A 72,089-nucleotide genomic window follows, 5' to 3' on the forward strand; every position below is an offset into this window, starting at 1 on the left:
CCTGGCACCCGCCTCTGTGGCATATTCCTGAATTCCCCCATGAGGTGACCAGGTCACCTGCCCCGGCCCCTCTGCAGGGGCCGCGTGGGGCCTGCACTCCTGGCAGGTGCAGAGGATTGTACCACCCCTTTTCCCCCTAGACCCGAATCCTGTCTTGTTTGTGATGGAATTTCTTGAGATGACACTCAGGCTTCTGTCATCTGCTCTGCCCCCCTCCCCAGGCCAGCTCCAGACCACGTGAGATCCTCTCCCAGACCAGCTCACACGATAACACCTGCTCCCCACTCCCCTAGTCACTAACTCCCTCCTCACAACTCCCGCTCCCCTAATTCCTCTCATTCTTGCTCCTGGTGGGCTTTACTGGCAAGGTCAAGGCCTTGGAGAGAAACTCTTCCATCCTGCTGGGATCAGCTGACGGTCTGGCTTGAAGCTTGCAGAGGCCTCGCAATGAAAAAAATGCCACCATCGCATTTGCCCAATTTAGAGTCATCCATCTCGTCACTCCCAGCCACCCATGGAGGAGGTCTGAGGGGCAGGTCAAGAAAACAATGCCAATAGAGGTGTCATGGTGTCCTAGATCACACCCCCAGGCTCGGGGACACAGACCTCTAGCTCCTCATTCAGGGCTCATCCACTATGCCCAGCTTTCGTCACAAATTTTCCTTTCAAAAGATTCATACTTTTCCAAAGACCTATCCAATGGTTTCTTCATTCCCAGATTCTGTCCTTTCAATCATGACTTAGAGGCCACTGAGAAAACAGAAGCCCACCGTGAGGTCCTGCTTTGTTTTGTCTCGTTTTTAACTCAGATCCTCTGAGTGCTCTGGTCTTGAAATCTGTTGGAGTGTTGAGGCTGAACTCAAGGAGTCTTCTTCCCCAAATGATTGCTCCCATTAGCACCTGCTCAGGTATGAGCTAAGGTGGGCAATCTGCTGACCCAGGTGTGAACGTTCTTTATATCAAAGGCCAACTAATATCAAGGTTTCTGGGGTTATGAGGCAGAACAAAAAACAGAGAAACAGCTACCACTGGAATAAGAGGGCAGCTACCCTTCCTGTCCAAACGCCCTCCCACCTAGAACACAGGCAAGGTACAAAGCACCCAGAGGCCCCTCGACCTCCCAGGCACAATCCCACCTAAGCACTCAGCAGACCTGTCCTCCTAACACGAACCTCAGTAGAAATCATCCCCTCCGCCCTCCACACTGCCTCCTGCCCTCAGCAGAATCAATGGCTGACTGGCCTGGGCTCTCTGAGCATTTTGTTCTTCCTGCCCATGGAGCCTGCAGGAAGGCTTGTCTACTCAGTTTCCTAAATTCTTAGTGCCTAAAAGAGTACCTAGCTTTGGTGAGTCCAAAAGCAATACTTGTGAATTTTTTTTTAACTGGACAAGTGAAAAATCCATTCTAGAAGTTAGGAGCTCTGGCAACACGATTTCAGGACCCGAATTTGCCATAGACACACCAGTGCTTTACTCCTACTTACCTGTCCAGGGATCCCTCAGTGAAGTGTAGTCGAACACTTTCACTATTAAAACTAAGACGCAGAGGCTGAGAGGGCATAAGGAACTTGCATGCAGTGAACCCAGATCCAAATCCAGGTCTGTCTGGACCAAGGCTCCTTTCACTTTACTGCCTTACTCCCAAACTTTGTCCCAGATACATGGAAACAAGATTCCTTCCAATTAGCATCTCTGTTGTTGCTGCTGCAAGCATTCTAATTGGAAAAGTCACAGAAAAGACCAAGCCAGCTGAAATTTAAAAGAAAAAGAAAAAAGAATCCATGCTTCATTTTTTACTTGCAGTCATACACATAAATACCTAAGTTGAGTCATTACCTTGTTCTACTTACAGATGGAAGAATAAGCTAAACATACTCCCTAGAAGACTCTGCATGGTTCCCTCTGATCTAGGAAAAGGAATGGGAAACTCCCAGGGAAAGCTCTGGGACCAGAAGCTTTCCTATGGGGGCCTCTTTCATATTGGAGCGGTATCAGAGCTATCCTATCAGTGGGGAATTTCCTCCATAGGTGGACTCCGCAAGCACCAAGCTGTTTCTTTTGAAATTGACATTTCAGAATCAATCATATTTGCTATTCTGATTACCACAGTTTCTCTCTTAATAAGATCATGCGAAGTTGGTAAGGCACTAATATTACTTTTATATTTCATACTCTTTGTCCAAATTGATACTTGTGAAAGCGTATATCAAATCTCATTTCCACAGATCAGCTTTTGGAATTAGTAAACCCATAAAGTTTAACGTGTCTATGCTGCCGAAAGCCCTAAAATGAATAAAATTATTTACACGCACGCTTGTATGCATGTGCACGCTCATATGCACACACACACACACAAAAAAAAAAAATCTGGGTGACAACCCAGGTGAGGACAAGGATAAGGTCAGCCACAAAAAAACAACTTGATCATTTCTGCTCCACTGGCCCCAGCACCATCTTGCTCCTTCATGTTCCCAGACTCACTGGGTGGCTCATGCAGTTTTACTGATGAGATTCAACCTCATATTTGGTTGAACTTAACACAATCCAGCACAGACTGACAGGATACTCCAAGGATGTAAAGTCTCCTTTTCCTCCTGAGACTCCCAAACTTTAGTAGACCAAGCAACCAAAGCAGATATTACAGAGAACATGTCAAGCGCCAAAACACTGGCTAGACTTACTAGACTTCCAAACATTAATCTCCTTGTTAAAAAACTGAACACCTGCCTCTCTGTTTTATAGACTGGATGGCTACTGGCCAAAACTCCACTGTGGGACTCATATAGTTTAGGTTAATGAAGTATTTGCTATCCGTAGGTCTCTCACCATCACTAGGCATGCCATCACCTGATCTTTTATAAACTCATCTTGGACCCAACCTCTTCTCGCAGACTAAACTTTTCCAAGTGACTGTCTTTACTGTTTGCATTTGGGGTACACAAATTGTCTTCTCTCATCTCCTAGAAGCATTTTCTTTGCTTTTATAGTATCTGTAAAATTAAAGATTTATAGTAAACTTATAATAATTTGCAAAGGTTCCTCTTTCTTTGACATGTTCCTAGTGTCTCCTTTGTAACCTTCCTAGTAAAGATGCCTATCATTTTTTCCAGGTGAGGAAGCCTCTCTTGGTTTCCTTCTTCCTAGATGTCTTTGTACCCTGGACACATCTCTGACTTTAGCTAGATTCATTGTTGTCCCCTTATCTCAGCTGCTAGAATGGATTGGCCAGATGTTAACAAGCATCCTTGCTCTGCCACACGTCCTAATGATTCCATTATTACCATGTCCAAATCCTGTTAGGAAAACCCCTTTGTCCTGGACTTACAACACAAGAGCAAACACTGTCAGCCCTCCCTGTCTTTCCATCTCTCACAATTCTAAGAAGCTGTCTTTTCTAGGGGATTTCTGTTGGCGCCTCAGGCACCCCAGTCTGCATGCAGGGCAGTCCAGGAGCGCTGGGGGTGAAGCCCTGGGAAGCTCAGGCCATGACGGATAGAAGTGGAGGTATACCTGCCCTGGGTCTTCACTTGTAACTAGGACGTTGGTGCACCATCTCTGTCATGCAGTAGCAACCTGCTCACTAATGCATCCTGCCTGGCTTCCTTCTCTTCCCTTCTCATTTCCACTCTTCCCCTCGGACACTTCTCAGAATTGCCTCCCAAATAAACTACTTGCAATCAAAACCTAACCGCAGGGTCTGCATCTGAGGGAGCCCAACAGAGACCATCATTTTTCTTATCTTTTGCACTTTGAAATCCCTGCTCCACCTACTAGAGTTCATATCCGGGTTCTTCTAGAAAGAAGATCAAACCTATTTGCAAACTTGACCCTATAATAAATCGAATACTGATCTGAAAGTAATACCCCTTTGCAAAACTCAGTCTTGTATAAACTTTCTTACGGCACATACTGACTCAGTCCTGCTCAGCCTTGTGCCCTCAGCAAGGGTCAGCTGAGCTCTATTACTGGGTTCCTATGGTAACCATTTTATACACCTGCCCACTGGACCAAGGGTTCAGCAATCCACTCTATTCTCCACTCCTTGCCCTACAGGGCATGGAAATCATTCCGAGGAGCAAGCAACTACAATGGCACCAATATCCAACTAATTTTCACAGGGCACCAAGTGAAAGAGCTTCCAGATTTACAACACACAGCTTTCAGAAAGTGTTGCAGGTGAACAGAATAGAAACAAGATTTTGGATATGCACCCAAGTCACTTATCATCCATACTGTGATAAGTCAGTCAGTGGGAGGAACAAGCATAAAGATAGTCCAAAATTCTGTCTCCAATGGGTAAGCACAAGTTAATGCTCTTATTCACAACTCAAATTATTTCCTTCTTAACCTCAACTTTGTGGTGTAAACTTAGTAAGACCCTGCCCAGATGTTCCCCAACGTGGAGCTGAGCAGGAGGGTTCTGTGCCTGATTTCTGTTTCCTTCATTTATGTGCAGTTTTCTCATGGCAAGGTCCTACTTAGGTGCTCATCATCAGAACTACCAGGAGTGGGTTTGTTATGGTTTGGATCTGGAATTTCCCCCAAAGGCTCAACCATTGACTGTTTGTTCCCCAAAGTGGAGGAGGGGATTTGGGGAAGTGCTTGGATCATTGGAGATCTGACCTCATCAGTGGATTAAACCAAGAAGGGACTCATAGCTTAGTAGACTCCTGGGAGGGGTGGAGGCTATGGGAGGTGGGACACGGTTGGAGGAAGTAGGTCACTAGAGATGTGCCCTGAAAGCATCTTCTTCCCTTTCCCATTTCCTTTATTCCCTCCCCTCCCCTCCCCTCCCCTCCCCTCCCCTCCCCTCCCATTCCCAGTTGCCATGAGATGAACAGCCCTGCTCTGCCCTGCCTTTCCACCATGAGGTGTCTGCCTTGGAGCCATGGACAGAAACTTCTAAACCATAAGCCAAATTGAATCTCTCCTCCTTTAAGTTGTTCGTGTCACATATTGTAGTCACAACAATGAAAGGCTGACTAACCGATGTTTGCACAGTTTCACCTTTAACTGAAACTAAGACCCTCCCTCCAGCCAATTTCCCCCGTCTGTTCTTGACCTCCTAAAATAAGCCAGATCACTCCTCGTTTTCCGTTTTCTGTCTTTTTGCTTCTCTGTTTCTTTAAAACTTACTACTTTAGGTAAAAAAATTTAAACTTAAACCCCTCCTCCTAAAAAATTACCATTAAGAATTCTCTCTGATCAGTAGCAGCACTCTTCAGCCAGCTATTTCACTTCTTCAAAAGAATTGAATATTTATATAAAATCTCCAGCTTTTTAAATGTTGACAGTAAATTTAAATAAATAGATGAATAATCTATAGTAAGACCAAATAGAACTTATCTGCAGCTTGAATGAGGCCAGTATTCGCCATTTTTGTGGCTTCTGGTGACCGTGCCTTCTGTTGGCCCAGGCTTTGGCTAGCACTGCATGACGCTCCAGGCCGCCTTGCCTCCCCACTCACGGTCTCTGGCTCTACCTTTCCTCAATGCCGTGTCATGGTTAAAACGACCTTTCTCTTGTCCTACACCATCACTCAGAGTCCATAATGCCTCCCCAATAGTTCTCTTGTATACACTGTCAACTGTGGTAAATATTCAGTATAGCTTTGGGGGGTGTTTTGGTTTTTCTCTACCAGACAGATCCTGAACGTCAGGACCTTGTCCTGTACAACTCAACACATCCATAGTGCTAACACATGGAGATGAGGTACCTCCAGGTACTCTGCAGTATCTGGCACGTGGAAGGTACCTAAAGAGAGTCTATTGGATAAAGGATGGAGAAAACTAATGAATGAATAAAATTATTTCCTACATACACTGTAAGTTAGAGTTCTTGATAGCAAAGGCTGGAGAACCTAGTCTTTGAGTCTGTATTGTTTGAGCCTCTACTAATCATTGGCTTCCTCTAACTCAGTGGTTCTCTGCTGGGAGTGATTTTGCAATCCAGAGAATATTTGGAAATTGTCTGAAGACATTCTTGGTAGTCCCATTGGGTTGTGACTAGCAGTGGCATGGAGTGGGTAGAGGCCAGGGCTGCTGCTGAACTTACTACACTGCACAGGACGCCCCCACAACAGAGTCATCCAGCTCAAAATGACAACAGCATTGAAGGTGGAAAAACCTTGCTCTGAAATAGTCACTCCTGTTGCTTTATTAGTAGACATCCAAAGACTGTTTCCTGAATGGGGGTGATCACGAGATACAGGTGATTCCAAATGCAGACGGAAGCTTAGCGTTGGCAATAGATATATCAGCTTGGTCTGAGCGTTGTCAAGGGAAACTGCCAACACTCTGACCTGAGCCTGCTCCTTTCACAGCTCACAGAATGTGAGAATTCAGAATTGCTTTGTGTTATGTGTGATTGGTGGGTGACCTTTTCAGATGAATTCAGCCTGAACTGTGCAATTGATGTTGAAGAAACAAATGGATTGTGTTTTGCCCTATAATTTTAATATGGTATTATAGTGTTTTCCTCCATGAAAGTTGACACTGTCTGCCAGGCCCATGTGGAAAACACCATCATTAGAATAGTAATAGCTACCTTCTACTGAGCACATGCTGCTGCAGGTTAAATCATGTTCCCCCCAAAAGACACAATAACATCTTAAGCCCAGGTTCCCATGAATATGATCTTATAATCCAGTGTCCTTATAAGGAGAGACTGTCCTGGGAGCACACAGACACGCAGAAAGGACCCCGCACGGTGGCAGAAGCAGAGACTGGAATGACGCAGTTGCAAACCAAGGAACACCAAGGAAGGCCAAGAGACCCAGAAGCTGGACAGAGGCAGGGAAGGGTCTTCCTGAGCCTCCCGAGGCAGCCAGTCCTGCGTGGGCTTGGTGTTAGAACCTGGTGAACTCACACAGCTCTACTCTGTGGCTGCTGAAGGAGGAGTCCCTGCTTCATTTTTGAGAATGGCATAGAAAACCAGGAACAGCTGATTCTCCATGACAGTGTTGTTCCAAGGGTGAGGAAGGTGCTTTTCCACTGCTTAACCTTAATTCTCACAACAACCCTGTAGGTTTAGGTCCTATTCATTTTCACTTTCTATCGATGGCAGACATGTGCAGTCATTTGCCTCAATTCTAACATCTAGACCAAGGTGTCATCAAGATTTCAGCCCAGGATCTCAAGCTCTGCCCTGTTCAGCACCTACAAGAAGGGGCTGGAGCTGTGGTAAGACCTCTGGCAGAGGAGGGCAGAGGGGAGAGATGGGTGTCAACTTTTGAAAGTGTGAGTTCCATGTCTGTGATTTCTATCTGAGTGACTTTGGTTTGAGCAGCTTTGAGTCTGAGATTCAAAATGGGTAGAAGAAAAAGAAGGACAAAACTCAATAATTTACACTTTAACAACTGGATAATAATGCACTGCATGCGTGGTACACCAAACTGCTTCTTCAAATGACCCCAGATGGCCTATCACAGCTTCATTCAGGGACATCACTAACAAAGGGATCTCAGTGGAGACACAGCCCTGCCCTGGGAGGTCCACTTAGGCAGTCTTTAATGCTCTTCCACCATGCTGCTGTGAGACCCTGCAGGTTTTTTTTCAGATTTACTCCCAATGGAATGACAATGATGTGCAATGTACTCGTCACCTCTGTGAGGTGTCCCTGAGGCCTCACTGAGGAAGAACTCTCAGGTTCAGCTGGTGACTGTGGGCTCCAGTTGGCTGGGACATGTGAGGTTGGTGGGAGCTCCCAGTGCCAACAGAGGGGTCAGTGTCTGCCTGCGGCTAAGAGTGGCCAAGAGCACCAAATTTGGTGTTCAACATTCCTGGACAGTGCTAGGACTTGGAGACTTGAACAGACACATGCTTTCCCAGAGAGAGAGAGAGATGTAGCCAGACATACGGAGACTTTAAAAAATGTTTCTATCATTGCCAAAACTATCTGGACACCTAGGTTTAAATGGAGATGGAGCAGTCCCACAAGGCTGGCCGCATGGCAAAGGCGGAGACTGCCCCACTGTAAAGAAATATGGCCCCACTGGGGGAGACAGGGGCACCTGAGCCACAGCAGCCCCATGAATTCTCCCGAATCCAACCCGCAGGCAAGTCATCCTTCTATGGGGGAAAGGGAGTAAGAGGTGAGGTCCACAATGGAAGCTCTCGGGTTGCTCCACATGGAAAGATCAAGAACAAAGGTCGTTGGCCCCAACTAGCCTCTCGGAATATTAGTTTTCTTTAACATAAAAATAATATACATAGCATGGAGTTGGTGGGAAGATAAAATAGAAACTATGGAAAGTAATAAACACAGTATCTGACAGAGGATGTATGCAATACTGTCATTATGGCATTTACCTTTATCTTTGCATATAGTGAAAGACTTGAACCCAGATTATGTTCTTTTTTATAGATAGGAAACCTGAGGCCCAGAGGAAACACAGAATAGCAAGAAAACAGGGTGAGAATACATTAACCCTCTTTCAACTGTCGAAGTAAAGAGAAGATTCTGGAAGAGCAATGTGGCTCAGGAGAAAATACAATGAGGTAAGAAGGAGAGCTCATTTCAGGGTATTTCACTTTGACTCTAGGAGACAGCAAAGGCTGAAAACAGGGTGCTTGGGGACTGAAGCAGCAATGGGGCAGCAAAGACCAGTGGGCGAGAAGGGGCCGTGGGGTCAAGGAGCCGACAGGTCCTCAACATGAACACTCAAGGCTTCTGGAGTGGAGTCCATGGTGACATAAAGAAAAACACCAAGGGGCCATAGAAAGATTCTCAAGGATTTTAGGCAAGAAAATGGGAAAAATTACTAAAAAGAGGTGGAAAATTAAAATGAGAATTAGTCTGTCTAGCAACGAAATCAAAATTTTACAAAGACTCCTCCTGTCCTCAGTCATCTTTCTTCAAATACATACAACACTGCATCTGTCCATCCATCGATCCATCCACCCATCCACCCATCCATCTCTCCTTCCATTGAACAGGCACTGCACAACTGTGTTCGCCACATGCTATGCTGGACACTGGGTCTCAGCAGAGAACAGGAAAACAAGGGCCTTGCTCTCAGAGTCTCTTCACCAACTAGTGAGAAAGATAGATGCAGAGCCAGAAATGACAGTGGGTGAGTGTTGAGTCATGCAGAGAAGAGCACAGGGTACTCTGGAAGCACATCACAGGGGATCTAAGCTAAGTGTCAGGTGGCTGTTCCCCAGAGGAACATTTAGGTTCAGATCTGAAGGGCGCAGAGCAAGTACTTAGAGGAGGCTTATGGGGCGGAGAAGCTGCGCCAAGGTTAAGAGGCAAATGGAATGGTAGGGTGGTCCAGATATGGGACCAGGTTCAGTGTGGTGGGGCCATAAGTCCAGGGGGGCAAGGGACAGAACAGGACCCCTGAGAAAGAGCAGTTCAGGAGGGGGCTTTCTGAGGCATGTGGAAGAGCTTGACCTCAGGACCTTGGGAAGCCTTGAAGTGTCTCAAGCAGACAGGTGGCATAATAGATACACGCACACTAGAAGGGACATTTTGGCTGAAATGTGGAGAATGGGCTAGGACCTGAAATAGAATCAGTGGGAACGTTAGAGAGGCTCTTTGCCTGGATGGTGTTAATGCTGAGGACCTGAGAGAAGCTTCCAGAGATGAAAGTCACAATGGAAGTAAACTGATAGGACTCGGTGGTTGGCAAGCTATGGTGGCCTCCTCACTCCTCTCCAACTCCTGTCTTATATGTACACCCTGATCACCTAACCTTCTTCTTCACTATGGGTCAGAAAAAAAATGTGATTACCAGCCTCATTTGGGGGATAGAAAATCCAGGATGCAGACAGCTTACATAGTCGCTGCTCTTCCTTACAATTGTCCTTTGCTAGGAATAGGAATTGAGTTTCAGAGACATTTTCTATTGAGAGAATACCTCGGTCTTCTGTAATGAGCCCAGCTTGCTGTCCACCACTCTTTTTTGTGCCTCCTGGGTGTGGAGGTGAACTACATTTCCCAGCCCTTCTTACAGTTAGGACTGACCATGGTCTGAGCTTCGACCAACCACACTTGACCCTGTGATGTGCCACTTCCAGGCCTGGTCCTTAGAACTCTCCCACACATCCTCCCCTGTCTTCTGGTGGGAAGTCAGAGCCCAGAGCCATCTCGAGGCTCAGAATAACCACCAGCAACTCCGTCTTTCCCCTCTTCTTTGGCTGCCAAATGGGCAACTGATGAGCATACAGCAAGCTTATTGTTCTAATCCACAGAGATGTGGGAGCTTCCCTATGATAGCAGTTAGTATTGCCTTGATGGATGCAATTTCCAAATTTGCTAGTCAACATATTACTTTTCCTGAGGAAATGCCTCAGTGCTTTGCCCAGCATTACTTTCTTAGCATGAATGTTGCCGCGGCTTAGCATAATTCTCTTATACAGCAGTCCGTTATTTCCTTGGGGACTCATAAGGAGGACCGTGTAAGCTTAGTGCAATGCTGAGAAACCTTCAGAAGTGCCAGACCTTCCCCCAGAGCATCAGGTACAGTGAGTGTTATGAAATGCCTGCAGTGTGCCAAGCCCAGCTCTGGGCTCTGGAGAGCCTTGTTCCAAAAGATCTTGGACTCCAGGGGACTCAGTGCTGCAAGTAGTTCCAAGGCAGAATGATCAGTGTTTTGAAAGAGCACATTAGTAGCCAAAGTTTTCCCATGACATCACCATATAAAGGGCAAGTCTCAGATCTCAATGTCCTACAAAACACACATCTGAGCTGTCTTGATAGGTCCTCAGAGTGGCTGTCTGGCTCTGCCCAGTTAATTCCAGGCTTCAGGTTGGGGTCAGATCTCCTGTATGTGTTCACATCGGGGATCCAAGGGGAAGGCAGTGGTTGCCTAGGGTGGGAAGAAGTTTGCTATGCGTCTTCAAACCCTCGTCTCAAAGGCACACGGTCCCTTCTGCCCACATTCTTTCAGCCAAAGCAGATCACATTGCCACATCAGACTTCAAGGGACTAAGGAGAAGCATAAGTGAGGAGACTCCACGTGGGATTAGCAGTGACAGCACAGACAAGAAAGTCAGCCAGCTTGGGAATTCAGGAGGCCAAGCCACAGAGGGCATTGGGTCTGAGACTCAGAGATGAATGGAACGGGGTCAAGCCCAAGAGGAGGGAGAATTTACTCCAGGCGAAGAAAAGCAGCATGGATAATATCGGCGATCATCTTTGTGAGAGCGAACATTTGGAAGCTCTGAACATATTAACACGAGATCTGTTTACAGAAACGGTTGAACAACTAAACTGCAGAATTCCATGCATGAGTTAAAAAGAATTAAACAGGTTTATATGAAACGATAAAGGAAGATTTTCAACTCATGTTAAGTAAAAAAAAAAAAAAATTGCAGGATCATGCATGGAAGAAAATATTCCATTTAAATAATTTCCATACATACACACAATGAAACCATTCTATAGATATAATTATATGCACATATATATGTATGTATATATATATATACACACACACACATATATAAACATATAGGGAAAGAGATGTGTAAACAGACACATTGAGAGAGTGCAAGATGGATTTTTATATATAAAATTATACCCTCTCCAAGAAACAAAAATAAGAATGCACATCATGTGGTCAGAGTACTCAGGAAAAAGGTCCAGGGGATGCAGAGAGCTGCCCAGAGGGAATTCCAACTTCCCCTGCAAGGACATCATTTCTTACGAGAAGCTGGGTGGTGTGGAACCGTCTTCCTGAATACATGAGCGGCAGGAGGCCCTGATGCCTCCATCCTGTCCCACCCTTGGTTGAACTTGCCTTCATGAACATTCCTTCTTCTTTCCGGGTGGGTCTAAAGTTCTAAGCAGGTTCTAAGCATGACCAGACACTGAGGTCACAGTTGGACTACAACACATGCTCAGTCACTGTGCCATGAGACCAGTCCTGCTATTAACCACTTAAACCCATCCAGTGTCCTCATTGAAACCCTGTCTAGTCCTGTGTCCCTCTTCTCCCCAACTCACAAGCCCAGCCTATAGTGGGGAGGGCAGCCTTAGTTGGTCATCTCCCTCCACTCCGTGACCACCCACCCTCCAATTCCTCAGCACCTCTTCCTGACACCATCTCAGGGCAGGGCACAGGAGGGCAGTGCAGCGTGGATGTGGAACTGTGCCCCTGGAGGAGCTGGATGCACCCCGGAGACTCTGCTCCCATGGCGACTAGATGTCCCCCTCCCCAGTAGTGACCCCCATGATGACTGCTGTATCTCTCAAGCTACTTCAGCTGGGCTCTGGGCTCCAGCCCAGCCAGATTCAGCTGAGCTCCTCCTGCAGTCTCGGGGGTACAACCCCCAGAACTCCACTTGGCTGGCAGGAACCCTCGAGCACCCCCATCCTATTTCAGGGTGAGGGCAGCTCTCAGCCACTGCAGCCACCTCTTTTCTTACTTCTAAGTAGGCCATCTGCTGTCCCTTACTCCATCAGTCTTCCCAAGCAGGATTCACACACCAGGACCTATGCTTCCCGAATCCCAGGTGATACTAGGCGAGCTCTCAGAACCATCCCATGAAGGCCCTGGGACTCAGCCTGAGGTAATGAGCAACGCAGAGTGGAGGGGAAATTGGGAAACCTTCTGGCTTAGGCAGCTTTTTTGCTGCTGTGACCAAAAGACCTGACAAGAACAAATTAGAGGAGGAAAGGTTGATCTGAGGCTCAAGGATTCAACCATCTCAGTCCATAAACAACTGGCTCCATGCCTCGGGCTTTGGGTGAGGCAGAACATCAGGGCGGGTTCCAATTCCTCAGCACCTCTTCCTGACACCACCAGTGAGTTGTGAGAGCTCCCTACCACAGACCAAAAATAACCCCCAAGGGCACACCTCCAGCAACCACCTCCTCCAGCCACAGCCCCCTGCCTAAGGTCACCACCCAGATAGTCCCTATCAGGGGACTCATTTGCTGATTGGATTCAGGCTCTCATAACCCAACTACTTCACCTCTCAACCTTCTGGCATTGTCACACATGAGCTTTGGGGGGACACCTCCCTCAGAGGAAGCTTCTCTCCCACCCCTCAGCGTTCACCTCTACAGAGGCTACTGCGGTACTTTCCCATGGTGACCGGAGAGTCCAGCCTTGAATTGCACTGTGTAAGCACCCACTCTGCTCCAGGGGGTGGATGTTCTTGGCACAATTTCATTAGCCTTTCAAATTGGTTTCTCAGCCAAAGCTGAGACAAAAGTCCCTTTTTAATACCCTGTTAACCTTTATAATTAAATAACCAAAGACTAAATAATTTAGGAGAGAAGGAGACTACAAAAGAAAGGCCAGGGATGTCCACATGCCTCAGCCCCTCCCTGCCTCCTGCTCCACACACACACAAACACTCACGGGCACACGCATGCACACGTTTACACACCAACATGCACACACGTGCACACAAGGCACATGCAAGTGTACGAGGACATACATGCATACACTCAAACACAAGAGGACAAGAGGTACGAAAGCTCTTGGTAAGATCTAGAAACTATGAGAAGTTAGGTTTTTCAAAAAGATAAAAAAATCAATAAGATAGATGGGAAAGATTTATGCTGAGTCCAAATGCCTTCCAAATATCTTTTTTAAAATTAAAATATCTATAATAAATGATTATTTGGCATCATTTTAACAGCAATCAGAAGTCTGGTGAGCCGGGAGTTGGGCAGGCGGGGTTGCTTCACAGGTGTGTTTCTGCAGAGTGTGTGGTACCATGGTGGCCTCAGCCCCTGTGGCTGCTGAGCTACCTGGGCTACCTGAGGTGTAGATCAACACAGTGCCTGAGCCAGCATTCCAGGAAACTCAGGTCCCATGGGGGCCATGTGTACAGCGCCTCTCCCTCAGTTCAGGTGTCCTTCCCACCCCATCAGGAGGGAGACGTTGTTGCCAAGAGCAAGATCCAGCTTGATTGCAGCTGGAGCGCTCCTGCCGCCTCACTGTTGGCTGGCTGTCCACCTGGGCCTCTGACTCGGCTCCGTCTGCACACTCAAGTTCCCAGCTGGGAAGACAGCACAGCCCATTTGGCCAGCTGGGTGTCTTGTCTCTGGGTATCAAGTGTGTCGTTTTCCACATCAGCAGTCAGTGTCCAACTCTCCCACACCACGGGGGGTCGACAACTCCACTCAACAACTCTCTCTGGGGTTGACGGGTCCCCCAGGTCAAGGGCTCAGTCCCAGAAGACTGCCCCCTTCCAGGTAGAGCCACAAGCAGAGTTCCTGACCACCCACACTTCGGCCTTGGTGGCCACAAATCAGTGGTCTCCCATGACCCTCTCTTAAGGTTCGGCAATTCACTAAAGCAGAACTCAGGAAAATGCTTTACTTACATTCCTGGTTTATTACAAAAACCAGAATCAGGAAAAAACAAATGAAGAGCTGTATTAGGTCAAGGTAGGGTCCGGGGAAGGTCCAGAGCTTCCATTCCCCCTCTGGTCAGTCACCCCCCAGCAGGTACTGTAAAGGTCCAGCGAAGCGTCGGAGGGAGAGACCACAAGAGACAGGCTCCATGCAATTGGCAGAGAGGTTTTATTGATTCAGCATGCTGAGGCTCCAGGCTCACTCAGGAAGATAGAGCAGCCCAGAGCCCAGAGCAGAGGTCAGGCAGAGCTTAAGTACACTTTTTGGAGAGGGCGGGGGGCTTTGCATACATCAGAACAAATCATCATGAGGCGCGGGAAAAATGAACAACAACTCTGAGACCTGATTAGTACATTCATTGGCGGGAACAGACTGGGCGGGGGTGATTGGTCACTTCTAAGCGGGGTGCACATTTAAACTGATTGGTTTTAGGTCCTGCGATGCCTACGTGCCAGCTTCACAGAACCCCAGGTTATTAGACAACCAGAGGAGTCAGTGAGAATATTTACTGGGCAGTTCGGGGATTGTCCTAACAGCTACAGAGATTACAGGTTTTGGGGGTAGCAGAGGAACTTAACAATACTTGGTCTTTTACTTTTTAACCCAAGCCTTGTAGCCTAGAAACTTCACAATGTCCGGTCTTTTACACTTTAACTCTGGCTCTGCGGCTTAGAATCAGCTTAGAAATTTCACCTTTATATTACCAGCCCAGAAGCTCCCCGAATCCCTCCGTTCAGGGGTTCCAGTACAGGGGCATGGCCGACCACACTGCTGATCCTAAGTTGCTGAACTGGACCTCCAGCCCTCTCCCCTCCCTAAGGTGGGGTGTGGGGTGTGTCTCCAACCCCCTAATCACAGAGCCGGCATTTCTGTCATCTCGTCCCCGTCCAGGACTCAGGGCTGAAAAGAGTCCCCCCATCACCATAAACTCAGGTGTGGTCAAAAGGGGCCTCATTAGGAATAAAGAAAACGGACACCTGTGTCCTTCAGGAAGTTGCAAGGGTTTTGGTCACTCTGTGCCAGGGACCTGGGACAAGACCAAATCTATACGTTCACTAGCCCCCAACAGCCAGGCTCTCTCCAGGGCCATCCGGCCTACTCCCCAAAACCTCATCTTCTGCAAGGAAGGACTTCCACTTTTCTGAACTCACTGGTGCCTCACGCCCAGGGGCCTTCACAGTCGCCCACTGACATCTCCTCTTACTAGTTTGCTGTGCCCATTGGACCTAGCCTCTTGAATTCTGATGTCTGCCAGGGTCAAGCCTGAGGCCTCCACATTCCTCTGGGTTAGAATTCCTGGGGTGGGAGCAGAGATTGGCCTGGGAGCCTGTCTCCTGGGCTGCAAGGCTTCCTCCCCGCCCCCCAAGTGGGTGATGATGTGACAGTCTGAGTAGGACTTGTGAGGGAAGCCACCTCAGTGAGAACTGATGGGGGCCTTGACCCACAGCCCCACGTTATCAAGGTGTCAGCCATCAGCTGGTCAGAATGAGGGCCCATTGGCGTGTGGCTTCCGTGTACCTAAAACACTGCGTCTCCAAGGCTAACCTCATGCTTTTTCTTTCTTGCATTTTGATTTTTCTCCTGGGATGAAAATAATACCTTTAAAACATTTTTTGATCCAGAAATGGTGACGCACGCCTGTAATCCCAGCCACGTAGGAGGCTGAAGCAGGAGGAACATGAGTTCAAAGCCAGCCTCAGCAACAGCAAGACACTAAGCAACTCAGCGGGACCCTGTCTCTAAATAAAATACAAAAAAGGGCCGGTTGTGGCTCAGTGGTCAAGTGCGCCTGAGTTCAATTCCTGGTATCCAAAAAAAGAAAAAAGAGGAACATTTTTTGAAAGGATGATCGAAATAAATGTAGCTTCCTGCTGTTCTCCTGAGAGAGGAGAGGTGTCCCCATGGGCTGGCCCCCTTGTTCCCACTGCACTGAGACACCAAGGGTGGCCCCACCACCCTCCTCCTCAAAGCTGCTTCTTAAACATGGCCCTTAATAACTAGGGTCCTTTCTGTGACCACCAAAGGAGCCTCCACTTGATCCCATTTATACACAGCCATTGTTGTCAGAAAACATCACCCCATGGGCCATAAATGGGCTTCACAGTCTTATTTTAAAAAGTAAAAACTTTCACAGATCCTATTTCAAGTGGGTCAAAGGAAAAGCAACACATGGGTCCACACCCGCCAGCGCTGACTTACAGCGCCCTGGGCCTGACGCCCCGCGCATGCTGCCCCCCTCCTCCCCAGGTACCTACTGTGACGTGAGCTCTTCCTCCTGGAACACACAGCCCCGGAAAAACCAACAAACCAACTCAGCAGCTGGGACCAAGAACACGAGTCCGGAGCCCAGCTGCTGGGTCAGTGGCTTCCTCGACCACAGCAGGTGACGCGGCCTTGGCAGTGTCCCTTCAGTCTTTGCCTCCTGGCTAACCACCTCCCCAAGCCCTCATCATCCTTTGCTGGTAGCAGGCCCGCCCTGGCCCCCGGGGCTCAGCCCCCAGTTCCTTGTTCTGCATGTCAAAGTGGCCAGCTCACAGGGTCGTGACGCAGGTTTGCGGTTTCCCATTTATCTGCCCCAGTCATATGTGCCTCTCTGGGAACATCTTGACCTGTTCGGAGCCTCCTGATCGGGAACCATGACGGTAACCCAAGGACGCAGTTATTACTCTTCCCTCCTCAATTTTGAGTCATTTCCCCAGCTGTTTCAAAAGATATATAAGGGGAACAAATTTGGCAATAAAGCGCGGCAGCACACGCTTCCTCCTGGATGAAGAACCTTGGTGTCCTATGTATTTCTTAACCTCGCCGTCCCTCGCCGGGACTCGGCTCCCGTAGCCGGACGCGGCAATCCTGGGCCTTAGGGCTTCAACCTATAATTTTGGAGGGACACACACATGCAGACCAGCGCAGGGAGTAAGGCCTCCTGTGGAGTCCTGGGGGCACAGTCAGAGCCCTGAGGTCCAATGAGATGGTGAGTCTGAAAATCAAGAGGCCAAGAGGGAAGATGCTGCTGGGACCCAGGGAGCAGGGCAGAGCACCTGGACTCGAAGACCATGTGAAGTACTGTGACTCGGGCTCAGAAGCTGACCTGCCACCTGTGGTCACCTGTGGTCACCTGTGGTCACCCTGGCTGCTGTGAAGGTAATGGACTGAAGGGGGAATGCCCCAGCTGGAGGCCAGGTGAGAGTTGGTGGCTGTCTGGACAAGGTGGCCAATTGTTGGGGTAAGAAGGGGTCAGAATCCAGACATATGTGTGAGGGGAGAGCCTGCAGGACTGACATAACGTAGAGCAGGAAGATGGCTTCAAGACTTTGACATCTTCATGGTGGTGTTGGAATTCAGCCAAGAACACCTACCAAGCACTTAGCAGAGGACCAGCACAAGGGAGCACCCCCAAGTTTAATGTTGTTATTATGACCGGGATCTGGTTTTTCACAAAAATTTGATTATCACTTTCATTGATCCATAGCAAAGTAGAAAAAGCAATTAAGGAGAAACAACTCCAGAAGACTTCTGATTGTAAAGAAATGCCATTTAGCAGGAGAAGAGAAGGCTGAACACATTCATTAAGAGGGGACACAAGAAGTCACACAAGCCACAGCCATTTGGAGCCAGTCAGGGGGAAGACCCACATTCCTGCATGCTTCAGTGAGTCCCTGGGATTGTCTTCTAAAAGTTCATTTTCCTAATGCCAGTGAGTCATCCACAAGATCAAATTATGTTTATTGTATTCGGCTTAAAAGACCAGTAAAGTGTGTAAGCCGTTACAGGAAGACTTCGATCTAAAATGTTTAAAATAAAATACTTGGTGCTTGAAAGGATAAATCGTCAGATACCTGGAAAAAAAAAAAAAAAAAACAGCAGCCTTTAGATTCTCGAGGCTGTGCTTTATTGGAAGAGCATAAATTCACCTACAGCCAGACGTGACAGGCACATGCTCATCCATTACCTCCTTTGATGCTCATAAAAGCCCTAGGAGATGGGTAATTATCCTTAACTTCATGGGTGTGAAACATTATAAGCCCAGAAATAGGAAGCGATTTGTTGAAAGTTACACTGCAGAATAGATTAAAACCAAGGCTAGGAAAGTGGGCAAAGTCGCCTCCTCTATGAGGCTGTGCTCAATGGCCCTCATCCTCCCAGGGTCCACACGCTTAGGAAACCTGCCCACCGTGGGACCATCCGAACCGAGAATCAAAATCCAGTGCTGCTGCTAATATCTGTACAACCTGTTGTCATCTAAATAAGGTACTGGCCACAGATTTCCACTTGCATGCCAAATTTAATTGCTCCTCATGTTCCAGGAGTCCTGAGTTGAAGAATTCCACAATCAGACAGACGGCACCAAATAGAGATGAGCTTGATTGGCAATGTCTGCCATGAGCACAGGGGAAGAAATGGAGGCATGAGGCCTTCTGTTTGTCTCTGTGGGGTTGGAAACCTATAAACTCCCTTCCAAACCTCATGTCGAATGATTACATCTAAGCAGAAACATCCGGATCTATGAATAAAGGGGAAATGGAGATTCATGAAGAGAGCAGTCGGTACAGACACAAACTCTGTCGGAGGCTTGTTGCATCGGAACAACACCTTGAAATATTTATTTTCACATGTTCAGAATATCCTCACTCGGAGAAGCTCAAGGTGACAACTTTACTTATACTTTTGTATATTTTCCAATTGCCAATTGCAAAAATTTTATCTTCCTCTTGAATTACAGCCTCCAGGACTTCGCTCATCGCTCCATCAACAGCAGAAGCAGCCTGATGGCCGGCCAGTGACTCTACAAATCCTACTTTGTTGATTATATGACTTTTTTGCAGAAAAAGATAAGGCCACCGCCTAAAAGTAAGAAACACACACTGTAGGGGTGCAGTCGTACTTTCTACACCTAACTCTGGCAAGAACAGTCTTCACACAGAACAACACTTGAGGCTATGGGGCCGTGGTTCCTGTGGCTTAACCGTGAAGTCCCACTTGGTAACCAGGCTATGCCGTGCACTCTCAATGCATCTGTGGACACAGGCCATCCACACCATCCCCAAGAGCAAAGCTCTAAACACAACCTCTCCCTGACCCTGATTTATGCCAGAAATCATCTATTGTTTATTGCTCTGAACAAAACATGTTGGTGAACTCAACTTGCAGCAAGCAGAGGAGTTAACATTTCTGAGCCACAAAGAGGAATCAAGGTGCATTTTATCCCCTACCTTATTTAACCGTAGTGACAGGCACCACAGCTTTGTTTTACCAAATCTTGATATTACAGAGAAGGACAGGAGGACAGCTCATCTACTGAACAGTATTTCTTGAACAGATATTTGGTGCCAGATATCAATTTTTAACAGGTTACGTTACTAGCAAGTAGCAGAGTCAAGATTAGAATTCAGCCATCCCATTTACATAGGCCTGATCTTTGCTTCACCCCTCCCCGCCCCCCCATTTCTCACACTGTGCTGAGAGGATCCATCAGACTCAGAGAACTGGCAGAAAACATGCCTTGCCCTTACCAGGCTTAAGGAATCTCTGTCAGCAGAGGGAGGGGCTGAGAATCTGCCTTTGTACCAAAACACTGCCTGGGGAATAGTAGCCATTCCATAAATACTTACTGAATGAACTATTGTTACACTTAATACAGTCAAGAATATTAGAGTTTAGAAAAGTAGCAAAAGTTTCTTTATTAAATAAGGAACAGCAAATGTTTTGATACCTTCCAAATAGCATATTCACCCAGATCTCTTATTCAGTCTCCCCAAAATGTCTTATCAAAGGAGAAAGTTAATGAAAGTGGTTTCTACACATGAACTGACTAAAATACTAAATAATTTGCCAAATGTTTTGTTTTAAAAGCACAAAAATCAAAAAAATCTATTGTCATGTATAACTAATTAGAACAAATTTTTAAAATTAAAAAAAATCATTGATGAAAAATAAATAAATTTAAAAAGCACAAAAATCTTAGGTTGGGCAGCAAACTGAAAAGCCATCTATCCAACACCATATCTGATGTTACTTCTTCACCAACACCCTCAGAGTTGGGCGCTCACTCCCCCAGGGCTGCCCACTTTGCCTCCATATCTTATACCTGCTATGATAAACACCTGTTCAATGGTGCAATATCCAGGAATATCATCATCTATGCATTTTTTTTACCTAGAAGCTGGGTATTAATTAACACATGTGCCATAACTACTATGAGCCAGTTTCTGTGCTCCCTGCTGCATAGACATCAATCTCTTTAACCCTTCAAGAATGTATGTTAAATACAATAATGTATTGAAGATAAAGTTCATAATTAAAATTGTTTGCCAGACTCTCAGTTTAGCACTACATTGAACTAACATATAATTCTCTAACAAAGTACCCATGTAGAAAAAGCAAACTTCCAGAACCCTTGTGAAAACCAAAGAAAGTAGTCACACATCCCCAGAGGGGTGGTGGAATGTATACTATCTTCAAGGGAAACTGGATTGATATTACAATTGACTCCTGTGCACTTGACCACTAGCAGGCAGCCAGGGAACCAGACGGGGATAGAAGAGCCCACCTCTACCTCCACGCACCCACTTCTCATGGTAAAGCCAATGAGGCGGACCCAAGGCTAGGGGTAAATGCCTACAAAGATCTTCCTCACAAAAACTTTGAAATAGTCCAAAGCCAAGGAGGAGATCATGCAAGTATTAGCCCAGTGAGTTAGAGGAAGCACATAGTTAACGGTCACTTATTAAAAGAAATAGAGAAAATGCTAACTGCATGGAGTTTGTGGATGGACGTGACCACACATTTTCCTGCACCCTCTCCCCCGGCCCTGTGGTTGCAACTTTTCATGTTCAACTCAGGGCTGGCCTCGGGCTTAACTTTAACCAGTGAGACTGGACAAACGTGATGCATACCAAGGCTTAAAAGTACATGTATGTTTGCCCCCTTTTTCTGCTTTATGGAACCGTGGGGCCACCATATGCAGAAGCTTCGACCAGCATCACTGAGGATGGAGAATGGCACATCTCGGCTGAGGCTCCCCTGGGACCAGCACTCCTGTCAAGGGGAAAACAAATGTGGGCAACCTGGACCACTGCGCCCAGCCAAGCCACCTGCGGAAGAGCTGCCCAACCAATGCACAGAAGAGGGAGAAATAGGCATATTCATAGAGTCACTAAGCTTTGCAGGTTTATTTTTTAATGCATCAAAAGCTAAATGATACACACTTGCTTGGTTTCATCAATGATGTACAAAAGAAAACACTTTTTTAAAAAACAAAAGCAAAAAGCCCTGGAAAATAAGAAACTTCACTCTAATTAGTAAAAGCTGTGATGAAACTAAAAAAAAATGTGACAATAATTAAATCAGTATGTTGGGGCAGGGAAACAGAAATCACACTGCAACAAATTAAACAATGCAGAGGACATACTCCAGATGCCAGCTCTGGATAGAGAGAAAGGAAATGAGAAGTTAAAATAATGAAGGAGAGTTTGATGCACAAGACAAAGTCTAAAATCATGAGTAGTGCTAATTGCAGAACAGAAAAGAAGAAATGACCGTGTAATTTTAAAAAAAGAAGGAGGTGGGGGAGGGGGAGTCAGGACACTGTGAGGAGGAGGACAGGGCACCTCCCCGTTCTCAGCTCAACAGACACCTGCATTCTAGGAAGCCTGATGTGAGGGAATTCTCATATGGACCTGGCACTTCACAAATTACAAGATCAGCAGAAACTACACATTTCAGAGTGGCCCAAATAGTCACAAAGATTCCAGAAAGAAAGAAAGAATAAAGAGGCCACTATTGATAGTGGCCCTTTGTGTCCAGCGGTGCACGATAGGCATTAGACATGTTTACCCCACTTACTTTTAGAGAAATCTTTAAACAACCTCACACACTACCATCAACAACCCCTGAAAATACATACCTGCCTCTAAATCATTTGAGTCAAAGAGAAAATGCAAAATAGTTACAAGTGTCCTAATAATTAAAAGTGAGAAAAACATATACTGTACAAATCATGAAACAAGTAAAACCATAGTTTTGAACACGCTCAGAAAACACTTTCATCTTAAAACCAAAAAGAATGCAATAATGTATTAAAATAAATGTGAAAGCCTTAGAAAATAAAAATAAAGTTCTTTAATGTTGGTGGGGGGCTTAAAAAGATGCAAGATAGATGCACAGAAGACTTTAAAAAAGAGTCTGCCTTTACCCAGTGCTGGTGGGTGGAAAATGCCTCTTGGCAAGAGAGTTTGGCAATTCTTAAAAAGCCACGTATAGTTACCCAGGAATTTTAGTCCTCAGTACATACCAAAGAAAAATGACATATGTCCACATAAAAACTTAGACACAGATTCAAAGGTAGTATTATTCCTAATAGCCAAGAAGTAGAAACAACTCCAATGTCCAGGAACTGATGAACAGAGAAGCAAAATGTGATAAATTCATGGAATGGAATATTATTTGACAGTAAAAAAACAAAGAACTGATACCTGAATAGAGATGGACCTTGAAACATTATGCTAAGTGAATGAAGCCTGAAACAAAGTCACATACTCTGTGACTTCCCCTCGGGAAAACGTCCCCTATCTGCCCAGAACAGGTGGATCCACAGAGAGAGCAGGTGAGAGGGTCCCAGGAGCTGCCAGGGAAGGACTGGGTGGGAATGCCGATGGGCATGGGCGCACTCGGGGGTTGGCAAAAATGCTCTAAAATCAGTGGCGACGGTGCCCAATGAAAACCACTGCACTGTGCACTTTAAAAGATGATTTTATGGTCTATGAATTTATCTCAGGGAAGGCATTATTTTCTAAAGTCATTTAGCATATAACCGACTCTGGACTAATCAGCAACGTCAATGAAGCAGAGCACATAGATCAGAAACAGACCTTCACGTATATTTAAGAATTAGCATGTTAGAAAAGATGGGTAACAAATAGTTAGGGAACAATAGGTTATTCAAGGCACAGTGTAAAAAAAATGACTTTGGCTTTAAAAAAAAAAAAAAAAAAGATTCTCACCACCACACAGCAAAATAAATAAATCCTGTTTAGATTAATGATTTGGACATGTAGAAAAACTAGGGGCAAACTTCAGAGTATTTATTACTCTACACAAGAAGACAGACTTCCTCAGCATAAAGCAACAGAAGCAGCCACAAATTAGAACTCTGTCGGAGAGCCCGCCGAAGATATAAATAAACACCTACAGAACAGAAACGCCCGCGAAATTTAAAGGCAGTAATAAAACTGAACAAAACACACCCAGTAAATTCTTCACACTCATGTTTAATATTTTTATTTAAAGAGATCGTTAAAATGAATGAATCTCTAGTTGGAAAATAAATAACATTAACAGAGAGAAAAAGATCAACTAGCTAATCTAATGAGTGTTCAATTTAATACATAATAACAAATGGTGAGAGTGTTTTTTTCATCTATTCATCCAGAAAATATTCACAGGTCGGTGCTGCTGAGGAGAAAGGAGGGTGAGTTGGAAACTCTGGTAGGAGTGCAAATCAGTGCAGAAATGAGCGCATTAATGCAGCAAGTTCTGACAAGTGTCAATACTCAAGGAAACACGTGTCAGTATTTCATTGACTCTCTAAAATATAAGGCATACTGAGCGATTTCTGTCTGGTAAGTTCTCTACTATTACCCTTATTACCTAGGATAGACCTGGGAACATAGTACATTTTAAATAAATTTATTGAAGTAATTTGATGCTTAAAAATAATTTATTGTCTATTTCTAGGAATCTATACTCAGGAAAAAATTCAGATATTTAAATGATACATGCATAATGTACTTATTTTTGACAAATATTTATCAAACATTTACTATGTACTCAACTCTGTTCTAGGTGTTACTAATAATAGCAGAGAACAAAACAGATAAACATCCCTGACATGTATGTGGGGTGTGTGTGTGTGTGTGTGTGTGTGTGTGTGTTTCCCAAAAAAACCAACAAACAAAATGCACTATTCAGTGGTGATAAGGGCAGTGGAACAGCCCAAAAGAGTAACATCTACAGAAAAACCCTGTGTCCTTGGGTGGTTGGGGCACTTCTGCATTGTGGATGCCCTCAGGCAGGCATTAAAGACAGACTCTAAGATCCTCACACTTTGCACCTGTTTTCGAAAGTCTCCCTGAACTGCTTCCTCAGGATTTCTGGCTTATCATCTTCAGCTCCATCTAAGACCCTTGAATCCAGCCCAGATTCTAAGAGTACAGAAGGCCCCACCCCCATCATTCAAGGGCTCACTTTCTGTGGTCTCAGTTATCTGTGATCAACTGTGGTTAAAATATAATAAACAAAAATTTTCAAAAATATATGATTCATAAGTTGTAAATTGGGCCACATTCTTACTAGCATGATGAAATCTTGTGCTCTTTCTGTTCCATGCCCACCCAGCACATGAATCATCATTTTGTTCAATATATCCATGCTGTGTAGGCTACCCACCCATTAGTCACTAAGTAGGCATTTCAGGTATCAGATTGACTGTGGTTATATTGCAGGATTTGTGTTCAAGTAACATTTATTTTACTTAGTAATGGCCCCAAAACACAAGAATACCGACACTGGAAATTCAGATATGTCAAAGAAAGAATATAGTGCTCCTTTAAGCAAAAGGTGAAAGTTTGTTTTCATTTTGGCTTTTGGTTTTTGAACTAGGGGCATTCTGCCACTGGCCTTTGATTTTATTTTTTTGAGATGGTCTCACTAAGTCGCAGTGACTGGCCTCAAACTTTCAATCCCTCTGCCTCAGACTTCTAAGCCCTAGTATTACAGGCATTTACTGCCTTGTGCAGCAAACGTTCTTGACTTAATGAGGAAAGAAGATAAGTTATATGCTGAGGTTGCTAAAATCTACATCAAGAATGTCTCTTCTATTTGTGAAATTATGAAGAAAAGAAAAAAATTTCATTCTGGGTTTGCTGTCACACTTCAAAGTACAAGATTTACAGCCACCGTGCAGTATGAGTGCTGACTTAGGATGGAAAAGGCATTGTGTGTGCGTGTGTGTGTATGCACGTGTGTGCATGTGTGTTTGTGTGTGTACACGTGTGCGTGTGTGTGTGTTTGTGTGCATGTGTGTGTCCGTGTGTGCGTGTGTGTGCGTGTGCGCGTATGTGGTGCACGTGTGTGTGCATGTGTGTTTGTGTGTGTATGTGTGCGTGTGCGTGTGTGTGTGTGTGTGTGTGTGTGTGTGTGTACGTGGAGACAGGTGCTGTCCACAGGTTCAGATCTCCCCTGTGGAGAAGGGGGCTGTGCCTCTGGCCTCAGCTGTCTTCCACCCAGTGCTAAGGGACAAGCACACGTCGCCTCTTGTCTGCCAGGACAGTTGCCTTCGTTGTCACCTGGGCCCCATGAATGGGACTGCAGTATGACTGTGGGCTCGCGCCCTCCTCTCACGGGCTGACCTTCCATCAGTAGGCTGTCTCCTCCTCCTCAGTGGGCGGGAGGGGGTCTGGCGGGTCTGGTTTCTCTAGCACGGGCTCCTCTGGCCAGTGGTCACAGTGTCCTTGGGGAGCATGGAGGGCTCACCCCAGCTCCGGCTTGCTAAGATCTAGCAGTGTCTTCCTGGAGGGAACTCTGTCATCCTCAGACAATGAGCCCTGGGCCTAGGACTGTCTATGATCTCAGTACAGGGGGGCAGGCCACAGTGCTCCCACTGCTGCGTGTGCCTTAGCCCTCTCCTCATCAGCTCTGGATCTTTCCCCTGTCTTGTTAGACAGAACAAGCTAAGACATAGTGGGCACCAGGCCACCTCCTTGCTGTTTGGGACCTCCTGGTCCTTTAGCCATTGCTATAGATGATGTAAGTCCAAGCACCCTGGTTGTCCTTCTGGCCTGGCTGTGCCCTAGAGTGACTATGTCCTCCTGAGCCTGCTGGTTAGAAGTCCACAGTTGGCTCTGGTCATGCCCAGGTCCCGGGCACCATCCCATAGTGTCACCACTGCTGCATAAGTGACGCTGAGCTTGGCAGATTCCGCTCCATCCTGAGCAGTGCACAGGATATTCCTGCTGACCAGGTGGAAGTGTGTCCAGTGCACCTCCCCAGGGGACATAATCGTCGAGCATTCTCTCATGTCTCACATGATACCTACGGTCACCATTCCCTTCTCTCACACCTTCCTGCTCCTCATTTCTCTGCTAAAGTTGTTGTGATATCTCCACCTCATGAGGCCACATGTTTCCAAGTCTTGGGGGACTGTCCCCACAGAATTAGACCTGGCTCCAAGGTCTCCTTGCCATGGCCCTAACCCAACCCTAACCCTGCACTCGCTGTCCCCTGCACTCGCTCTCCCCTGCTGACACTGCAGTAAATTTGAGACTTTAGCATGCCGCGTGTTATCCACAGTCCATCCAACATCACCAATAACCAATAAGTGGCCCTGAGGACCGGCTCTGTAGGGGATTTCCAGTACCCTCAAAAAGCAGAACCTGAATCCAGGGTTGTTTGGGGTTTATTATTTGGAGCTATTGCTACAGAGCAAGGCAGGGAGATGAGGAGGGAGGAACAGAGAAGGAAGAAGGGCACTGGAAGAGTACCTTGTCCAGAGCCGCACTGCCCTGGACAAAGGGCTCAGCCTCCCTGGGATGATGAACATGAGGGACAGAATTCCCCAGCCAGGCTGGGCATAGGAGCCCTGATCCAGCGGCCTCCGCTCTCCTTGGTTAAAGGTGCCAAGGTCTCTTAACTCCTTCTGCTCCTGTGGGCTTGCCTGAGCTCTGGGCTGTGGGGTTTCAGGACACAGTAAAGACACATGGAGCACACACGGAGGTAGACATGGTCCGAAGAAGTAACGAAGCAGACCAGATGCTGCAGTCACAGGAGCCAAGGCTGGACCTTGACGCCAGGCCTCCTCCCTCTTGGCACTTGGCCTCCTCGACTCCAGGCCTCCTCCCTCCTGTCACTCATATGGAAAAAGTGACTTTCCAGATGGGATTTAAATAAGGATCTTGAGAGAGGGGGTCAGACCCAGTTGCCTACGTGGGCCTTAAATATGATCCCAGGGGTTCTTGCAAGAGAGAAGCAGGGCAAGACTGGCTCCAGAAGAGAAGGAATCGTGGTGATGGCGGCCGGGGTTGGTGCTGGAGGAAGGGCCAGGAGCCAGGCATGTGGGCGCCAGTCACAGCTGGAGGAGGTGAGCACGTGGCATGTCCTCCAGAGCCTGCAGAGGGAACCGGCCCTGCCAACGCCGGCCTGAGCCCGTGAAACGGACTTCAGATTCCTGATGTCCAGACCCTGAGGAGATGGAATTGTGTGTTGTATTAAGCCCCGGAGTCGGTGGTAAGTTGTTTCTGGGCACAGCCCCAGGGACGTCCTCAGCTGGTCAGGAGGCCGCCGACTGCCCCTGTCCTGTTACACCCGGTCTCAGGGCCTCCTGAAGGTCCAAGCACCCCCCTGCTCACACCTGTGTCCCTGAAGTTTCCTTTCCCCAGAACCCTGTGCCCTCTTCACCTGCTTGTGTCCTCCTCGGCTTTTGATATGAGTCTAATTATCGTTTTCTTAGAGGTCTTTAAAGGTGGTAGGATCTAAAGTGAGCCTGTTTCCCTTTCTCAACACCCATCTCTCTCCTTCAGGATGCCAGTTTGCTTCTCTTTCCCGTGTGTGTGGTCCCCTCGTTTGCTGCATCTCTACCCCCAGGACTAAGTTGGCCTTTGCTCTTTTATCCTCACTACCTAACAAAACACAAACCGAGTGAACACCCAGAAAGTAGCTCTTGACTGATTATTTAAGTGCATAACTGTCCTCAACTGTTTTTGAACTCAAAATAGCTAAATAAGGCTCAAAATAGCTGGTTGAAATTTGTTGCCAAATCATCAGCACTTAATACAGTGCCTGGCACATAATAGCTGCACAATAAATATTTGTTGAATTAATTGGATTCATGAAGCTGGGAGGGATGGCTCAAATCTTACCTTTTGTAGTATCAGCTGTAGATGTCTCCAAACCAAGATGTAAAAATGAAATCTGATTAATTCATAGCAAATAAAAGCCGACACTCCCAACAAACAAACAAACAGAAAACACTTGCCAACCAATGACTTTTCTGTGACCTCCAAGATAAAATGGCTAATATCCTTCGACTTCCCGACTGTTTCCCAGGCTACTTTTGGCCAAGTAAGGGAGACACTGATAGTCGTGTAGCCCTCAAAATTCAGACACCAAAATCAGGCTGCCTGGTGTGTGTGTAAACCTATCCATGCCTTCCATGATGGGCACGATCCTCTATCCTCAGTGATCACTAGAGAAACATTCCCCCTCATCTGAACTCCCTGGGGTACCCACCAGCAGGGAGAAACTCTGTCCACAGGTGCGCCATCTCTGACCACCATGACGAGGCTGGGAAGGTCCACGGGCTCTGCAGGCCCAGATACCACCAGCTGTGCTACCCTTCCAACTCGAGGGAAGAGCACAGCCCCCTGCTGACCTGAGACGACGCCATAGTCTTCAAACTTGACTCCATTACTCTAATGTTTTGCTCCCCAGCTGGTTACCCCCTCTTTGAGTCTACGCACCATTGGTTTGAACTTGGAAGACACTAGAGAAGCGGAGTCCACACGGCCTGCCGGAGGGAAGCAGCCGGTGCCAACACTGATCTGGCTCCTCTGTGTGGCCGTCTCTGATCACCACTCTGAGTACTCCCCAGGCATGTCTCTGCCCGAACCCCAACCTGTTTGGTGGGCACCTTGTCACTGTTCACGGTTCTTTGTCCCCAGATGAGGTTCTCAAATTCTCATCTGTTGTCTGGGATCACTTAAAACGCACGCAACAAGCATTGCATACTTAGTTAGAGTGACTGACTCTACCCGAGAGGTTAGAGAGTAAAACGAGGCACAGTCTCTCTTTTAGAAAGACCTTACCCAGAGGATATTAAGATATGCAAATTATAGCCCAAAAGGTTTTTTTTTTTCAATGGGCCATAATTCAGGGTACCCTAGGAAAACTGGGCTCATTTCCAGGAGGGCTCCAAGGAGGACTGTTGAGGAGAAAACACCCTATCTGAGCGTTAGGAGCCAGAGGGCTATTCAAAAGGCAGAAAAGGTCCAAGAAGGATGAGCCCTAACTGGGCAGCTGCACGGGGCCCCACGAGGCCCCAGGAAAACAGCCAGCTACGGGATTTAGCAGGAGCAGAGCGTGAAAGAAAGTCCCACGGATACAGCTCAAGAGGTAGACATATGTCAGTCATGGGGAGGAATACGTGCCCGTCAAAGGTGCTCCCCATCCCTTCCTGGAGAGATGGCTGGCAATAGTTGTATGGGACTCAAAGATCCACTGACTATTGTGGTTTGGAAAAGCAGATTCTCATTCAGGTCTTCAAACCGAAGATGGTCTCAGGGACCGAGCCTACAGAGTAGATGCTGTGGGACACTGACGTTACATTTGCATGTGCGGGGGTGTCCAAGTGTAGGGGCAAGAGTGATCCTCTCTCTCCACCTTCCTCATGTGAGGATGGAATGCTGATGGACAGCCACCTCCCGTCATATTGGCTGCCATTTTTCACTGCGACTGTAGTCCACACATTTTAGATATGTTTCTTTTATCTATTCATTCAGGCAAAGAATCCCATGAGTTTTCCCATTTGGGGGGTAAGAAAGCTGAGTTTGGAGGTGTTCCACGTTGTACTCAGACTCTCAACCAGTGAGCAGCAGAGGTGGAATTCCAAAGCAGCCCTCTTTGATGAGTCCTTCACGTCTGCAGCCTGGGGCTACATAGGCTCCACACACAACTCGCATCTGCCTAGCTCTTTGATTGACATCTATCCAGGTAACTTCTCTGGATTATTCCAAAATAACAACAACAACACAATAATAGCAACAGCAATAGCAACTTATTTGAAAGTGCATTACCAATGAGTAAGCACAAAATAAGGGGTTTGTTAATGTTTTTATTAGTAGTACAAGTTGAATATTCCTCATCCTAAATGCTTGAGACCAGAAACAAAGATTTCAATTTTTTTTTTCAAAAATTTGATAGGTAGATAGATAGATGGGACCCAAGTCTAAGCATGAAACTCCTGTGTTTCATATATGCCTTACACATACACATGAAGGTAATTGCACACACAACTTTTAATAATTTTGTGTTTTGACTGTGCCATCTCATGAGACCAGCTGTGGGGTTTGCCAACAGTGGCTCCCCGTCAGTCCTCAATCCTGGATTTTAGAGCTCCGTGGGTGTTGGGTTTTGGATCCGGGATGCACAGTCTGCACTCATGTTCTTTTGCTGTTTCTCCTAATTGTTGTCATCAGCAGTTCCATTTAAAATCGTAGCAGGCTAGAGTCATTACCAAGGCAAATGACGAAACCCAGCCCGGTGCCTTATTTTTTTCCTACTTGGGAAAATGACACATGTGAGAAAGCTCACCTTTACTCCTGAGGAGGGATGACTTCAGGCTGAATGTCACCAAGCCAGACAGAAAACTCCCCAGAGAACCAGGAACCCCCAGCCTGGCTGAGCAGTGGGGTGTTCAAGGAGCAGATCACCCCACGAGGCAGGTATTCTGGGGAACATGACCAACGGGTTTCTGATCCTTGATGAGAGAAGGTGAGGGGGGCCGTGGAGCCCGCAGGGAGCCATCCTGGAGGATCACACTCCTAATCAAAACATCCAGAGAGGTGGGGAGAGGGCACGTGGCATCTGGCAGGGAGGAATTATTTATTAGATATTTATTCTGCCTCGACACCAAGCATCTGGAGGGAGCATCCAAAGCATCTGTCTGGGGTGTGTGTTCTGGGGGAAGGTGGGGGAGTGCGGTTGTGTGCAAAAGAGAGAGGGAAAAAGAGCACACAGAGTGGAGTAAATCAGAGAAACATCTGCAGGGCGGGTGTGAGGGCTGAGGCAGGGCACAGAGCTGCGGGTGTTCGGTTCTCTAACATCGCACACCAAGTGCTTTCGAATCCCAGCTCTTGTGCTTACCATGTGCTGCTTGGATATTGGGGTAAGTGTCCTGAATTCAGGGTCCTTCCCTGTAAGGTGGGAATGGCCCCGCAGTGCTGCTGTGAGGACAGTGGAGCCAACACACCCTCCCTGCACAGGCGTCACCCATGACCAGGACATTGCTGTGGTCACTGGTCTATGTGAATGCTGCAGAGGGACAATGGAACAAAAGCCAGGTGGACATCTCTAGTAAACACAGCTGGGGACAAAAACCATCAGGAAAGTAAGAGAGGGTCACAGAGAACTGTTGAATTGTTTGAAGCAAGTTCTTCGCACATCAGAAGGTCTTGCTCAGCATGGTGAGGGCTACCACCTGCGAGGCTGTCAGAAACACTCAGCTGCAGCTGGTGGAGTCTCCATGTTAACAAGGTGCCCACGTCATTTGTCAACGCAAGGCACCTTGAGGAGCTCCCAGCTAGGACACAAGGTCTGCATTCGCCAAAGTCATATCAGATCCTCTAATGACAGAAGGTCCATGTGGTCTGCAGCGGGTCCATCCAGTCACCTGATCAATTTAAGCCCCAGTAAGTAAACAGCTGACCAGCTCCAACTGACCCAGGCCCAAAGCAACCAGCCCTAAATGGGAAGCAGGTGGTGTTTGTGAAGGGTCGGCCAAAGCACTTCAGTGAGATGGGCCCTTGCCCTCAGGAGCCTCATGACAGAGGAGGCAACAGAAGTGTGGACCCCTGGGTCAGGCCGCTGGGCGAGTGGCTGGCAGGGCAATTCTGACTCGGAACATCAGAGTAGCCTGGGAGAAGGTCAAAGTGGCCAGTGATGAAGGAACAGGATTTCAACAGGTGGAGAAGGAGCAGAGATGCAACTCGCCAGGAAGTGGCTGACCTTTCCAACCTTTCATTCTCCAGCCTTCCCAACCCGTCACACCTAATGTATGAAGAAGCAGGAAGGAGTGGACTTGCCTTCTTTCCTTTCCCCTTTCCACCATCCAGACCCATGGCCTATAGAGGCCAAAGGCATGAAGATCCTGGGTCTAAATCTCCACAGGAAGCAAGCCAACCACTAAGTAGGAGCATCCACATTGCACTGTTACACAAACCAGAGATAAACGGTTTGTGTAAGCCACTATGTGTCTTGAGGCCTATAAGTTACAGCAGCTAGTATGATCCTAATACAGATGTTACAGGAATGATTGTTAGAATCAAAGAAGAAAAAGATGAGAAAGTGCTTTCTAAATTATAATGTTGCCACTGTGGCTTTCCTGAACATTCAACAAATATCTATGGAGCAGCTATTCCACACCACGCATGCCCTTGGGACTGAAAAGTCAGTGACAGACACCTTTGACCTGAACCTCCTCCCAGATTAGTATCCAATCATCCGTCAACAGTGCTGGGCAGAGAATAAGAACACACCATCTGCCTTTCAGCCGAGGAAATACTGCATCCTATCCTCATTTAGCTACCCAGTGGGACAAAAGCCCCTGAATGGCTTTTACGGAGTTTTCTATGTATTGATTTTTAAATGCATGGCTTGCGTTGTCCCAGGCAAAATTTAAGACAGCTTACAAGATGGCTTAATTTAGAAATGAAAATGAAAGAAGGAAGTCAAAACAGGGTGGGAATATGAAATGGAAGCATGAATATAGCTAAATATGCAATCACTAAAGACTTACACACTCGCCACAAATTTAGATCTGAGTTTTCTGGCAATGAAATTTAAAAAAATGTGATGTTCTTCAGCTGTTATAATATTTGCAATTAACTATTTAGTATCTGTCTTCCTTATAGGCCAGAAACTCCAGGGAGGATGAGGCTGTGTCTTTGATTTACCTACCCCTGTGCCTCAGCACCCAGCACCGTTCCTGGTCCATAGTCAATCCACAGTGAACACACCCACAAGATAAAAGCAGACGCCACTCGAAGTTCGATCCTCCTTGGCATCGAGACAAAGAGACATGTCCCCCCAGATCCTCAGAAATCTGAGCCAATAAGCATCCTCAGCAGATGCCCACAGTGGGCTCAACCGCAGGACCCTGGCTGGTCCTCACTTCCTAAACCCCACGCCTTGGTGGCATCACACCAAATACGCACCAGAAGCCAATAATGCAGGACTGTAGTATCCTGTGGTCCCAACCCCAACTCTGCCAGTCTGAAGCCGTCTAGGGGAAGACCACCAACTTCCCAGATGGAACTAACCACTCTGCAGCTTGTTGGCAGTTCCCCTCAATGTCCTCTCCCTGGCAGCATCTGCATCTGTCTGACCCATGAGTAGCTCTGACTTCATGCCTTTGGCCTCTATAGGCCATGAGGAGCAGCAGCGTTCTGGTGCTAGAATCTGCATTTCCCATGGGGACAGTTGAGGGGTACCATCCACTCTGTCACTCAGGGACACCCTGATGAAGTCGTAATTGGCTGGATTGCAGTACAGTATAAATGGTATTTTTCCTACAGAATTAGATACCTTCCCTTTGTTTCACTGTGACTTTATGACCAAATTGTTCCCTGGGATTTATTTTGCTGTTTGTTTATGTGTTTGTTTTTTCTCACTTTGGATCCTGATTCTGAAACTGGATTCGCAAAGTCAGTGGTGTGGTCCCAGTTAGTTAGAAAGCGATGTCCAGGGTAGGTGGCAGAGCATACAGGACCAACAAGAACATCAGAGAGCAGGATTGTGGCAGGTATAAGGCACAAAAATCAGAGGCATAGGGAGATGGCACAGGATTCCAGGTGGTTTCCCACACACCACAGGGAGCAGAACCAGGGTCCTGGTTGCACGACTCCAAGATGCTATTTGCATGGACCCCATTGAGTTTTGATATGACAGTGCCCCCTGAAGTTGTGCTGTGTATCTACCCAGCAGGACCCAGTGTGAGACGGTTCACCAAAGTATTGAGAACCACATTTCCTGAGCATTTCGCACGAGCTGAGCATTATGCTAAGAACTTTGTGAGTTCTAGTTCTCAGCACCTTGGAGGTAGGCACTGACGTTATTCCCGTCCACCAAAGGGGAGACGGAGACCTAGGAAGGTTGAGTGGCTTCCCAAAATTACTCCATTAGGGCAATGGTAAAATGGAATTTGAGCCCAGAGAAGCTGTTCACAGTCCAAGCTCTTAACCACTCTAACGTACTGCCCTCCCTCCTACAAGCTGGTTTTTAAAAAAATACAAAAAGAAAAATTTGAAAAAGACTGTCAAGATGCTATATACAACAGGATTTCCAATTGATTCTTCCGGATCCCTATCTCCTTATAGAAGTGATCTTTCACTTCTGGTATTTTCTCTCTGATTTCATTTCTTATGACATCTTTTACCTGGTAAAATTTTGCCCTAGCAATTAAGGGCATCCTAATCATCCCCAAATTCTCTTGCTGATCCTAAGACCCCCCACCTCAGAGGACATCTCCAGGTTATGGTGCCAAGGCAGGTAAGAACACTCTGCAAACATGTCCCCAGAGAGTCATCTACACGGGTAGGTCTGGCCCCACAAATGTTCCCTGCTCACCAGGACGGCTGCAGCCTCTAATAGAGATCGTTGGCTGTGGCTGGGACATTTATGAAGCCCCGCTGGCTAATGTCTCCCTCTGATGCCAGCAGACAGCTCCGTGCTGCATAACCAACACAGGCTGAGCACGTTCAAGGGCAGGCCACAGCTAGGGGCTGCATCGTGAAGGCAGAGGACAAGGAGCATGGCCCGAGGTGGCTCATGCCAGATTATCCCAAGGTGGTGCTGTGCAGAGTAACCCCCCCGTGGCAGTAGCAGCCCACGTCCAGGAGACACCTGTCCACAACAGGAAGACGAACAGAGCTCCCAGAGATAAGACCCGCCAAGGGCATGGGTGAGCACCTGGTCCAGGCTCCCAGTCTCTTCCACTCTGAGACCCGCGAGTGAGGAAGGGCGCCGTGAGTGAGGAAGGCCTAACCTTTTTCTTCTTTGCTTTATTCTAGGCACCCTGTTCTTAAGCTGGCATTTCGATCTTCTAAATGTAGATTTAACTTTTCAATCTGTTAGGAGCCTGAATTAATTTTATGGCTGGCCAGCCTGCCTGCCTGCCTTCTTTCCTTCCTTCCCTCACACCCTTCCTCCTCCTCCTCCTCCTCCTCCTCCTCCTCACCCTCCTCCTCCTCCTCCTCCTCCTTCTCCTCCTCCTCGCCCTCCTCGCCCTCCTCCTCCTCCTCCTCCTCCTCCTCACCCTCCTCCTCCTCCTCCTCACCCTCCTCCTCCTCCTCCTCCTTCTCCTCCTCCTCGCCCTCCTCGCCCTCCTCCTCCTCCTCCTCCTCCTCCTCACCCTCCTCCTCCTCCTCCTCCTCCTCACCCTCCTCCTCCTCCTCCTCCTCCTCCTCCTTCTCCTCCTCCTCGCCCTCCTCGCCCTCCTCCTCCTCCTCCTCCTCCTCCTCCTCACCCTCCTCCTCCTCCTCCTCCTCCTCCTCCTCACCCTCCTCCTCCTCCTCCTCCTGCTTTGTTATGATCTGGATCTGGTACATCCTCAAAGGCCCCTGTGTTGAAGGCTTGGTCCCCAAGGCATATCATTCAGAGGTGGTGCTTTGGGGAAGTGATTGGACCATGAGGGCTCTAACCTCATCATCGGATTAATCCATTTGATGGGCTCCTAGCTGAATTGACTATTGGGAGGTATGGAAATTGTAGGAGGTGGAACTTAGCTGAAAGTAATGGGTCCTTGGGCCCATGTCCTTGGGAACTTGACAAGCTCACTCCCTCCCCACCTCTCTCTCATCATTTCTGGGGTGAGGTCAGTGGCTCTGCTTTATCACCTGGTCCCCATAATGATGTTTTGCCTCACCAAAAGCCCAAAGCAATATAGCAAAGTGGCCATGGACTAAAACTTCTGAACTTGTGCACCAGAATAACTTTTTCCTCCTTTAAGTTGACTTTCTCAGTTATTTTGTCACAGCAACAGAAAATTGACAAACACCTGCTTCTACTTCTGCTTCTTTCTCTCCTCCTCCTCCTCCTCCTCCTCCTTCTTCTTCTTTCTCTCTTCCTCTCCCTCTCTCTCTCTCTCTCTCTCTCTCTCTCTCTCTCTCTCTCTCTGTCTCTCTCTCTCTCTCTCTCTCTCCTTCCTCTCATTCATCTCATTCTTTCTTGCCCCACCTCAGACATCTACAGCTTTGCAGACAGAGCTGGGTTTGGGTTGACTGGCCTTCATTTCTTGCATGCAAACAAGAGCAGAGAAGCAAATGATTGGACACAGTCTGAACAATACTCCCGGTTGCCAATCTCCAGCCCTAGCTCCCCCAGTAGCCTTCCCCTGGGCACCCGCCATATCCCCACACCTCCAGGTACTGAAACATGCCCTGTCTCACCCAGACTCCACTCAGGCTGGCATCTGGGCCAAGGGCAGAATCTGCTGAGCAGTAGCAGAGTGGCCTGTGGCAGGGGTTGAGGCTCACGCCTTCTGCAGCCAAGTGTTGAGTTCTCTTCCCCAAATCTCCTTCATGTCCAAGGCTAGACACAAAGTTCTCCAGAAAGAAAAGACAACACTTTCTTTACCCAAACAGTTGTATCAACACAGAACATTATTTTAAAATGTCAGAGAATCTATTTTTAAAGTTTTTCTTGATTTGCCTTTATTTGCTTACAACATTGATTTTTGTCCAAACAGTTTTTATATTTTAGGGAAAATAAAGAACATTCCTGTATTTTACATCTTCTAAAGCCTCCCCCCTCCCCCCCCCCCCCCCCCCCCCCCCCCCGTTAATCATGTGTAAGCAGAGAATTCCAGTCCCTTCCTGTGGCTTTGAAGCATTTTTCCCCTTGCTAAGGTCTAAGAAGGAAGTCGGGTCATTGCATCAGACCTCAAAGCCTGCGGCAGTGAGTACCAGACAAATCTAGCCTGCCGTAGACTCTGTTTTCCTGAGATTTAGGAAATCTCACTCATCCTCAGGGCTTTGTATTCACCCATCCAAAGGACGCACTGCATTAGGTGCTTTGTCTTTACGAGGGGGTGGGCTGGGGGGATACCCTGAGGAGGGTAGTGTGTTGGTGAGGCAGGAGGAAAAAAGAGAAAACCAAAAAAGGGGAGAAGTGGGTGGTGGTCACGAAGCTGCTGGGAGGAGAGAGGCGGCTTCAGGAAGTTCCCAGCAGATGGTGAGGCTTTGGGCCTTTACTACCCTTATATTTGAGAGTCGGTTATTTCACTTTGAGACTTCAGAAGATCACCCAGAGGAAGCTGTGGAGTGGATGGCGTCCTTTCTTAGAGTCACCTTCAATCTAGTGTTTTTAAAGCTGAACATTTCCCACAGTGGCTACTGAATTCTGAATTCTCCCTAAAACCGGTCAGAACTGAGGCCACGGTTAAGAATGTCTTGTTCACAGAGGATGAGGATGACCCGCGGGTGAAGCAAGGGGCTCAGTGAGTGTGCCTGATCATAGGACGGTCCGTCTCCAAACCAGCATCAGAGTGCCTCTGGCTGTGAAGGGGCTCGCAACCCCAATATTGGACAAATAGGCCGAATTTGCTTCTTGCTAGGCAGCATAGAGATGTACCGACAAACCACAGTCTCTCTGAATAAAAAAAAAAAAAAGAAACTGATTTTATAGAGCTTGAGAGCTTGGGGGAATATATATGTGTTAGTTAGCTATGTGTTGCTATGACAAAATAACTGAGAAAGCAACCTGAAAGGAGAAAACTTAAGTTTAGCTCACAGCTTCAGAGGATCAGGTTGGTAGGCTCCATTGTGTCTGGGCCTGTAGAGAGGAAGAACATCATGGCGGGAAGCATGTGACAGAGCAGATCTGCTCACATCCTGGCAGCCAGGAAGCAGAGGACGGAGGTGGGGAGGGGTCTAGAGACAAGATATACCAGGACACCATGTGCTGAAGGGTCACTGATTGGGCAAGCTTTTTTTTCTCTCTCTCTCTTTTTTTTCTAATTAGTTATACATGACAGCAGAACATATTTCATTTTATTGTACACAAATGGAGGAGCACAACTATTTCTCTAGTTGTACATGATGTAGTCACACCATTCCTGCAAACATACATGTACCTAGGGTAAGGATGTCTGTCTCATTCCACCATCTTTCCTGCCCCCATGCCCCCTCTTCTCCCCTCCGTCCCCTCTTCCCAATCTAAAGTTCCTCCATTCTTCCCATGACCACCCCCCACCCCATTATGGATCACCCTCCACTTTTCAGAGAGAACATTTAGCCTTTGGCTTTTTGGGATTGACTTACTTTGCTTACCATGATATTCTCCAACTCCATACATCCACCTGCAAATGCCATAATTTTATTCTCTTTTAATGCTGAGTAATATTACATTGTGTAAATCTACCACAGTTTCCCTATTCATTCATCTATTGGCAAGTTTAAAATGATTTTGAAGTTACTTGGTCATGACTTGGGATTAACACCAAATTAGTCAGTCTCTTCTCTTGAATTTGGAAAATAGAAATTTTAATTATCAATCAAAAGGTGAAAATAATAGGCACCAGGAATTTTAAAGGGGCATCACCGCACATTTTATAACACAAAAATATAATAGAACATTACTGATAAAAATCAGTTTAAAATCTTAGGTGAAATGGACAGTTTATTTTGGTACATATTTCTGGAGAGCCAAAAACACTTATAAAATTGGCAGAAATGACATAGAAAGTCTGAATTTTTTATATATGAAAATCTTGCCATAGACACAAATTTTGAGGTCTAAATAGCTACTGATGAATTTTTCTAAATATATAATAAAGATATTATAGCAGTTTTATATGTACCTTTCAGAGAAAAAAGTAGAAAAAAACACACACCAAATCTTCTCATAAGCCCAGAGCCTTACCAGATCCTTTCAAGACAGTTAAGGAAAAAAAAAAAAAAACTAATTTTTATAGATGTGGGAAGCATGACATTTTGGAATTAAGAACTTTCTTAAGTATGAGTTTTTGGAGAATATTCAAACTGAGTGCATATTAGCATACACACAAAATGCTAAATAAATACTAAGCAAATAAATCAATACTACATAAAAATAATATAAATCAAAAACAAGGTATATTTATTCTAAAAATTCAACTTTTAAAAATCAATTAATGTATTTCCCCACAATAATAAAATAAAGACAAAGTGTCTTACTAGCATCTTGATATTTACAGGAAAAACATTTGGTAACATTTAATGCCACTCTGTTATTGAGAGAGAGAACAAACCTAGCTAATTGGGAATAAAATAAACTTTCCTAATCTGATTCAGGCTGTATTTAAAAGACCAGCAGCATTCACTGGGGAAATATTGAAAGTGATTTCCCTAAGATCAATAATGTGACAAGGAATTCCATTTTAATTATTTTTATTCAACTTTATACTCAAGTTCCAAGTCAGTACGACAAAAAAAAAAAAAGAAGTAAAGTAGTAAATGCTGAACTGAAGTTTTATAATATTACATTATCATATATTTTAAAAATCCAAAATACATATAAATAAATTTCTGAAATTCAGAGAATTTAGAAAGTTGATGGAAATGAGGAAAATATGCATTTTTTAAATATTGTGTACAAAGAATATTAAAAGTGAACTAAAAAGCCCATTTCTAAAGGCATTACAACACTAAATATTTAGATACATGTTTAGCTAAAGACGTGCTAGACCTCCACTAGACTCGTACAGAGCATGTCCAAGATACATTAAAGATTTAAACAGAGAACATTCATGGATTAGAAGACTCAGTGTTGTCAAGATGCAAATTGTTCCCAAATTTATCTTTTGATTCATTACAATAATAATCAAAAGTCTATCAATGGATAGCAGTGGGAATTACCAAGTAAGCGCTTCCAAAAAGAGATTTCTCCAAAAAGCTACAGAACCATTGGCAATCAATCAATCAATCAATCAATCAAAGAAATCTGAGAAATACTTGTTGAAGAAAAATGACTGCATCTCAGGGCAAGAGCTTTGGCCATAGTCACTGGCCCTTTCCCTACGTCCCCTGTTGAGCTCTGCTGGAGCCTAGAAATAAAGGGCCGCACAATCACAGGGGCCACCAGCAGTTTGCAACCAGCAAAGGAACCGAATGGTGTGTAGCTTCCTAGATCACAGATCTCAGAAAATCCTGGTTGTCTGACCTGGGTGGACATTCACAGGCTCATCTTTAACTGAACCAACTCAGACTTCACTCTGTAGGAGCAGACTTTTACCAAGGGGAATTTGCTGAAAGCAATTAGAGGCAACTAGAAATTAGTCTGAAAAGCAGACAGAAAAGAGAACAAAGGGAAATGGGAGAGCCTCAGAGATCCCACCAAACCAGCCTCCAGAAGCACCCATGGAGTTCCAGGGGAAGACAGAGCGGGCAAGAGGGATGCCTGAATCAAGGACCAAAAGCATCGAAAACTTGATGAGAAACATTTACCCACACATCCAAGAAGCTCAGCGGATTCCAACAAGACAGACCCAAGGAGACCCCATGTTGACACATCCAAGCAAAACTGACCCAAGAGAGAACCTGGAGAAAGGGAGAAGCAGCTCATCAAGTACAGAAGAAGCTCAGCAAAACCCACAGGCGAGCTCATACAATCTCCAAAAAGAAGGGCATCGGAGAACCTCCCCTCCCACTTCCAGTTCTGCAAAGCCAGTCGGCAAGACTTCGAGGTCCCAGGAGGACACAGCAGTGGAAGACGGGAGTCCAGAAACGAATCCTTGTGTGACAGTTGGTCACGTTTGAAAAAGGTGCCAAGGAAATTTGCAGGGAAAAAATACCCTGTTCAAAACTGGTGCTGGAATAATTATCTAGTTGATTAAAATGAACGTGGACCTTCACCTCACACTAATACACAAATATTCACTCAAAATGGTCATAGACTTTAAGGTAATCAACTTTAAAATAGAGCACAGGAGCAAAGCAAGTCTTTGAGACTTTAAGTGTCCTTAGTTACAACACCAAAAAGCATGGTGTTTTTTGGTTTAGTGCCGCAGTCCGGCTGGGCAAAATAACCGAGAGGTGACAAGCAACTTGAAGGTTGAAATGGGAACTGCTTTATTGCAAGTGAACTCAGCAGGAACTGAGCGAGAACTCAAAGTAGCGGGCACCCGAGATAGGAAGAGCCGCTTCTCTGCCAGACAGCAGAGGTATATATACTTAACTAAGTACACACAGCTTAACTTAATTAACATCATCTAGATACAGCAGTCAGCCAATAAGGAATCCTCATCATCTTAATGGCTCGCTGGCGTTGCTTCACAAACCACTCCTCCTGGCAAAGTGCCAGGCGCCATCTTGACTTGATTTACATCCACAACAGTTTGGGGGCTTTTTCATTTTTTTTGTAGGGGGGTTACTGAGAACTGAACTCAGGGCACTTAACTATGAGCCACATCCCAGCCCCCCCCCCCTTTTTTTTGTATTTTTTTCATAGACAGGGTCTCACTGAGTTGCTTAGAGCTTTGCTCTAAGTTGCTAAGGCTGGCTTTGAATTTTGGGTGCTCCTGCCTCAGCCTCCTGAGCTGCTGGGATTATAGGTATGCACCACTGTGCCCAGGTAAAAGCATGATTTATAAAAGGAAAAATATTATAATTTGGATGTCATTAAAATTCAAACTATTTAACTTTAAATGGAATTCTTAAGAAAATAAAAACACAAACAATGGATGGGGAGGAAATATTCACAATTTTTAAAAATTTTTTTTCCAAGAAGAAACTGGCATCCATGATTTACAAAAATAAAAAACACAACTCAGTAATAAGATAGGCCAAATAAAAATGGGCTAAAGTTGTGAATAGACATCTTATCAGTTACGAAATGGCCAATATACACAAGAAAGACGTTCTACATCATTAGCCATTAGGGGAATGTAAACCAAAATTACAGTGAGATAACATCCCACAAACAGAAAGCTATAATAAATAAATTGGCAGAAACAAAGATCAAGGATGTAAAGAAACAGCAACTTCCATACACAGCTATTGACAGAGTGGTGCAGCCACTTGGAAAACTTTTTGGCAGTTTCTCAAAAAGTGAAACATAAAACTATCCAATAAGCCTATGATTCCACTCCTAGCTATCTACTCAAAAAAAAAAAAAAGGAAATATTCGATGTTGAGAGCCACAGCTGAAGGGGCCCCAGCAAAATTCCAACTGCCAGCAAACTTCCAGACTGCCGGCTGATGATTGGCTCACAGCGGCCTCAGCAACATCTAGCTGATTGGCTCCTCTGCAGTGATGCTCATTGGGCTGTTTCCCTGCCCTTTCAGACCACGGAGCTGCTCATTCGGGGACTTTTTTGGCTCCGCCCATGCGACCCAGCCAATTGGCCTCAAGAGCAGGAGGATTGTGGGTGGTAGAGAGGCTGGTGGGTGAGAGTGTGGCTTGTGGGAAGCCGGTGGTGGCAGTTGGGCTCTGAGGGTTTTTTCCTGAGGAGCTGTTTTGTTTGGCGTGTGTGGTTCTAAAAGTAAAGTTAGTTTCTTTTGACAAGTGGCTCCTGAATTGTGCCCAGCTAGACTGCGGCATTTGGTGGCCCGTACGGGGATCGAACCCGCGACCTTGGTGTTATCAGCACCAAGCTCTATTTTTTGACTATAGAGTTTTTAAACATTGCAATGGAGATTTCACCTGTAAAACGTTATAAGGCCTTTACTATTATGTTATCATATATGATGAGCGCTCATGAAAAAATGGATCCAAATTTTTTTTTTATTTCATGTGATTTAAATGGTTTATTTTGTTTTTTTGAGCTCATACAGACCTAAGTAATGTTTTGCTGATCAGTTCTATTTTTTTGACTATAGAGTTTTTAAACATTGCAATGGAGATTTCACCTGTAAAAAGTTATAAGGCCTTTACTATTATGTTATGTGTTGTATGTATTATGTGTGCACACTTGTGTTTTGTGTTATATGTTTGAATGTACGTATGTCCATATATCATATATGATGAGCGCTCATGAAAAAAATGGATCCAAATTTTTTTTATTTATTCACGTGATTTAAATGGTTTAATTTAAATTAGGTAAGCAACTGTTGAGGATTGTTTTAATATGTGAACAAAAAAGGAGGTTAACAGATCTGTTTGTTTACTTTCACCTTTCCTTTTCATTATATTTAATAATTCTCTTAAAGATAATGTAAATTGTTAAGAAAATTGTTTTCTTTTAGTGCCTTCTGGAATGTTACATAATTTTTTCTTCAGCCATTATTGCCAGAATTCCTATCTTCATCCCAGTGCATGAAGACAAAGATAAAACCAATCTACAGCTTCTGCAATAGCCATCACTGAACTGCTTACAGAACTTGCCTGGACTATGTATCACTTGTATGCATTGTGAACTCACCTGTATGCATTGTGAACTATCTGTTAGTGCAGCGACTTGTGGTAGTGTTGGGGTATTTTTGCTGATGATGTCATCGGTGGTACAATTTTTCCAAAAGGAGCCGTCAGCTGGCTTGGTGTATCTTCCTCCCTTCTGCTTGTCATGATTGTTCAGCTAAAATTTGGGGGCCAACAGAGGTGAGGCAAAGAACCTCACCCCCCCCCCCCCGCTGGTACAAAGACCTCTCCACAGGTGTGGCTGTATACTGGACCGGTAGTCAGTGACGGGTAAGATCCAATTGCAATGGTACCAACCTAACGGGTAAGGACCATATGTACTATTGGACAACCTAAGGCAGGCACGGTCCCTAAGCCACATGCTTGTTGTTTAAACAGAGAGGGGGAGATGTTGAGAGCCACAGCCAAAGGGGCCCCAGCAAACTTCCAGCTGCCAGCAAACTTCCAGACTGCCGGCTAATGATTGGCTCACAGCGGCCCACTCACTGGTGGGTGAGAGTGTGGCTTGTGGGAAGCCGGTGGTGGCAGTTGGGCTCTGAGGGTTTTTTCCTGAGGAGCTGTTTTGTTTGGCATGTGTGGTTCTAAAAATAAAGTTAGTTTCTTTTGACAAGTAGCTCCTGAATTGTGCCCAGATAGACTGCGGCAATTCCATTGCATATAAATGTTCATAGAAGCATCATTCAAAAGAGCAAAAACCAGGGAGCTGCCCACATGTCCACCAACTGGTGAATGGATAATCATAATGAAGTAAATCCACAGAATTGAATGGCGGTCACCCACAACAAGGGATGAAAGACTGACACATGCTACAGCAGGGATGAGCCTCAAAGACATGGTGCCAAGTGAAATAAGCCACCTCTTGTGTGATTCCATACATCGAGTGTCAAGAATAGACAAATACAGAGAATCAGAAAACAGGTGCCTGGCCTTCTAGGGCTGAGGATCGGAGCAGCACTAGTTATGGACATGATGATCTCATAGGGGGATAAAAATGTTCTAAAGTGGATCTATGGTGAGTTGCACCAGTGATAAAGTTCATAGAAGTAACTTTTAATTATATACTTGAAATGGATGGAATTTATATTATATAAAATACAATTCAATAAATCTGCTAAAACAATAAAATAATAGTGTTTTGTGGACTGAATGCTCATGTACCCATGTCACTTGCACGTTGAAATCCAAACCCCAACGTGGTGGTAGCAGGAATTAGGACCTCGGGGAGGCACTTAGATCACAAGTATGGAGTCTTTGTGAATGAGGCCAGTGCCCTCCTAAAAGAGCCCTGTGCCCCTCTGTCCACCATGGGAGGGTACAATAATACAGTTATCTGCAACCCGAAGCTGACCAGGCTGGCGCTCTCATCTCTGAAGTCCAGTCTCCAGAACTGTGAGACATCAATGTTGTTTGAGCCACTTGGTCCCTGGTCATTTGCTATAACAGCCTGAGCTAATTATAGAGACCATGGAAAATTATATTAATGTGTGTTAAATGTAGAAAATGAATAGATAAGTGTCTATAATAAAAGCCTCTACTTCTTTCAGGCTTGGAATATTTTATATTTATTAATTTGAAAAAATAAATCAATAAAATTGTTTATTATCTCATACATTTCGGTAGCCCCAGGGACGTATCTCATCATAACTATGGGGCACAGCTGAGGCTGTTTTTATCACCATGCTCCTCCTCCTCCTCCTCCTCCTAGGGGTTTTCTGCACTCTGTGCTTGGTAACTTCCAAGTGTTTCTGCTTCACCTTCAGCAACACCCTGCTCAGAACCAGGTTGAGAAGAGACGCATGCTAATTTGGTTCAATGCCTTCTATTTGCCCAGATCCAATGAGAGTTTTCATAAATATCTTGGTCATTCAAGAGGTTTTCCCTAAGACCTTTGTAAATCTTCTAATGAGAACATGTTGTTGTAATTCCAAACAATGGTGGTTCGAGATGCGGATGCAAAGCCAAGGGCTGAACAAGCTCCCTGGCTCAGAGCTTCTTACCTGCACCCAGCCTAGCAGCCCTGGGATTCAGCTTCTTCAGCAAAGGAGCAAGCCACCTTTACAGTGAGACCTCATAGTTAAAAGTCAAAGCAGCAAGTCCAGCATTTTAATGAATTAGTAATAATATTCTTTTATGCCTGCTTTACTGATTCTCTGAAATTTTATTTGGACTAACAGAGAATGTAATTGCCATACTATTGTCATTTTTCTGATGAGGAAATTGAGATCCAGAAGATAAATGATGTGCTAAGAAGCACAGGATCTGTGCAATGTCTATAGCACAGCCAACACAGAAACTCAGTTCCCTTGGGTGTCAGAGCCAGGTTACAGAAGAACATACAGAATAAGGTATCTTTACACTGATGTTGGACATGCATCATCATCTTGGACTTAGTGTGTCCAAAACCACATCCCCACCATCACCACCAGGGCCCCCACCTGCTCCCTTTAGGTGTTCCTCACCTCTGTAAGTGGTAGCTCTCCCTCCAGTTCAGGGTAGGTTTCAGATTTCCCTGATGCTTCTTGTCCTCTCACCCACAGCCACTACGTCAACAAATGGTGCCATCTGTCTCCTCAGCACACATCCATAAAACCACCACTTCCCAATGTTACCATGACCTGGACAGCTGCCCACACCTACGGTAGCTAATACCTTGGGAATCATAGTGAGTCTTCTAACAGATCCTGCTTCTATCCTTGCCATCCTCAAATCTACTGACTCGGTGGCCAGCATGAGTTAAAAGGAAGTCAGACCCCTTCCACCTCTGTTCAAAACCCTCCAGCAGCTTCTCACCCCAATCCAATATTTGCTGCATCCTGCAAGTCCTCTATTAAGAGTGCCCTATGACCTCTCAGTCCACTTCTATCCTCTGCTCCCTCTACTCCTTCTCCTAGACCTTCCTGCTTTTCAACAAACATGCTATACACACTACCACCTCCCCTTTGCAGGTGTGTGAACAGACCCTCCCTGGCTCTTGGTACTCAGTGTGAACTTCCCAGTGAGGCCTCAGCAGACCACAATGCCCTGCCCTCCTTGAAGGGTTGCAAACAGGCTCCAGTCCCCTCCCTGGACCCACTAGGCCTGCAATGTGACTTTGAAGCACCTCTCAGCAAGAGGGGAGCCCATTAGCACTGTCCTAGTCAATAAGTGCTAGGGCTTATTGCAAAGGCTTCTGCGAAGCCCTCTCTTTCCCTCGGCTTTATATTTGCATAGTCCATTGGGAAAGGGGCTGGGAAACCAGTTAATAATACAGACACGGAAATGCAAGAAGAATTGCACCTAGGCTTTCAGGAGCAGCGCTCAGAATTGAACCCAAGTCTCTCGCCATGTATTTCAATTCTCTTTCCAGAATATCACAATGCCTTTCTGACCATATTAACCTATCCAAACTTGAACTTTCTCAATGAACTTGAGTCGTGTTTCGCTAAAGCAATGTTCCTAAGCTTGTCTTCACAATACCTCCAGGAGTGAAGCCAGTTGACCAGGCCATATGAGAACCAAGGCATGAATAGCCACTCCAGGCTGGTGTGGGGGGGAGTGTCGTTACTGCAGACTTCACCCAAGACGCTGCACTTCCCTGCAGAACCCCTTCAGTCATTTCTCCAGTACACTCTATAAATAATCCAGCACTCTTGGGGGTCAGATCTACCAGGTTCCCACCCTCCCATCAAGAGCTCTTGAACCTGAAGAGTGCCCGTCAATACTGAGTGCCTAGTTAAATCCTGACCGACTTTAAACAAGTCTAACCCCAAAGTCTGTGTTGTAGCATCAAGTCATTTACTGAGTATTTGTAACCAATGTGTTACGACTGTTGTAATTGGAGGGTTATGGAGTGTCATGGGAACATGTGGCAGGGGACCTCACCTGCTATGTTTTAAACAGAAACTTTGGGAATCTTCAGCAGGTAGGCAGCAAAGTCTTGATGTGGTTCTAACCAGAGGGAATTTGGAAGAAAAAAGGAGAGGGCCACGAGCAGAACTTCAAGCAATGGAAGCCACCAAGGGAGAGTGAGATGCAGCCAGAGGAGGCCAGAGCACCCAGTGCTGAGGTCTAAGGGCTCTGTGTCCCCTCAAGACTCATGTAATGACACTGAAACTCCCGAGGTGGTGGTATTGGTAGGTAGGGCCTTTGAGTTGTGAAAAGAATCAGTGTCCCTCCTGAAGAGACTCCAGGGTCACTGCCTCTTCCATCCTGTGAGGGCACAGCAAGAGTCATTTATGAGATAGGAGCAGGCTCTCCCCAGACCCATGTCCACCAGGGACTTCCTGCCCCGAAAAATAAATTTGACAAATAAATTTGTGTTATTTATAAGCTACTCAGTCTATGGTATTTGGTTATAGCAGCCCAAACAGACAAATTGGGACATAATTGTTTGAAGTAGGTGATGCATAGCAATCCAGGCAAGGGCGAGCTGGTTTGTTGCAGATCAGTACTCCTGCCAGGATTAAAGCAAATCAAAAGCAAAATCAGGCGAATTTTTTTTTTTTTTAAGAAATAACTAAAGTCAATGGAGGAGTTACTCAACCAGTAAAAGCACAAAGACTAAAAACCTAAGGAAGAGGGAATCGTGGAAATGTGAGCCCAACGTCATAAGCCACGTTTTCCTCCACTGGCCAATCAGAACAGAGAGAGTGAGCAGATGCTTCCCAGACCCTCCAGGAGGCTGGGGGAACAAAAGCTGGAGCCCAGGGCCAATGAGGGAGAAGCTGCTTCCTTGGTTAAGCACCTTGGGTTTTCATCTGGAACACAGAGAGACAGAACTACACATGCTGGAAACCCCTGAAACAGACCTGCTCAAATGCTGGGCACCATCTTTGCTGAGCCATGTGCATCCGCAGAACTTTCCCTCCTTGCTCTGCATCTGTGCAGTTCAACATGGTAACCACATGTGGCCCCTGAGCACTTGAAATGTGGCCTACCCAACTGAAGAACTGATTTGCTCATTCATTTGAGTTTGCGGATTTTAAATGCGGCATTACATACCACCCCAGGATTGCTTCAGCTGAAGACAGCCACTGTAAAGGTGAAATTTTTAAGCTGGTTTTAAGTCGCAGAGCCTGAGTTAAAGTGTAAAAGACCGGACATTGTAAAGTTTCTAGGCTACAAGGCTTGGGTTAAAAAGTAAAAGACCAAGTATTGTTAAATTCCTCTGCTACCCCTGGAACCTGTAATCTCTGTAGCTGTTAAGACAATACCCGAACTGCCCAGTAAATATTCTCATTGACTCCTCTGGTTGTCTAATAACTTGGGACTCTGAGTAGCCCGGCATGTAGGCATCCAAGTCCCAAAACCAATTAGTTAAAATGTGTACCCCACTTAGAAGTGACCAATCACCCCTGTCCAATCTGTTCCCACCAATGAATGTACTAATCACGTCTCAGAGTTGTGGTTCAATTTTCCCGCGCCTCATGATGATTTGTTCTGATGTATGCAAAGCCCCCCGCCCTCCCCAAAAAGTGTACTTAAGCTCTGCTTAACCTCTGCTCTGGGCTCTGGGCTGCTCTCCCTTTTTGTGCGAGCCGGCCTGGAGCCTCAGCGCGCTGAACCGGATCCTAATAAACTTCCCCCTGCTTGTTGCATGAGACTGGTCTCTTGTGGCCTCTTTCTCCAACGCTTTGCTGGACCCTTACACCACCTCACCCAAGGTGCAGCCCACTTTCCAGGGTGGCCCACATCTGTGAATGGCCCACACAAAGGATGAAAGCCAAGCCTCTTTCCCTGACTCAGGACAACCTGGAAACACAGAGCACCTGCCACAGAGCACCATCAGGTTGGCCAGAGTGCCCTTGGGATCACTTCACAGCTCAAATTCTCCCTCTGATGATCCCTCCTGCCCCCTCCATCCCCTTTTCTTTCTTGCCCTTCCCCAGACATTGGTACCAAGGCTTTTCCTAAGAAAAATCCTACACATTAATGTCATAATGGGACTGTGTCCCAGGGATCTCAGTCTGTGACATTTGGTGCTTAGAGCAGTTCAAGAGCTTAAATAGTAATAGGGGAATTTCGAGCTAGATCCATCCAACTGGCAACGAGGCCCATTACTAGCAGGAGGTGTCACATGCCCCAGGCACAGTAGCAATGCCAATGTTAAAACTCACCAGCTGTGAACAGGGATGGGGGGTTGAAGGAAAATATACCACAGCTACTGTGGCTTCTCAGATATTTGAGTAATAAGGGGAAAACAGTTACCATGGGGACAGTGGAATTGAGGCCTCTGCTGTTTTGATGTAGGGGCTGGAGAAGATAATGAGCAGCTGGGAGTAATTAAGCAACAATTAAAGGTGAGTGTGAAGCTGGAGGGCTTCCACAAGAGCATGCAAAGCACCCTGTAGGAAATGGCTAAGAAAGCTGAGAGCCAGGCCCCAGGGTAGAGCATCCCAGAGGCTAAGCTCCCCGAAAGCCAAGCTGCCCCACACGGCAGGTCCTCTGAGCCAAAGACGGGGTCCTAGTTACAAAACAACTGGCCGCTGAGCATGGGCTGTGTAGTCTCTGGGAAACAGCACCTCACACGACCCTTGGGAAAGGCCCTCCTCAGAGGCCCTGTTCAGAGCTAGCACCTCCCTAACACTTGACAGACAGTGCAGAACCCTCCTGCATACAGGAAAACAGACTCCCCCTGCCGGGCCTGAACCCCCTGTCTGACTGGTCAGCAGGTCTACATTTAGATCAGCCACAAACAGTCTCCTGAAGAAGCGCCAGGCCTGACAGGAGCCAAGAAGGCTCTCCCTGATGAGGTCAGAAAGTTCTGTGAGAGCCAGGCACACACATGTCACTGCGTCCCCAGGGCCTGGGGAAGGGGCGGAACACCAGGCTGGACAAGGGTGACTGTACTGATCAGGAAGCATCTTTCAGGGTGCTGAGTGGCCCCAGGCAAGCCTCAGGAAGGGCTACGAGTACTATTAATGCAGCTCCCAGCAGCATGAATAAAAGATGGGCCTGTTCTAAGTGAGACAGACAGGCCAGGTGGCTCTGGTAGACAGGGCAAGAGGAAATTAGAGACTGGAAATGCGCGTGGTCAAGTGGACATACAGCAGAAACTGGCTTTCTGTTCCATACTTTTTCTTGGTGCAGTGTAGTTGTACAGAGCCGTGGGGCTTGTTGTTACATATTCATCCTTGCATTACCATGTGACAGTAAGATTTGTTCCTTTCCCCTCTTCTCATCCCTCCCCTGGTCCCTTTCCTCTACCCATTTCTCCTTAACTTTCATGAGATCCCCAACATCTTTCATTTTCTCTTTCCTCTTTAAGTTCCCACAGGAGACAAAACACAGGATCCTTGACCCTCTGGGTTTGGCTTTTGATGAGTGACGTCATGTTCTCCAGTCCCATCCATCTTCCCAGCAGTGCCTTCTTATCCACAATTTCACTTGCTGCAGCTTTGGTTACAAGGTCCCAAAACATTAATATGTGTCTTGGCTCTTTCAAGAGAAAGAGCACATTCACATAACTTTTATCACACTACGTTGTTATAGTCATTCTATTTTACTATCAGTTATAGTTGTTAATGTCTTGCTGTGTCTAAATCATAGATTAAATATTATCACGCGTTTGGGAAAAAACATGGTACTTATGGGGTTCAGGACTGTGCAGAATTGCAGGCATCTGCCAGGGTCTTGGAATATGTCCCCCCACGAATAAGGGGGTGAATACTGTACCATGGAAGGCCATAAATCCCAGAGGATACACTGCTCGCCACAGCAACATGCTGTTGAGTGGACACCAGTGTCCCTGAGAAGCTTTGTGGCTGTCCTCTGGAGACCAGCCTAAAAGTGGGAAACATCATTATAAAACTGGGCTCAATGACAGCAATGGCGATAACAGGACTCCAAGACAACAGAAAGCATGGACTGCGGGTGACCCCAATGTCAGGTAGATGCCAATATCGTAAGGAACAGCAAGGTTGGAGAGGCCGCCAAGGAAGTCCGACCCACTGATGACCGTAGAAAGGTCAAGACAGCATCACCCCCTCAGGGGCTAAGTAGACAGGCCCAATCAGAAGCAAGCATGAATGGAGGATCAGGAGAGTGGGGCCAACCCAGGGAGAAGTCACAGCCATTGCCTAGTGTCCAGGCCAAAGCTGGGTTTGTGGCCTGGGACCCAGGGAATGAAGTAGAGGCTGGGTCTGCAGGAAGGACTGCGACATCAAAAAACAATGTGTACAGCAATGATCCCCCAGTTCCACCCCAAAGGGACCTGCAATCAACACTTGGCTAACTGAGCACTCTGGTCCAAAGCAAGCTCCGTGGTTGGCCCAGCGTCAGCAGGAGAGGCTCTGCATCAGCCTGCTTGGACTGGGTGGGATTCTGAGGTACCCTGAGGAGGGATGAGGGCCCTCTTCCTGGCTTACTGATGGCCATCTTGCTGTTTCTGTCCATGTCTTTTCCTCTCTGCAAGCACACCAGCTCTCTCTTGCTCTACTTATAAGGGACCAGCCATAACAGATCAGGGTCCACCTAATGATTTCATTGAACCGTAATTACCTCCTTGAAGGCCCTTTCTCTCAACAATCACATGAGGGGTTAGCGCTTCCGCATATGCACGGCGAGGGGCACAACACAGCCCAGAAAAGGGGCCCAGCAAGGGGTGTGGCAGAGGGAGGGTGTGGCAGAGGGAGGGGGTGACACTTCATCCCTCTACCTCAATGCAGCTAAGCTGCTGCACCTCACAGGCCAACACCTCTTCCCTCTGTGACCTGGTCCCTCAAGCAGATCCTAGAATCTTCCTTATTTAGCCCTCCACCCTACATCCTGCATCTACACAATCACCAACTCTGGACATTTTTTCTCTGTTAAATATTTCATGTGCTCAATTTCTCCTTGTCCCCATTAACCCTACTCTGCTCAGGTCCTCACCATGAGTCACCCAAATGGCCTCTCTGTCTTCAGTGTCTCCTCTCAAACCCAGTGCCCACATTCTCATGTATGTTATCTATCAAGAGTGCAAAACTGACCTCCAGGTTCAACCACACAAAATCCTTACATTGACCCCAAATACTGACCAGATGCGGCTTGAGCATTGGGGTCCCTCCCAGCACGCCTGCATCCGCCTTTCAAGCCTCCCGTTCTCCCACCCGCTGCCACCAGCATCCGGCCCCTAACGTGGGTTCCACCAGCACAGCCCTCAACCTGCTGTTCCCACTCACAGGTTTCTGACCTCACGTCCTCATGGACGCTCACCTTTCAGTCCCCAGCGCCCAGTGGACACGGGGCCTCAGTTCATGTTTGCTGAGAGAAATGGATGAAAGCAATGGGTTTACCAACAGTTTGGTAAGGCCAGGGTGCCCCCAAGTAGGACAGTTTAGGGAGAGATGGTGGGGATGAGGACCTTGTCTCTCAACACACATCCCCACCCTGATGTCAGAGGCTCTGGACACACCCACTTCTCCTCGGGCATGCTCTTGTGATTGAACTGCATCCCCCGCACCCACCCTTCTTGATGTGGTCAGGGACAGTAGAGAGAGGACTGGCTGGGACTCAGGAAATGGGAGTTCAAGCGTGAATGCTCTCCTCTAGGCTGTGCGGCTTTAGCCTCTGTGTGTTGTTTAATCTGATTTTTAATCTCTATGCATTTCTCCTTCCTTATCTATAAAAAGGAGATTAAAATACCCACCTTGCTGGGTCAACGGGAAGATTAGATGAGGTAAGGGAGGAAAAGCACTTAGCTCAGTGTATAGAACACCACAGGTGCTCCACAAATGGAATCTATAAAGCTTGAAGAATCAAAGACTTATGCAGTAAGTAGGGTCTTCCACGAGGGATCAAGCGATTTCACCTATGCAAGGCAGCGCACTCCCCATCGGAAGGAACCCAAGCCCTTGGCAGACAGAGTGGCCAGCTGAGCCCTTTCTGGGCGACTCTACAGCTCTCTGCCTTCTCTTTGCAAATTAAACAGCCCCCACTGTTTAGGCACAGCCCCCCATGTCTGCGTTTCCACAACTCATGATGTGCTCTGTCTGGCCGGCATGTGGCTGAGGCCCTGGGCCACTTGATCTCCTCCGTGTTAAAGAGGTTGAGGCTGCAGCCAGGAAGAGCCCCTGAGGGGTTGTGCCACACCTCACAGCTCACCATTAAGATCTCCAGAGCGGGGATCCAGGATGACATGCCTGGGAGTGTCGCTGGCCAAGGCAAAGAGTTTGCACATTCCAAGAGCTTTTGGGAAGGAGAAAAGAAGGGGAGATCAGGTGAGAATGAGCCTCGTCCTGCAGAGACCATGCTTGTTCCTCGCCTCCGATCCAGCCAGTGTGCTCCCTTGGTCTCCATTCATTTCTTTCCCCAAAGTCTGCCCTGGTTCAACTGCACTCCAGTCCAACAGGAAAGGGAACAGAGACTAAGGCAGGGCCGGAGACTCAGAGGGAAGCAGAGCCCCCTGCAGCCCAGAGAGCTGTGGCGGCCACATTGCCCACGGGGTTGCCGTCTTCTAAGCGCTCCCCATGCCTTGACCAGCTGAGAGGGTTTCCTGTTTCCATTTATTTATATCCATTCATCCAGTCACTCACCTCTACTGAGTTGTTTAATATAGAAAGCAGCAAGAGATTTTTGAACTTGAGCTTACCAAGGGGGATAGAAAAATTTTTCCCAAACAGAAGAGTCATATTTGTGATATTAATTAGTCATTTCAGAAAGTACTCAGTGGCACCACAGAATATAAAGTGTTTACCATGTGTCAGGCACTGCCCTCGGAGCTTTACATAAATTAAATATTTCAGTTTTTATAACAAGCTAATGAGAAAGACAGTGTTCTTATCCCTACATGACATATGAGAAAACTGAGGCACAGAGAGTGAACAGCTTCCCCAAGGTTACATAGCAAGCAGGTGACCAAGTCGGAGTTCAGATAGCCCATGTCCAGGATGCACACTCTCGACAGTTGTCTTCTGTCATCTCTTAGAAAAATGCAAAAAGAAAGATCTCAGCAGAGGGAGAAGGTGCAGGAGCGAGCCCTCTTCCTGCACCTGGGCACTGCTCTAGCCAAGGCACCAAGGGGAGTGGGTCACTGCTCTTCAGAGCTTAGTGGTTGTGCTTTGGCTGAAACAGAGGAGAACAGGATGAAAGCCAGGGCTGAGCCATCAGCATAGCCTCACAGCAGGTGGGGGCCTGGTGGGCCAGGCAGGGAGGCAGGATGCCTGCACAGAAGGGCTTCACCCCACGTCCACCATGTCCACCACTATACAGCTGCCCCACTCACTCCACTGTGCGCACGAGGCACCAGGCGGAGCCCCCAGGAGCCAAGAAGAGCAGCTGCAGGAGCGGCTGGCCTTCAATAACGAAGGCATTTTGCGTTTTAATTAAGAGCGGGAGCACTTGTTCTTGTTTTCATTACCCAGCCCCTGGCAGGCAAGATGCCTGTACCTGAGAGGAGCAAACCAGGAAGCAGTCACTACAACACACCGGCAGAAACTCCATGTCCAGAAGGAAGCCCTGGGGCCCACGTCCCTCCTTCCCAAAGCATAGCCTCCAGAAGAGCTGCACTGCCCTTCCTGGCTGGGCCATCCCAGCTCCACCTCCAGTGCCCTGCCCGCTGCCCGCACTCCGGCTCACCTCCCTCTTCCCTGACCTGCAGCGCCATCTGCCCACCACAGCGGTGGGAAGTGGCTTCAGCTCACCTCCCAGGACATCAGACGAACTCTGCAGCAGTACTTCCCCAGAGCTCACTCACCAGGGCACACCTCCCTCCCCAGGGGCAGGCCGGGAATGGGGGCCAGAGGAGAGGACTCGCTCAGAGTCCCATGAGGAGTAATGACGGAGGTGTCATCTTCTCACAGGCCTTCTGAGTGAGCAGCGGGGCTTCCTCCCTGGCCCTGGACTGCCTAGCAAGCTCCCAAGTCCACTAGTACACCTGAATGGATGCTGGTCCTCTGCCTGGGGGTGGTGTGGGGTCTCTTCATGAGAACTACATCCCCAAACCCTTGGCGACCTGTAAGGTCCGGAGCAATGCCCTTCCTGCCCACACCTGCCTGTTCCCCGTTGGCCGTCTCCTCTCCACACCTCACACCAGCCACGCAAGCTCGTGTCTTTCTAACCGACAGCTCCTCGGCTCTCCGCCAGATCCTGCTGTCTCCTGGGCCTTCGCCCGAGTTCTCTGTCTCCCCTGCTACCGCTTTGTACCCTGACCCAGCAGCCTCCTGGCCCCTCCACAGCGGGCTCCCTGGTCCTGAACAGGTCCCTCTTCCTGCTTCCCACCCCCAGAGCGCTTTTATGTGCTCAGGGCCCTGACGCGCCCTTTGTGGTTCTATATCTACCTTTCTGTAATTCCCTTGCCGTCCGCGTCCCCCACAACAGGCCTACATGTGTGGAAATGCAGCTGTATCTATTTTGCTCCTCCCAGCAGCCCTTTCGCCTGCTATTGTGTCTGCCAGCCATCGCTACCCAGCTCTCTGTTCACACACACACATGCACATGCACACACAATGTGTATTGAATAAATAAATGGGAAACAAGATAAAAGAAAAAAGCAATATGGAAACAGTGCTGGATTTAGATAACCTTAAAATCCCTTTTACTTTTAGAATTCGATTAAGAACATCTTTTTAGACAAGAGAGGGAAACTCAGGTTCTGTTCATTTAAAAAAAATAATAAAAGTCCTCTGAGGAAAGAAAAAATTAGCCTTCCTTATCTAGGCTGTCTAGCGGGAGCGTGGGGCCTCCAGGTTTAATTGTGCCATCTGCGGAGGGGCTCGTCTCTGGACGCTGGAGATGAAGACGTTAAAGGTGCTTGTTTCACTGGACAGAGAAGCAGCCTGGCCACAGCAGCCAACTCAGTGGCCTTTGGAAGGAGCCAAGAGCAAATGAGCTTCTAAATGCCCCACAGCTGCGGAGCAGAGTCCAGATGGGTTCTCTTGGAAGTTGAGCCCCAGCACACAAAACTGTTCCGCCTGCCATTTGCTTAACTCAGCCATGGGAGGAAAAAAAGTCTTCCCACTTTGTTTTGATACACTCCATTGAAAACAAATATTGGGCCCAGCTGTCTCCACTCTCAGATTTAAGAGTTGAAATCAGGACCAGAAAATAGGCTTGCTTCTCACCTTCCGCAGCCTCACCTCCTACCCCAGGATGGCCCAAAGGAGCAGCATGGATTTATTGAGTTTCTATACTGGCCATTAAAGGCTAAAGTACAATGAGATGCATTCAAAATATAGAATTGTACCGACTGTACATTAACCAGTTAATTAGCCTTGGCGAGATCATGAAACTTGGCTTCTTAACATATAAAAAGAAGATTAAAAGAGTTTATATGAATTCTCTTTCCCACAGGATTCTTTTAAGGACCCGGAGGAATACAGTGCCATGCAGACTTGGGTTGACTCTTGATTCTGTGACTTGTTAGCTGGGTGACCTTAGACCCGTCATCTAACACCCCTGGGATTCATGTTGTCCTCATGTATATACGGAAAAGCAAAGAGCACCTATTGCTTCAAGGGCTGTTGTAAATATTAAATAAGAAAATTTTGGGAAAGTGTTTAGTGTACGACTGGAACATGGTAGGGGCCCAAGAAATTATAAAATCAATAGCCATATTAATGTCCCTAAGAAAATATAAACTCGAAATCACCAGAACATTAAGCTCACTCAAGACTGCCATGATTATCAACCAGATCTAACCTGCCCCTTCATGAAGAGTGTCCTAAGAATCATCCTCTTCTCCTCTGTCCTGTTCCCAGACTCCCACAGAACACCTCCATACTACATGTTTGGAACCTGGATTTTTTTCATGTGTTTTCTTCAATGATTTCAGCGACTATTAGAAACAAATGTAGCCTACTTAGGTCACATCTCCTGGGCTGGGGATGGGCAGGGGAAAGTTCCTGGGGGGGGTCCCCTAACCCAAGGGCCTAGTCCCCCTCTAGGGGTTTTTGTTCCAGAACCTAGCATCTCAGGGACTCACCCAGGGTCACCCCATACACACATTAAATACAAACACATCATTATATATAACCCCCAATTCTGACTTCAGAGTGAGAGAAGAAGGGTCTGCCTTCAGTAACGTCCAGATATGAGGACACATCTCCTCATAGCCCTGGGACCCTTGCTGACCCAAAGACCTGATGAGGCCTGGCATGAGTCAGGCCCAGGAAGCATTCGTTGAATGAACCAATGGTCACTATCAATGAGAAGATTTTTAGGTTATCCGTTTTCTACTGCCACATTAATGAAGCAAAACAAGATACCAAAAAGCCTCGGTGACAAGCACTAGGTATGTGTTGCTTACCTGTGTCAGGTCAGCTGCAGGAGGGCAGGTGAACGGCTGTCTTGGCCAAGAGGTGGTGTGCTTTGCCAATGGCTCCATCTGTAGAGGAGCAGGCCAGAGCTCTTCCCAAGCCTGGTGCCCTCCTAAGAATCCCAGCTTGCCCAGGCGCCTCTGCAGGAAGTGGTGGATAGGCAGGGGACAGGAGACTCCCAGGACACACACAAATGAGCTTCCCCAGTACATCTAGCACAAATTCCAACAGGCTGGGCTGGGCCTGAACCTGACTCTAGCAGTGGCTGAGATCTAAGAGACAGAATTTGGGCCAGTGCTATTAATGAGCTAGATCTAACAATGGGCCAGGGAGTGGGGAGGGCTGCACTGGGGAGAGGAATGTTTGCCTGGAGACGGCAGATCAGCCATCTCAGCCACTGCATGCAAAGCCATTTGCTTGGCACATGCATGTATTAACCCCCAAGGGAGCACTTCCTCTTCCAGCTCACAGATAAGAAATCTTCAGGTGCTGAGTGACTTAGTATATATCTTCTGAATGCCTGGATCCAGGACTCAGAATGGTCCTCCTGGGACCAAGATTGTAGTTACCCACACAAACCACTGTGACTGAAGATCTTAAAAGAACTTGCAGAATTCAGTCAAAGCCACTGATTTCCTCTGCCCAGCTCCACATTAGCAGCTGGGAGAAATTCTTCTATCTTTGCAGTTTGTTCATATTGGAAGAATCTGAACACAGGGTGAAACACAAGTCTGTGCTGTTCAAGGTCACTCTACCTGCAGGGGCATCTTCTTATGTCACTGCTCCTTATGCCACTGTTGTCACTATTCAAAAAACATGTATTTGTAGTAACATATGCCAGCTGTTGGCATATGACAGAGACAGAAGAATAAATCACAATCCCAAACCCAAAGAACAGCTTGTCTTCCTTAATGGAAAATAGAAAACCAAAAATTATTATACAACCATTTGGAAAAGCATTACAATGGGCACATGAAGTATATGACATGAGATTAAACAATGAGCTCTAAGGGAGAAGCTGACCTTGGTGTAGGTTCTGAAGGTTGAGGGGGAATTCCAAGGGGAGGGAATATGTGTACTGAGCATTATGGTTCAGCTCCTTAAAATTCCTCCCCATCATCATTATAGGGGAGACTGAAAAACTAAAAGTCCACATTACACAGACTCCCTTGCAGCTACAATCTAAAGACAAATTAGACTCCACCAATTATATGCATTTCAGTGAGCTATGAGAGGCATAAATAAGCTAAACCCACCTATCTGCACTTTTCAGCGGTAAAGAAGGTCTTAGGGAAGGAAGGATTTTCTGCCAAGGCATCCCAGGTCTGTTTGCCAGCTTTGGGTCTTCTAGTAGGCATTTGGAATGGCAGCAGAGGTCCTGGAGTCCCTTAAGAGCCTCAGAAATAGAAGCCTCCCTGGTGAATCAATTTTATGCTGATCTGGGAGTGATTCATTCCAGTGATTTTGTTAGCACTGAATTCTTACCCCAAATGCCTTTCTGTTTAAAATACTTAAATTGATTTCTATTTCCTGCACTCAACTTTTACTGGTATTGAATTTGGAGCCAAACAAATCCTTAAAGATGAGAACCTGAGATTTGTTATCTGAGCATACTGGGTTTAAAGGCAGGGACAATATCATTGTCCATTGAAAGCAGGCGGCATGACACAAAATAGCAAGACACTTACCTAAACGATTGCCTCTGAGCTTCCAGCTAGGAGGATCCAACTGGTATCAGATGTACCTCAGACACAGACAATCATAAAGCTGAGAAATAGAGACAAGGTATCTGTTTCCATGGGGGGCAACATTAAGCTACACAGGACTGGAACTCTCAAGAAGAGAAATTCACAAATGAGCCTGGTAATCACCCCAGATCTCTGTGAAGCAGTAACATCCAGGCTGTGAACTGGTTCTAACATGTCAGAGTAACTCACTGAACTGAACAGGCAGAGAGGCTGGGCCTTGGAGCAGGGTATTGGAGGGGAGAGAGCTTACTGGGACAGGGAGGTGACCAACTAGTCAAAGAACAAGCAGAAGGGCTGGGGATATAGCTCAGATGGTGGAGGGCTTACCTCAAATGCACAAGGCCCTGAGTTCAATTCCCAGCACCACAAAAAAAAAAAAAAAAAAAAAAAAAAAAAAAAGCAGGTGAGACCACCAGGTTTACCACAGGGAGTAGACTAGAGACACTCGAGATTGAGTGGGGGCCCCAGAAAGTAAAATTTTGGCCCAACACTAGAGGATTAAGACCTCACTATCAAGCTGATATAGCAGAGGGACCCCTATTTAGATTTAAAGACTATACCTACAGTAAGGCCCACACCAGACACACCCTTACAGAGCCTAGGACCAAACCAAAATGAGCTCTACAATAGGAACAGAGTTTAGAGACTGGATCCCCTAAAATGGTAGGGTTCATGAAGCACCTTATGCTCTTCACAGATCCATCTTTATAAAGCATTAAATTAACACAAGTTCAAGGTGATCACCTATTTTTTTCTTGTTTCTTAGATAGACAGCATGCCTTTATTTATTTTTTTGTGGTGCTAAGGATCAAACCCAGTGCCTCACACATGCTAGGCAAGTGCTCTGCCACTGAGCTATAGCCCCAGCCTCCAGTGATCAGCTATTAATTGGGTAAATACACACACACACACACACATACACACACGCAGTTCATCTATTTAGTTCAGTGAAAAACATGCAAAGAAACAGAAAGAATGACTTTTAGTCAAGAACATGTCATTTGGGAATCACACCTGAACAGCACAGATGGATGGATGGATGGATGTGCACATATATGTATGTATTGGTACTAGGAATTTAACCCAGGGGCATTTTTCCACTGAGCTACATTTCCAGCCCTTTTTATCTTTATCTTATTTTATTTTGAGACAGAGTCTTGCTAAGTTGCTGAGGCTGGCCTTAAACTTGTGAACCTCGCTCCTCAGCCCCCTGAGTTGCTGGAATTATAGGCATGCACTACCATGAGTGGCTACAAATATATATTTTTTAACAGACTAAAAATTTAAAGCAGTTTTTATAAATATGTTCATTGAACTAAAAGAAAGCATAATATATATAAGTGAACAGATAGAGAATCTCAGAAAAGAAATAAAGACCATATTAAAAATATGAAAGGAAATTCTAGAATAAGCCAGGCATGGAGGCACATACCTGTGATCCCAGAGACTCCAGAGTCTAAGGCAGAAGGATCACAAGTTCAAGGCCAACCTCAGCAACTTAACAAGGCCTGAAACAATTTAGTGACACCTGACTCAAGGGACATGGCTCAGTGGTTAAGCACCCTGGGTTCAATGCCCCCCTCAAAAGAAAGACAAGAAGAAAGAAAGAAAGAAAGAAAGAAAAGAATTGAATGGGCTAAACAGCAGATTGAACATGACAAAAGAGCCAATGAACTTGATAATAGATCAACAGATTCTCCAATCTTAAGAGCAGAGAGAAAAGGAGAGGGGGAGGGAAGGGTAAGCAGGGCACGTACAACAATACCTGAGGCCCCCCAAGGACCTGAAGACCGTGTGTACAATGAGAGTCCCAGAAGGAGAAGAAAATGAGAACAGGGCAGAAAAAATACTGTATTAATAATGGGCCATTAGATAAAAAGTAGGAATCCTCAGAGCCTTTACTAGGCTATGCATTAAGAATCTACAGAATTTTCAAAAGAGTGGCATAAACAGAGCCTTCCAGGTATATTTTACCCTAGAAGCTTTGCACATGGGGAAAACCACAGAACTATGTTCTGTAGAATTGTCTCTGGGTAACATCTACAAATTAGAAATGCACCCGAGGTCCACCGCTTGAGCCACATCCCCAGCCCCCCACAGCTGGGTCTAACAAGCACTTCCTGTGTGACAAATGGAAGAACTTGGAGAAGCCCCAACAGAATGAGGCAGGAAACACACACAGAAACTCAAGCAACGACCAAGACAGGGACCCGTCATTCCAAGCGAGAAAGCTCAGCCTGCCCTCTGATGATTTGGGAATCGCACCCACTAAACCAGAGTGACAGCAGATCCACAGGAGAAAGGTATGCGTGTATGAACATGCGAATATGCCAGGAGCCACGCAAAACATAAAATTCATAGACAGGACTTGATGGTTGGAATTTAAAGACACATGCTCTTCCTAGAGGTCGGGGAAAGTGGGGGAACTGCAGGCACCTTTAGAGAGAGAGTGATTTTAGGAGGAATGAGTGAAACCAGAAAACATGTAAGCATTTCTTTACACACATATTGGTAATATTCTTAAACATCTAGAATTGAGTTAAAATGTGTTCACATACTTAAGGGTTTTTGTTTTGTTTTGTTTTGTTTGGGGTATGTATGGAAATGTTCCCTTTCTCCCTAACATGTGCTTCATAAAATTGATTTGTCCCCAGTACTCTGTCTCCTATTTCTATATAATAGGAATAAAATGGCATATGTCCACTCATTCCTAACATGCCCAATGGCCAGATACTAAATGTGATTTTCCAGTCTTCTACTTCCAACTCAAAACCAGCTCAACGGGGAGAGTTGACTACTCTGAGGCCCGCCAAGAGGTCATCAGAAATGGACTTCTACTTCAAGATGACAGGCATAAGGAGCTGGTAGAAGAGAAAGGGTCTCCTGTATAAAATACAACATGGCAGCATGGTGGAGTTCCAGGAACATGGGCTTATCATCAGCCACAGGGTTTGGTTTCAGCTTTGCCTTTCACCTTATAACTTCAGGCTGGCTGGCCAACTTTCCCCACACACAACACAGCACCATCCACCATGCCACCACAGAGAAGCAAGTAGTGGGGTCAGTGAGGTCTGACGCACAGGAGATTAGAGACGAGGTTGGTCCAGGAGAACAGATTCTAGGCACTCAGTGTTCTTGATACTCATTGGCCCCTTCAACACCTGGGCTGAGGAGAACTGAGATTGAAGAATGGGGGCCATTTTTGTTTTGTTGCCTAAAGTGACAGGAGGGTACCCATCAACTGTCACGGAATCAGTGGAGACTTGGCTATTGGCAACCAATACACATCACGCTCAACTCCCAAAATGGCTCAGAATTGTAATTAGGAAGTAGTGGCTGAAAGTCCACATAGAAAACTATTTGGTGGCATCAGAATATAAACCAACAAACGTAAGAGTGGAGCTCTGCCTATAACTCGGAAACAAGCCAGCCAGAGCACAAGTGAGTGCCATGGCACCCTATGAGTGCTTCCTCTGAGCCCATCCTCTACCCACAGCTCTAGATCCTATGGAGGTCATGTGATAGTCTCTTCTCTCTCTCTCTCTCTCTCAAAAAAAAAAAAAAAAAAAAAAATATATATATATATATATATATATATATATATATATATATATATATATAGTCAGCATCCTTCTACAGAAGAGAACTTCCAAAGGAGAAGTGTATGCTTTTGTATCTTCCTGCCCCATAATGGGAGATGGAAGGAATTCCATTCCTTGCAAATAACAGAAGTTGGGGGAAGAAAAGGATTTAGTTCCTTATGATTAATTAATAATTATTAATTCTTATGCCCGATGTGTGGATGCAAACACACGCACTCAACCCTGGCAACATGCCCAGTGGTTGCAGGCACAGAGCACTGTGGATCAAGACTAGAGAGTCAGAGGGGGACATGGCCTGAATCTAGCCAACTGGACGACGATGGAGAGGTAAGAGATCTTGCCCACATCACAAAAGTCACCTTCCCCCATTGTGGTCAGAATATTTATGCCCCCGCAAAACAGGTTGAAACCTAATCACCAAGGTGACTGTATAGGTGGAGGGGCTGTTGGGAGGAGGAAGTGGTCCCTCACCAGACATGGGATCTGCCAGTCCCTTGATTGTAGGCTTCACAGTCTCCAGAACTATGAGAAATGTGTTTCTGTTGTTTATGAGCCAGTCTGGTCTATGGTATCTTGGTACTGCAGCCCGAGTGGACTAAGACACCCCCACAATGGGTCATCCATCCCTTCAGAGAAGGACACACATCACCAAATGGTGGGGTACCACAGCAGTTGGTCTTCACCACCAGCCATGTCCTTAGCCCTGCAGTGCTTGGTGTTACTCCCAGGATGGAGCTCTTTGGGAATCCAGGAAGGTTTTGTAGAAGGGCCTCTGTGCATGGCCTCCACAGTCTGTGTCCCATCACTGGCCTCTTCTGATGGCCACACAAAAGGCAGTGATGTCTCTCTTCACAGCAGGACCACCTCTTTCCTTCTACCCACTGAGCATGGCGTAGAGCCGTAACTGCACACAACGCATGTGCTGTATACATAGGGGCCATCCACCAGAAATGTCTCGGACAGGAAGCCCATGGAGGTCCTAGGACCAATTCATAATCAGAATGTGCCACGAAATACATGCACAAAGTGCCTCAGGGACCGAGGGGTGTGAACTACGCATGGTGGATGGCGATGCAGCCCTGTTAAACCCGGGGGTCCACACAAAGAAGGAAGGGTGGCAGATAAACAAAAGCCAGGGAACAAATGGTGAAAGGTGGTGGTGGGGGGCTTCTATTCACCTCTGAAAATGAACAGCAGCAGTGTGGGACAGAGGACCAAAGCGGCAGTACCCCATCGTTTGCCATTCTGTACAGGCGGCAAGTCAGGGGCACTGTCACAAATAAATACTCTTCTTGTTGCTGAATTTATTACTGCCAAAATGCTTAAAGGTGAAAAATCAAAGATTTCTATTAGAGAAAAATACACTTGACCAAGGGACAGGTTTTCTGAGGCTGGGCTGCCAACTTGCTCGACTTTGTCCCAGAGACTCACCCACAGGCATGAAATGTTGGCCAGATTCCATGGTGGGGTTTCGTTTTTAGAAAGTTCAGAACTATCCTTAGGGGCCAACAGAGAGATTTGCCCATCGTCCTCGTCACGGACATCCTGAGCACCCAGGTCCAAGGAAGGGGCCTGTGTAGGGCCGAGACTCAGAGAGCACAGATTATTGATTGACTGGCAGTGCCTCCCATTCCTCACATGTGGACCCAAAAGGATGCTTAGATGCTAACAGGATCCTCACTGATGCCACCGTCATCACCATCCCAGTGAAAATCTAATGGGTATTGGTTTTGTTTTTTTCGTTTTTTTGAAGAGTGAGAGAGAGAGAGAGAGAGAGAGAGAGAGAGAGAGAGAGAGAGAGAGAGAGAGAGAGAGAATTTTTTAACATTTATTTATTTATTTTTTTAGTACTTGGCGGACACAACATCTTTGTTTGTACGTGGTGCTGAGGATCGAACCCGGGCCGCACGCATGCCAGGCGAGCACGCTACCACTTGAGCCACATCCCCAGCCCCAGGGTATTGGTTTTATACAAATTGCAAGGACAACTTCATGCAGAATGATATGTCTACCTCACAGATGCTGAAACCTAGACTGAGTGATTAAGTATCAAGTAAACAATAGACTCAGAGTTCCAGCACTGTCTTTCTCAGACCAGACCATGAAGAGGGTACCCACTGGCTCTTGTGCCATTAATCCAGGGCTCCCATGAGTCCTCAGATGGGCTGGTTGGTTGTCTTTTTTCCCCCTCATGTGTCTTGAAATAAAACATCTTTTCTCCTTAGCCCATTCCTAAAACTAATTACCCTCCAATTATGAATGAATCAATCAAATAACCCTTTACTAAGCACATATTGATGATAATAATAGCCAGCTTCATAGAGTGCTACCTGTACTCGTGGTTTTGTATTAATCACTTTACGTGGATCACCTCACTCACTTATCATACCAGCCTTACAAATTAGCTACCGCTATTATCAATTTTTTGCAGGTGAAGAAACTGAGACACATAAAATTGTGCATCTCCCCAACATATACATTTCTAAGTGTCAGAGCCAGAATTATTTGATTCCCATTCTCTCCTGGGAGAGAGAATTACCCCACCACAGTCTCTGTCCCCCTCTGCTCAGTTGAGGCTGCTCTTGGCAAGTGACCAAGTCCTGCACATGGCTCAGTCTCATGATCAGTGAGTGCTCCATGCACCTAGTGGTTTTATTAGCAGTTTCTATACGCTGGGTTAGCCTCCTGTTTTCAAATGCATCCTTCAGTGGTCTCCCACGACTCCTGACTCTTCTAGTTGCTGACTGATCCTGTATAGTCACCTCCACTGCCTCCTCCTCATCTCTCTGACCTCTGAGTGTTGGAATGTGTGGGACTAAGGCCCTCGTTTTCTCCCTCTCTTCCACTCACTCCCCGGTGATCCATCCAAGCTTAGAGCTTTCTTCTGTGGTTGCTGTTTTCCTTTTTAATTTATTTTTATTAACTCATATTAATTGTACATATGTGATAGGGTTAGAGCTCAGTGTGATACTTCCATGCATGTTATATCATTCACTGATCAAATCTAACCACACTTTTTCCAAATTTCTCTAATACTAGCAATCACTACTTTACCTTTGGGTCCGTATTTTTTAGCTTCCACATGAGAGGGAATATTCAGGACTTGTATTTTTTTAGCTTATTTAAACTTAACATAATGTCCTCTTGTTTCATCCATTTTACTGCAAATGAGAAGATTTCTTCTTCTTTATACCTAAATAATAATCCAGTGTGGGTATGTATATGTGTATCTCACATTTTCTTTCTTGCTCATGGGTTTGTGGGCACCTGGGCAGATTCCATAGCCTAGGTATTGTGAATATGCCACAGTATACCTAGGCCTGCAGGTATCTCTTTGGTATGCTGTTCTCATTTCCTTTGTATATAGACCCAGAAGAAGTTAGCTGAATCAAATGATAGGTCTATCTTTGGTTTTTGAGGACCCTCCATTCTATTTTCCACAGTGACTGTACTTATTCACATTCCCACCAACAGTGTATAAAAGTTTCCTTTTCTCCCCTTCCTCCCCAGCTTTTGTATTTTTTGTTTTGTTTTTTGATAGAGCCATTCTAACTAGAGTGAGCTGGTATCTCGTTGTAATTTTGATTCGCATTTCACTGAAGGCTAATGACATTGCAGGCTCAGAGGCTTAGACACCATCTATAGGCTGGCAATTCCTAGATTTGTTCCTCCATCCATGACTTGTCGCACAAATCCTTGAGAGAATATACAAATGACATCTGATAACTCACACTCAACAGACGGGAAGCAAAACTCCTACTCTGCAACTCAAAAATGCATTCACACAGTCTCCCCTTCTCTGTTTACACCTCGAGATCATCCTTAATTCCCCCTGTTCTTTCATATTTTATGCATCAATAATCACTTCAGGCTCCTCCTTCAAGATATAATCGCCATTAGACTATTTCTCACCACTCTGCTATTATTACCCTAAGTCATGGAACCACTTTGGTGGCTCTCCCACTGGCCCTTGCCCTGCCTGATCATGAGCTGCAGCTCAGGGGATGACAATACACCTTTGTGATCTCTGTGTACCAACCAGCAGCCATCAGAATACTCAACAAAGTGTCTGTGACATGAAGGATCTCTGAACCACTCTGCCCAGCTGGTGGGGCTGCTTTCCTAAGCCCACCCTCGTCAGAGACTATATCCTAATCCCCACCCATTCCACACTCAGTGGACCTCCTGGACCATTCCACCATCCATGTGGCTTTACCCAAGTTAAATGAAAAATGCTTACTAAACCCATAGCCCAGTAAATGGGTCACGTCTTTAAGCAATTAATAATCCAGAAAAACCAAAGTACTCCCAGGATGGTATGCAGAAAGCTAAAACAGAAAAACATAATGGAATCCTTAGAAGCAGAAATATTTCCCTCCATGACTGTGAATCAAAAATCTAGTCTTTATAATATAAATTGTTATTTTTTAAATTATAAATTATTAAGAATAATTTTTCGACTGTTCCCTGCAAAGCTATCTCAGAGCCCCACGGGTGCTCTCCGACACTGCCAGTAAGCCTTCAGCTTCTCAGAGCTCACCCATTGCCTCTTAATGGATTCGTGTGACTCCAAACACTGGAGATGGAAGCTGCAGTGGTCACCAAAGAAGAAAAGTCAATTTCACATCACAGCGAGAAAATCATTTTCCAAGAAGTTATACACGTCAACAAACAACAATATTCAAGCCTCTGGCATTGGCTTTGTCCAAGGAAATTACTCTTGAATTTAAGAAGGGAAACAGCAAAGAGATTGGGGTGAAGTCACCTGTCTAGAAATTGACAAGACCAGTGACACAAAGTCGAAGCTACATTCTCGAGTGTTGCAAGGTTAACAGAAATGTCTGTAAAGATTGCAAACAGCAGGCCACTGGATACTGTAACTTCCCCAAAATGCATAAAAATCCTGTCAATTATAAGCTAGTGAGCTTGACTTCCATCATAAAAACTGTCAGACAAAAATGAGAAACTTCTTTATAAACCCAGTATTAAATATGACTTATCGAATCAGTCCTTGCTGGGCTTGCCGATGAAATGAACTCAGGACTCTGTAGTTTGCCACGTGTGTGCTCCATCAGGCCACAAGATAGGAACATGAAAGGAGAAAGATACTCAGGGCTGCTTAGGTGGAATGATTCCTGGCAAAAAGACTCGGTATAGAAGAGAGGGCTGCCCTCTGTGTGCCCGGAAACAGCTGGACAGCCAGATGTCTAAGGGGACAGTGTGCCCCACCACTGTAGAACATACAGCTATTTGGTGACTTTTGTCTTCCTTGCATCTCTCTTCTGGTGGCTCTTTCCCCCTCAGCTTGTGAGATTCACTCAGGGCTGACTACTCCAGGCTCCACGGTCGGCACATTCCTAGCCTAGCCAATCTGTAAATTCATCTCCCTAGCAACAGTGGTGGGTGTGCTTGGTTTGGATTACATGACAGATTCACCCAGTGAAGTCAGTCTAGACTGTGACATGCTCTGGGTGATCACAGCTAGAGCTACTGAGAAAGAGAGTCTGAGGTCTGAGGTTGCTTCACGATAGACCAGAACCTAGAGTTTGCTGGGTTTGGCAGGGAAAAAAAGCCGCACAAGAATGAAGAGTTCAGATGGAGACAGTGCTGAGGGACGGAGTGACACATACTGAGCAGTTTCTTAGTTCCTCACCCTGCTCTAACTGAAGTTAGTTCCACCCCTGATTCTCTGCCAAGAACCAGCAAGTTCTGCTCTTCTCCTTAACCTAGTTGTTTGGCATCCTGCCTGATGCTCCTGGTCTCCTGAACAGCACCTCTCTCTCCCCACTGACCCAAATCTTCAGGCTCACCTTTGATGCGGCATTGGAATGAGCTGTTCTTACTCAGGCTAGAAGGAGAGTCAAGAGCAGTCGTTCAAAAGCACTGATGACTTCACTTCGCACACTGCTGATCCCACCCTAGCCCTGCTAGAAATCTGCCTTGTTCTTACAAACCCCTGTCCCCAGTTGTAGGGACTGGATTCCTGTCTCTCTCCCCTGTGCTTCAGTTTTTGCCTGCATAAATACCACACAGCCATCTGTGATTTAAAATTGCCTAAAATAGTGCCTGGGATGTAATTAGATGTCTGATCAATGCAACAGCTACCTAATTGATTATTTGTAGCAGATGATATTGGTGTCCTGCCCAGAGCCCTTCACCCATTTGGTGCATCCATCCCCAGCTGTCAGTGCTGGCTGCTTAAAGGCTCAGGCCTGCACCCTCCTCTAAAGTACTGCCCTTAGCTCACCCATGGAGGTATTCTAGAGAGATGCCTGGAGATCCTGCTTCCCCCACAGCACGGAGCAACACCAGAGAATGGCTGATGGGCAGCACCTTTTCTCTGGTTAAGACAAGGCTACTGCCAATCATACTCCTGAGTCTCCAGGGGACCAGCCGGGGACCAGCCTCCCCCTGAAGTCTACCTTTCCTTCCTACCTTCTTTCCTTGGCCCATCCAGTTTCCCATCATTCCACATAGGTCCCTCTGTGAGCAGCCCCTCGATAAATCACTTGCATGCAAACTTCTCAGATTCACTCCAAGACGCAAACCAAACAATACCCGTGAAAGCTGTGATCACCCAGCTCACCACATGTCACGGGAGACTTGTCTGTTCACGCAGACATTGATGATCAGGCAGGGGTTGAGGTGCAAGTGAGGCAAAGGCCAAGGAAAAGCCCAGAGCCAGGTCATGTCGCAGGATGGTGAGCGACAGGAAGGGCTGGGAAGCTGAGAGGAAGAGACTTCATGTTTTTCTCTGTGTGTACCTTGATTATCGGCCCTCCATAATGTCACACTAATCATGACTGCACGCTTGGCCAGAGTCTTGATCTTCTTCACACGATGTTCAGGGCTGGGTCCAAGGAGATTCAGCTGTGGGGACATCAGTGAATCAGTGCCAGACTGAATGTACAAGCTGAGAAGGGACGATGGTTCAACTCAACGGAAGAGGAGGGGAAGTAACCCTTACAATGCATTTTTATTTACCGGAGTATTCGAGGGAGAGGGAAATTCAGAGACTAATTCCAAGAGTGGGGGCAGATTGAACAGAAAAGGGCCTGGATGTGTTTGGGACTGTTTTTATGAGAAATCTGAGTTTCTCCTCAGGATGCCGTCACGAGGATACTCTCTGGAAGCCGAGGATCGGCATGCCCCACATTAGTCATGGTAGCCCAAGACTTCACCATCAACTCCCCAGACTTGTTTATTCCTTGTTAAGTAGTTCAACGTGAATATTCAGGGGCAGATAAGTGTGTTTCTTCATCATCTAAGGAGAAAGATACTCAGGGCTGCTTAGGTGGAATGATTCCTGGCAAAGAGACTCGGTATAGAAGAGAGGGCTGCCCTCTGTGTGCCCGGAAACAGCTGGACAGCCAGATGTCTAAGAGGACAGTGTGCCCCACTCCATACACCACCTCCTGTGAGCATATGCCTTCAGGTGGGCCTCACACATGTGATGGGGTACTCAATTGAGGGAAAACACCAGTGATCAAAAATCACAACCAGGAGAGCATCACTGGAACACACAGCAGCCAGGAAAGCACCTCCTAGTGACATCTCAAGTGGTTTTTACTGTTCTAGGTGTCTTGTCACTTTTGCAGCAAAGTGAATGTTCAATGAATGTCTGTGTCATTAAGCTGAAGCTAATTTTGTCCTTCTCTATGCTCCAGATTTCTTACCTGAGAAATGGCTCCAATAACGGCCACCACGCCTTGCTTCATAGGATTATGTTCAATCAGATAATTCACATGGGTCTTCTCTTGGTTTCTTTTTTTTTTCTTGGTCTGTTTTATTGCATTTTTATTGTAAACTATCAAGCTCCTTGCAAATGTATGCACCTTCTCTAAAAGCAACAACCCCCAAATATCAGGGTGTTAATTATTTTTTATTGGTTGAAAGTGAAAGGAGGGTCAATTCAGAGGCATAAGTAGACTGCCAAGAATACAAGAGACAGGGGTGGGGAGGACCATCAGCCATGAGCAAAAGCATTAACCTATGGCGATCTCTCTTTATTGTGTGCCTTACATACTCTGTTCCAAGATTGGGATAGTCAGTTTCCTGAGGAAGCAGATGGATGTTGGTGGATATGTGACCTGCCCACAGCAATTACACAGCTTTATGGTGCTTTAAATCATCCTAAAGATAAAAATCAAAAAACAAAGTTTTGGAGCCTGTCAAAACTAGTCTAATTAAAGCAGCAAATGTGCTAAGTAGCTAATTGCCTCTGCAGTCACTGCAGATAGCTTGGGCACTGATGGCTGCAAGGCATGCTGGGATCTTATTGACATGGGGAAAGTAAAGCTAACACTGAGGCTGAAAGGCTGGAGCATCTCAGGAGAAGAGTTCCAGTCTTACCACATGAAGCGTTTGGGGGAAGAGGGGCCTAAGTCCCAGCTGGGCCTGGCTGTAGAGCTCCAGGACAGCCCAGCTGTGGAGGAAGGTGATGGGAGGTAACTGGCAACTTCTGAGCAAGAGGGGTTACAGCTCAGAACCTCCTGCAAGAGCTGTCCGAGGTGCTGAAGATACAGACACAACCCAACTCAGAAACCAACAAGGATGAGCAGGGCGTTTTCATACAACAATAACAAAAGATATGATTTGTTGACCCTTTCCTCTATCCTAGGAATAGTTTGACTCTCTCACACTAGTAGACTTTAACGTGGCCCTTCATGTACTGGCCCCTGTCCACATTGCTACTTCGCATGAATTAACACCTATGGAACAATCACCCCACGCCTGGCACAGTGTTAAGCATCTCATATAAATGAGCCCACAGGAGAACAAGCGTAGCTCCCAGAACCTGCTGTCTAGCCCTCCTGGCAACAGATTATTGGAATGAATATTTCATTCAAATTACTCTAATAATAATGCCTTCCTTCTGAATTCTGGTCTGCATCTGCTATTCTTGCCTCATCCTGTCTTCTGAAGAGAGAAGATATAAATTAGGGATGTTTGTGGCCTTCAGAGGTAAACTAGAGGCCTGGCCTTTGTTGCTGAGTGAATTACCCCCAGCTGGTGGTACCTTCTCTTGACCCACTTTAGCTCCCACCCTA

Source organism: Callospermophilus lateralis, chromosome 16 (genome assembly GCF_048772815.1).
Source record: "Callospermophilus lateralis isolate mCalLat2 chromosome 16, mCalLat2.hap1, whole genome shotgun sequence".
Taxonomy (NCBI): Eukaryota; Metazoa; Chordata; class Mammalia; order Rodentia; family Sciuridae; genus Callospermophilus; species Callospermophilus lateralis.